At 45.7% G+C, this 72,089-nt stretch overlaps 1 long non-coding RNA gene and 1 pseudogene across 1 annotated transcript; one reads left to right on the forward strand and one right to left on the reverse strand.

Annotated features, from left to right (window-relative positions):
* Positions 1–20,159: 20,159 nt before the first annotated feature.
* LOC144131798 (uncharacterized) lies at positions 20,160–27,115 on the reverse strand. Its single transcript, XR_013314714.1, has 4 exons — positions 27,042–27,115; positions 26,784–26,922; positions 23,574–23,783; positions 20,160–20,299 (listed from the first exon to the last, which is right to left on the reverse strand). It is a non-coding gene; the product is annotated as an uncharacterized LOC144131798 (long non-coding RNA).
* A 15,755-nt stretch (positions 27,116–42,870) lies between these two features.
* LOC144124045 (uncharacterized) lies at positions 42,871–44,264 on the forward strand (annotated as a pseudogene).
* Positions 44,265–72,089: the final 27,825 nt, after the last annotated feature.

A 72,089-nucleotide genomic window follows, 5' to 3' on the forward strand; every position in this document is an offset into this window, starting at 1 on the left:
ACGGAGTGTATCAAGTACTGTTTCTACTGTAGCAAATTATGCCTGAATGGGCTTTTATTCGGGATGCTTGGTGCAGTCGACTTCTAACAGCGCTTGTCACATGCGCTGCTGCATTCGTCTTTCTCGTCAATCGTTCCTCTCGTGCTGTGCGGATTAAACGTGGCTGTGCTATAAAGTTAGATTAAAAGCACGTCTGGAAGGTAAATGACACACTAAAGCGACAAACATCACCTGCCATTGATGAGGAGCGACATCGTCCGCCAAAAAACCGAAACAGAAACAGCGGTAGCTGTACAGCGAGTCGAGTGTCACAATTTCCGCGCCATTGCCTTTTTAAGATGGCCTAGACTCATCGTCATTCCACTACTTGTCCTAATTACGCTCGGAAGACAAGAACCACATCATAAAATAGTGTTCAATGCATGTACCCCTTTGCCGCGGCAGGGTGAGATATGCATGCCTGTTTTTTTTCAGTTTCTCTGAAATTACAGGGTTCCCCAAACAATGCACACATTTCTCGCGTTGAGATCGTTTATTATTTAGATATTACAGTAGACGTTACACGAAAACAACGCGAAAAACTGAGAACGGAAGGGGAAAAGACGCGACTTTTTGCATTGAAATGTACAGCAGACGCCGAACTTCCGGGAAATGCCTCCGAACTTCCGGTGGCTTCGCTTGCACCCACTTCGGAAAGCAGGAATGCGGCATCCAGCCACCTAGTAGAGATCAGTGTAGGTAACATGATGGTCTCGTAGGAGTATGCGGTTCAAAACAAGAAGGCGAACTCCACTAGAACCCGTACTGGAGTACGAAGATAAATAATCGGTGCCATACCAGGTACGCGACGACAGCACCGCTGATAAATCTGTTCTATGCCGCATACCTTACCTCATGCTGTCGCAATCAGCGCTACAACATTTCAAGGCTGAGTTGGCACTCTAGTTATTTTATTTTAGCCTGGCTGCAAGAAAATAATTTTTCACCCATCGACAGCAGTGCACTTCATGTATTGCATCAAACTGTTAATAAGAATTCGCCAACAGCAGACGGGCGCCTTAGCGTTTCTCCTCCATCGACGCAAACGCTGAGGCGCCGTGTGCTGTGCGATGTCAGCCCTCTACTACGGCACCTCTTTATTTCTTTCTTCTTTCCCTGCCTCCTTTAATCCTTCCCTTACTGCGCGGATCAGGTGTCGGCCGATATGTGAGACAGATACAAGCTGTTTACTTTGGTTTGTTGGTTTTGGGGGAAAGGTTATGGCGCAGTATCTGTCCCATATATCGTTTGACACCTCAACCGCGCCGTAACGGAGGGGATAAATGAGGGAGTAAAAGAGTAGGCCGATATGGGAGACAGATACTGCGCTGTTTACTTTGGTTGGTTGATTGGTTTTGGGGGAAAGGAAATGGCGCAGTATATGTCTCATATATCGTTGGACACCTCAACCACGCCGTAAAGGAAGTTATGAAGGAGGGACTGGTAGAAGAAATGGAGAAAGAGGTGCCGTGGTGGAGGGTTCCGGCATAATTTCGGCCACCTGGGGATCCTTAACGTGCACTGACATCTAATTACTTTCATTAAAAGCCAATTTTCAACACGGAACCCTGGCCTACGCGGTGTCTGAGTGGTTAGGGCGCTTGACTACTGATCCGGAGTTCCCAGGTTCGAACTAGACCGCAGCGGCCGCGTTTCTATGGAGCCGAAACGCAAAGGCGCCCGTGTGTTGTGAGATGTCAATGCCTGTTCAAGATCACGAGGTGGTCAAAATTATTCCGAATCCTTCACTAGGGCACCTCTTTCTCTCTTCTTTCAATTCCTGCTTCCTCGCATTTCCTATGGCGCTGTTCGGGTGTCCGCCAATATATGAGACAGATATTGCGGCCTTTCCTTTCCTCAAAAATAAACCAACCATCCACCCAACCCCTAGTTATGAGGAAAGCGGCAGTAGCGGTCTCAATTCTCGGTGGACACCTCAACCGCGCCGTAAAAGGAAGGGATGGAGGAGGGAATGAATGAAGGACGAGGTGCCGTAGTTGAGGTCTCCGAAAAATTGCTGATGGCCTAGATTTGTTAGGCCAGGATATACAAAGCGAAAGCATGGCGACTTCTGCATACGAAGAGTGCATTCACTAGATGCACTTTTATTCGGGTTTAACGCTTGAGCCGTCGTGGCGGAGTGGTAGCGTCGCTGCCTCAGACGCCAAAAGCCCTGGCTCGATTGCGAGCCTTGGCACATTTTTTTTTTATTCAGTGAGTGTGCAGGGGGGGTTAAGTGGCTCTCATAGATGCCGCCACCGAATACGTTGGTTAGCGATTAAGCAGTTAGAAATTGTATTATGTGCTCGAAGACCTTGCCTATACAGGATGTAAGAGAAAAGGGGCGGATGTTTTCTAGGGTAATACGCTTGCGTGGTTTTGGAACAAAGATGATTTTTCTGTGCTTCCAAGAAGCAGAGAGAGTACCTGCCTCCTAGCATTCGTTAAAGTAGTTGACTAAGTCAGAGATGGAAGCATCCTCAAGATCTCGGATAGCTGCATCGGCAATTTGATCGTCTCCGTAACTTCAATGGGGGGGGGGGGGGGGGGGGGGCTTGAAATTCTGATTCTGTTATAAGGGCGTCAAACTCGGGCTGGGGTTGGCCAGCATAATCGGGGTATTTCCAAGGGAGATCGGGTATGGTATAGGCGCAATTCACCTGCGCGAGGAAGGCGTCGGTGTCATGTCGATGGTTGTGTGCGAGGCGGCGGATGCTAAGGGGCGTCTGGGATTTGGATTGCGTGGGGTCTAGAATGTGCCGTAACAAGTTCCAAGCGCGGGTTGTTTAGAGATTGCCGCGGAGACCGTCACAAAGCCGAGCCCAATTAGCTTTGCAAAGAGTGGCACTGCAGTGTTCTCTTTGGGATTGAATCTGCGCAAGTTTGAGTTTTGTTACCCCTGCCACAAGGGAAATTTAAGGTCATTCCCATCGAATGACATTAGCACCTAATGGCATTAATCGGCTGCTACACGGGAATAGTTAATGTCATTAGGTTGGAATAACATTCGCCATCGAATGAGTTTAGGGAACTTGTTTTCATTCGATCTCGAACAGAATGTTTACTCTGGGCACCAGGTACGCAGCATAAACAAGCGACGCAAAAAATAGTATGCGCACTGCCAAAGTTAGAAATTGTATTTCTTTAGTTCTGCTAAAGAAATATTAATTTTGGTGCGAACCTCTTGACACTAGAAGCTGTCGTGGTTAGTTGTTAATCTCGGTCCCAGCAGCAGCCAACGGCAGCGGCCGACAAGCAGGGCCTTTCCCGCTGCCGCCGATCATTTTGGGCTGCGTGTTTCTTGTTGGTTGGCGTTTCATGTTCGTTTAGCTTTAAAGTACTTAGATATAACTGAGCACTTCACCTTTCGGAAGTCATTTCCACGCTCCCCGCGCCTCCGCGCTATAGTGTCTAGAATATAGTTGCTAGTGTGCAGAGGGAGCGCGCTCGCGTGGCCGCTGCAGTGATGCCTTCCTGCGGCCACCGTGTGGTGGCGCTGCCAGTCGCTAAGGTGCCACCACGCCGCGTTCGCTGCCGAGGCCGCGTATGTGCGGCAAGTCTGGCGTTGGTGCCCTGTGCTTTTCACTACGAAAGCCTGTCTCTGAACGCTTTAAGAGCACTTTTTTCATAAAAACACAACTTGCTGCAGACAATCTTACCGGCCTGGCAATAAAAGGAGAAAATCCTGGACTGAAACAGCTCTCCCCGAAGCGTTTGACACGAACCACCAGGTCCAGATTGCTAAATTTTTATTCCTTTATTCTTTGTGGTGAACCGCGGAAGCACTTAAGCAGAAGTCATATTCACTGCCTAATGTTCGGTGAAGCTCCAAACTTCAAATAAACAACGAAAGTTGATGCGTTGGTCGCATTACGTTGTTGTGATTGAACGATCGAGTATGGTCCGGACTCGTTGTTGCTACATGGAAACTTCCCATCGAGATTTTATTCGACTAGGGACCAGTCGATTGCGATCCACGCATCGCGATCGCGTGTGAAGGATATCGTATGCACCTTCATGCTGAGTGAGCGCTCGGCTAGCTCTGTCCAGTTGGAAAGACCGATTCGTGGCCCCCATTCTCAATGGCGAGCAGAACATCAGACCCGGAATGGCGTCGCATATAGGTAAAAGAGAAGCAGGGCACTCTCGCTCTTTTCCGCCACGGGTTCCGTCTTCAAAGATCGCATGCGACGATCAACACAAGCAGTTGGAATAGGGCTCACTATTGATGTGTTTTATTCGCAAATTACATCTTGCTTCATACAACTAGTGCTGGTGTGTATGAGCTTGCGCTTCCCTTTGTAGCGGAACAAAAGAAGCTGGTGATTGTACCATTGATTCGTATTTACAAATCTGGAATAAAGTAAAAACAGATAAAAAAGAGCTTGTTGTAAGCACGTGCTTGCTTTCTTCTTTTCCCAGAAAATACACTGTAGGGACCACAAGGCTGCGTTCTGGCATCAAGCTTCCAAATGTTACCATTCTTTCTATATACAAAGTGGCAAAATTGTTTTTCTCCGCTCCATAACGTGCGTAGGCTACAGAGCCAGCAGGTGCTTCAGATATTTTGGTCCAGGTTGCAGGGATACAAATTGAGTCAAACGGATGCTGATCTTCAATACCAATACAACAAATCTGCTGCTGCGGGCATGAGTTCTCACTCGGCTGCTCTGTTGCTGCCGGCTCGTCGGAAACACCGTCGAGCGTGCTTGACAGTCCATGGCTGACGCCTGCACCGGCACTGCGCGTTTGCCCTTTGGCGGCAGATTGGTGACACAGGTTCCTCACTATTCTTTTCGATGTCTTCTTATGCAGAAGGTATTTCGGATAATTGTCGAATACTGCTGGCATGACATCGGCCATGAGGCGTGGTTTTACTCTGGCGAGCTCGTTGACAACACCGTTCACCGTCTCTCGATGGGGCAGTCTTCAAAACTTTTCTCGCAGACAACACACGCTGGAGTCAACTTGCGGTCCTGTCTTTTGGTCAGCCGCTCCCACTCCGCAAGCCGTGTTTTGTCCGAGGTCACACGTAACATGGAAGCCTTGACCGGATTCGACCGGTAGCTACTCCGACAGAGCGGCACAAAACAGGTTATTTCCCTGCCTTAATGCTTCGACTTTACCATCATTAGTCGCTGTGGTTTTCCCTCACCTGGAACAGCACGGACAAAAAAACAGAAAAATGCGTAGATGCGACCAAAATGCTATAGTCCACACCGCGCACGGCCAGTGCAACTGCTGCGACTGCGGCATGTCCGGCAGCAACGCCACCTTTACGACGAGCAGTGCCGCTCGCGGCCAAAGTTGGAATGCATCGTGCGCTGCCACTCTCTTCCATTGGGAGAGTGCTCCGCTCGACACACTAGCAGATAGACTCTAGGCACTATATTCGCGCGCCACAGCGTCAACCTTTTTGTTTGTTTAGGTTTGTCGGATTTGTTGTCGACTTTGTACTTGGCTTGGCTTTTTATGGCTAAAATGCTGTACAATCGCCGTAAATAATATTTTAAGCTTATACTATTTTACATAAATGTTCTCACCCGCTTTTGAAACACGACATAACAATTTCAAACATCTTTTATGCGCCCTGATATCTTTCAGTTGCACTATTTTTTCCACTGACCGTCACTGTCATCATTTTCGAATGGCATTATTTTTTACCGTGTAGCACCAAAGGAGACCGCATGACATTCGAAGCATCGAATTACATTCGGGGTGAATGACATGAAAATTTGCCGTGTGGGAGGAGTATTAGCCTCCTATTGTGCTTATGAGTTTCCACCTTTGCGTTATGTTGTCCAGTGCTTGGAGGAGGTGGGCGAGCTTGCTGTCAATAAGAGGGGTGTCTGGGGCAGAGTCGAGAGTTTGAGTGTGTTGGCGAATGTCTTTTTGCACCTGAATAATCCAGGTGTCTAGGTCGATTTGGCCTGTGTTGTCTGCGCTTGCCTAAATTTGTGGAGCGCGTCCCAATTAGTGTGCGTAACGGTAAATTTGCGCTGAGATCGGCGATATAGTTTAGCGTTATTCGAATTAGGTGATGATCGCTGCCTAGTGTGGAAAGCATTCTTTCCCACTGCAGGTGGTCCAAGTTTATACCAAGCGTGAGGTCTGGGCTAGTATCGGCAGTAACACTGTTACCAATCTGCGTAGGTAAGCTGAAATCATAAAAGATGATCAGGTGGAGCACCAACGTTTCATTCTATAAAACTGTTCCTCTGTGGTTGGTGCGCCGATAGCCCCAGTCCACGTGAGCTCATTTAAAATCGCCGGCAATAAGTAGGGGGTTTGATCCGGCCAATTAGGTTGCCGTTTTGAGAAGTGAGGGAGCAGGTTAATTGGCTGACTTGGGAGAAGGTAGCAGTGAAGAAAGAACAGGGGTGATTTTGCAGGCGTGGGCGGTATAATTTCAATAAGGCTGTGAGCGATAGGGGAGCTAATTACGTGCTGCACGTAATGCAAGCAGACATGCTTAAGGAAGAAGACGAGGACAAGTGAAAAACGTCCCGGTGGTCGTGCGTCCTCTGGACTAACGGTTCCCTCTGGTCTGTACGTGGACAGAACCGATAGTCGTTCACGACGTATCGCCTTGGAAGACGTCCTGCATTACAACGAAATTAATTCGTCCAAAGTATCCTTCAATTCTAACGAATGAACTGTCCGCGCAAACATATTTTCAGCACACTGCAAGCTGCCATTTAACAACCTGGTGCTGGAAATAGAGTTTCGGGAAATGACGTTGGCAATGTATTTAAAGAGTGCTTTCATAAATACTAAATAATTTCGTCCAGAGTATCCTTCAACTCTAACGAATGAGCTGTAAACATATTTGTAGCACACTTCAAGCTGCCATTTAACAACCTGTTGCTGAAAATAGCGTTTCGGGAAATCGCATTTATATGTTGGCAATGTATTTAAAGTTTGCTTTCGTAAATACGAAATTAACTCGTGCAAAGTCTACCTCCATTCTAACAAATCAATTGTATGTGGTAGAAATTTTACAGCACACTTCAAGCTGCCGTGGACCAACCTAGTCCTCGAAATAACGTTTCCGGGAACAGTGAAAATTCTCCGTACTCTGTCGTCCATTCGTTTATGGTAACTTGTAGCACAGAGGAAATCACCACTTTTTCAAATTAGCCTCCGCTGTGGCTGAGAGGTTATGGCGCTCGGCAGCTCTCCCGAAAGACTCAGGTCCGATCCCGGCCGCGGCGGTCGAATTTCGATGGAGGCAAAATTCTAGACGCCGGTGTGCTGTACCCTGTTAGCGCATATTAAAGAACCCCAGTTGGTCGAAATTTCCAGAGCCCTTCACTACGGCGTTCCTCATAGCCTGAGCCGCTTCGGGACAATAAACCACCATAAAGCATTAACTTATTTAAATTATGTGTGTAAAGCGTTATAGCATTACATCGGCCAAGGCGTCATGCGCACCTCCGGGCCCGAACATGCCAGCGAAAAACCCCGACTGGCAGGGCCGGCCGGCTCCCTTAGACGCCCATGTATTTCTTGGTTCACATTTCGACTCCTGACCGATGCTTGATGCAAGTTACGACTAGCAATTCGATTCTACATATGCCGCAGACTCAAAAGCGACCACTCCGACAATTGTGTGCCAATTTGAGGGCCCAGAGTGTTTGCTCCAAAAGGCGCCTCACCGGGCAAGATAATGTATCTCCGTTCGGGAGGGGGGCGGGGTTGGGTAGGGGGTGTATATATAATCAAATTTAAGTATCACCCTTGTCGGAGCCGTTCCTGTTTGATGAAGTCACCGTTGTCACTTCCTGTGCGGCGCCATCTTTCCCTCTTAAGTCCTTTCACGTGGCATTGCTTTGCCATGGACTTGATGACAACCCGTTTTCTCTGGCATTGTCTGTGTCGTGATGCTTATAGCCAGTTAATTCATTAGTTCTGCTGTAGACAACATTGATCAGTATCATCCGGTGAGTCCGACTAGTACTACTTTTTTAAGCCGACGCAAATATACATTTAATATATAAATTGTATTAGTGCCTTTAAAATGTATTTTCAGTATATTTCTGGTGTATATTGTATCTTTTCGTCTCACCAACCTAATACTTTCCACAGCATAACGGGATCCTCCCCCCCCCCTCCCCCCTGTGCTGCAGGGTACAAATGAAGTCTGGTGTTTTATCCGTCATACGGGTCGCCGCAGATCACACGTTTGCGTAATTTTGCAAAGCGTGGATACCTTTTCAGGAGTTGTAAAGACAACTTTCACATCTACTTTTTTGCATATCTGTTTCAAATTATAGGATATCCTGTGCAGGTGGGGCACAGCAACCAGATTTTGTTTCTATGTTCTGTGCGCTGTGTTAGGCGTAGCCTATTTAATTTCCATTTTACGTTTCTACGCACTGCTTTAGTCGCTCAGTTAATGAGCTGTCCCGAGCAGCCGGCTTCCCTCAACCTGCGAGTCTATTAAATGAAGCTTAAATCCTAGCTGCGCGGTCAGGATTTTTTCGGAAGATCATCGCCTGGTTGATTGTTCACGATTGTTCACGCACGTGTTTTCGCGAGGTTCGCGCTTCATTGAATCTGTTTTTTTGTCGTTTATATTAGAGGACGGCACATATCGTATGACGTTTTCACTTCAGCTGTATTACGTGAAACAAAATATGTCTATAAATAGCTCTACGTTTTCAATGAAGCTCGTTTGCAATCCAGCGCTGTGTTTGTCCCTTCTCTTTCTGTCCATGTCTGTGTGCGCTACTAGTACCTGCTTCATTGAATCTCTGTAGAAGGGCTCATATGAAGCCACTATGATTTTCCTTCATAAGCACTTCCTACGTACTTTTCTTTCACATCTACTTCAAGCATTGTCAGAAAAATTCGCATAATATAGGCAGCAATATGTGGCTTTTATAGATTACGAGAAAGCATTTCACTCATTAGAAACCTCTACAGTCATACAGGGATTACGGAATAGAGCTATAGATGTGCCTTTCGTAGACATACTGGATGATATCTATAGCAACTGCCCAGTCACTATAGTCCTCCACAAAGTCAGCAATAAAATACCAATAAGGAAGGGTGTCAGGCAGGAAGAAATGATCTCGCCAATGTCAGTCACCAACTCTTTACAAAAGCCATTCAGAGGCCTGGATCGGGAACAGATGGGGATAAGAGTTAATGGAGAATAGCATAGTTATCTGCGGTTTGCTGACGACACTGCCTTGCTAAGTTACCAAGGAGGTGAACTGCAAAGCATGATCAATGAGTTAGACAGACAGAATAGAATGGTGGGTCTAAAAATTAACATGCAGAAAACCCAAGTAATTTTCAACTGTCATGCAACGGAGCAGCAGTTTGCAATTGGCAGCGAGGTGCTGGATGCGGTAAGGAAATACGTCTTCTTAGGGAATGTAGTGACTACAGATCTTAAGCATGAGAGGGAAAGAACTAGAAGAATAAGACTGCGGTGGAGCACTTTTTGCCATTTCCTTCAGATGATTAATGGCACATTACCGATATCCTTATATAGAAAGGTATATAACAGCTGTATCTTACCGGTACTCATATATGGCGCAAAAACATGGAGGCTAACGAAAAGTGTGCAACTTAAACTGAGGACAACGCAGCAAGCAGCAAGCTATGGAAAGGAAAATATTAGGTGTAACGTTGAGGGACAGGAAGAGGGCAGAGTAGGTCAGAGAACAAGCCTGGGCTAATGAGAGTCTAATCAAAATTAAGAAGAAATAGGCTAGAGCACGGCAAATATCGCGAAGAGAAGATAACCGTTGGCTCTCAATACTAATGAACTGAATGCCAAGAGAAGGCAAGCACAGCAGGAATCAGCACAAAGTTAGTTGTGTGGATGAATTTAAGAGGTTTGCGGAGATAAGGTGGCCGTAGCTGACCCCGGCCACGTCTACTTATTATGGCAGAAGCCTTTGTCCAGCAGTGGACGTAGTCCGGCTGATGATCATGATGAACTCATGCCTGAATGTGTTCTTTGAGCAACTGACGGCTGATACACATTCACGTGTTTTCTGTGAAATCAAGCAGCTGCGAGTGGTGCTCTGTCCCTTTGTCTTCCATCGTGGGATGTGTACTTGCTTTGGTGCCTTCAAATTGTTACAATGAACAGTTATCAACCCACCCAATACGAAGCTTTCTTGAGATGTATGCAGAACCACGTTTCTCTGTTGTTAGCTTTAGGAGCACGGAATCGAGCCCACACTAAAAGAACCTGACAAATCGGCTGTGCTTGCCTCCTAATATTAACATATCGAAACCCTGTCGGTGTGTCTGCCGTGAATGATAACCTTATCTTCGCGACAACACAGGCTGGCAAGATGAGGCGGTGTTTTTTTCCCCAGGCAACCCAAGAGCCACCGAAGAAACTACCTGTACGTAGTGTACCGGTACCTTCTGCGAAAAAAAAAAAACAAAGCCACTGAGTAACTCATGCACAGTGATGACGATACACACGTGCATGCAAGTTCGACGACACCCACGGATGAATAAAGCCATATATAGTGCCATAAATTCACAGTATGCTACAAGACTTATTCATACGCAATGCACCGGAAATTTAATTTTTTGCAGTGCATGCTGCATGAAACGCTTACGCATAACAATATAACACCACTATGATCTACTGTAAAATAAGTGCATTCAGGGATGAGTGCCCTGGAATGTAATGTTTTCCGTACGCAATGAAATGCGCCGGAAATTTACATTTTTACCGTGCGTGGAGCCTGAAACGTTTACGCTTAAAAAAAATAACTGCAGTATCTTCTAGCGGAAGATAAGAACATTCCGCGATGAATGATCTGAATGCTTAGTTGTACCGTGTGTGCAGCCTAACCCAGCATCAAACGAGAACAGAACTTGACTTGTGGATATCGTCGCTCATAGTTTCCCGCTGTCCGCGTAGCTCGAAGTAAGCAAAGAGGAACACAGCGATGATGAGCCATAGAAGGCTGAATTCCGGGTGCTCCGTGATGCTGCCCTCAGGCTGACGACGCGGTCAATCTCACGGCAGCACGCACTGGAGCTCCTCAGAGTTCGACAGAAGTTAGCACTGTACACAACTGCACCTGAAACAACCGCAACCGGAAAAGAAAAAAAAAGCTGTCTGGGTATGCTTATCTGCAGCAGCAATGCAAATATCACTCGTGAGCCTATAGCGTTCCGCCGGTAAATCACTAAGAGTATCTGCTCGTGACATTAGGCGACACAGCTGCTGCCAGCTTTTAAACGTTGCTTGCATGCACCTTGCAGTCATTGCTTCGGATAAGGAAGATCAAAATGCATATGGCTAGCTAATGTGGCAGGAGCCTCCATATTAGCAAACGCACTGATCGGCGCGTTAGTAAAGGTACCAACACGCTGGGCATCACTACAATCTACGAGGACTATCATTACAGAATTCACTTATGTTCGCTCGTGCAGTCTCAACTTATCATTAGTGATGGTGGCTGGGCGATAACTCTTCGCCCACTTGCTGCCGACAATGCCGGCTTCTCGGCGCTTGGGCGTTGATATCCGGCCGCAGCAGCCGCTTCAGCCCTCAAAAGCATCGCACCGTCTGTGGGGCGGCGGTCGCTAAATGCAGTCCGGGGTTCTCTGCGAGAACCTCGTTGTCGGGTCCGGGAACGGGATCCATCCTAACATTGGCAAGACGCCGGCGCAAACATAAACGAAGCGACGCTAGCGACCCCTGATGGATGCTTTCATCGTGCGGCCTGCTGTAGTTTTCATTTCGGCTGTTGGTAGACCGCACCGCTAGCGCAGAAATCACGGAGTCTGCGTTTATGTCCCATTTCGCGCCACTCCTTTCGTTGTTGTTATAAGAGGTGAGCCGAGTTTGAATCGGAGCGGCGGGAATATCTTTTTCAACTTCGAATCCATTTTTTTTTAAATAAATGCATCTTTCGCTCCCGGACAAGCGGCAACAAAGCCATGAAATGCCGAACTACCACATTTTTTGAACAAAAAATTAAGAGTTCCATTTGCTGTCCCTCTATGGCAAAACTGAAACGTGGTAAGCGTCATTACCTTTATCACAAAAATCAAATTTAATCCGAAACATGTATGGAAACATGTTAAAATACTAAAAAGATATCATTCTAAACGCGTATTTGGTGCATAATAACAGCGTTGTAGCAGATTACTTCAGTAAAGCTGAGATTTCTAATGCGTACTTTCATTCAGTATTTGTCAGTTATCAAGAAGATCTCAGTCCAGACTCACAAGATTTCACACATCATCCGGAAATGCAAGATATGATAACAGAGACAGATGTTATGGCCCTGCTGTCTAATCTAAACACCCATGCTGCACATGGTCTAGACGGTATATCTAATCATATTTTGAAGCTATGTGCAATAGAAATAGCTGTATTTTTGGCCTCAACATTCAATAAATCCTTGGATTATAAATAACTGCGATATGAGTTTAAACCTGCGAATATAACACCAATACATAAAGATGGTGATCGCGCAAATGTATGTAATAACCGACCGGTATCCCTCACCCCAGTTTCTTGCAAATCGCTAGAGCATACAACATGTTCTGGTATTATGAAGCGAATCATTGGGAATAATGTTTTCACTCCCGCTAAACATAGATTTCGTTCGGGCCTGTCTTGTACAACTCAGCTCACAGAGTTCATCCAAGATGTAGCAAAAGCTTAGATAAGGTTTTCAAATTGACGCGGTTTTTCTTGGTTTTTCTTGGTTTCGCATTCTCTGCTCTTAACAAGGTTACCATATTTCGGTATACCCTCTAAGCGTCTTGGATGGATTCAAGATTATTTATATGCACTGCAAAAATGGGTAATTAAAAACGGTGTCACTTCGCAGTCTGTTGAGGTTTTATCGGGGGTGCCGGGAAGGCTCGGTTCTTGGGCTATTATTATTTGTTGTTTTTATAAATGACTTGCCGAGTGGACCATGCTCCCGTATTAGGCTGTACGCCGATGACTGTGTCGTTTACACCCCTGTCGCGAGTGCAAATGAGATCATTCTGTCGCAGTCTGACCTTGGCAAGGTATGGGCGTAGTGTGACAAATGGAAAATGACTCTCAACACAACGAAATGCTACCTCATGCAGTTCACAAAACAAAGAATTGGCGATGGTTTAGCTCTGCTTAAACTTGGAGTGACGTGATAGCTACAGCTGGCCGAGTGGAACTTGCTCAGTTGAACTGCAGTCAGTCTCACCGCTCCGTTTCTCTGGGTGTTCCTTCTTCACCTTCTTCCCTCTTGACACGGCGCATGCGCACAGCTGTGGCAGCTTGGTTTCGCCGGCAGCAGTAGCTGTTACGCACTCCGTGGCTGGTCACGTCATCAACCGCGTGACGAAGCACGTGACCAGCCACGGCGCCTGCAGCTGCTCCACACCGAGTTACCAACCACGCGAAAACGTGGCGGTGTCGCCACGCTGAAGGCTCGAAATGCCATCGTAATGCAGCTATCGCTACATAAAAAAAGAAGTTATGGGGCAACTATAATCTAAATCAAACCGCTGTGCAGACAACGGACAGCGTAAAGTTTCGCGGCATCACGTTTACAGCACAGCTGGATTGAACCGCACACGTCGACACGATAACTGCCAAAGCTTCCCGCGTTCTCAAACTTTTTCAAAGAAACTATAAACATCCAAATCCTTGCCTAAAAAGAACTGTAGACTACGAATGTCAGACAAATTCTCGAATATGCTTGCGCAGGTTGGGATCCGTTCACAAATATTTTAAAAGACAAGCTAGAGCGAGTTCAGAAGCGGGCAGCAAGGTTGGTAACTGGGAATTATTATTTTAAGGTTAGAAGCTCTCAACTTCGGGAATCTCTTGGTTGGAAATTATCCCACCTAATCAAATATTGAGAATAAAATTTTTGCATGACATCTTCAATATTAAAACAGGAATAAACAAAAGTGTCTATTTAAGAAAGCCTCACTACTTTCCGAGTAGAAGGGACAATACGTTTAAAATTGGAGGGTACAACTGCCATACTAATACACTTATACACTCAAATATTCTTTTTTCGCGAAGAAATAAATGACTGGAGCCTCCTCACTAATGAAATATTTGCCAGTGGGAATTTCCAGGTCGCTATTGAAAAACTAATAATCCGATATTTGATGTGCGTGCGTGCGTGTGTGAGTGTGTTGAGCAATATTATTTTGAATTCATTTTATGGTCCATTTTACTCTATGTTTGTTCTGTGTCCGAGGTGTATTTAAAATGCTGCTGTCTTTATTAGAAGTTTTTAACATTTATATGCTACTTGTTACGTTCTATTCTGCTGTATTGAGTTCTTTCTATGCTCACAGTTAATGTCATTAGCAACCCTACAATAATGCCCCTCAGGGCACTGTAGGTAGCCTCAATGAATACATAAATAAATAATGCTATCTACTTGAATATGGGTTAGGCTCCAGTGGAACTTGATTAGATTTTCTCATTCATTCTGCAGGTATCCGAGCCGTTGCAGAATAGCAAGGGCATAGGCGCACGTTTCGAAAACTTTGTCTTTCCAGCCTATGTCCTCACAGCGCAGGTTTTCGCATCTTCGAAGTTATAAGTATTGACAGAGCCAGCAGCGAAAAGACTCACGTACATTACTTTCCTTTCCATTTGCGAGCTCTACGCAACAAGTAACAGTGCCGGCTAACTCTCATATTCTATTTGGGACAACAATGCAGGCGGTCCGAAGGCCATCCACAGTCCATACCTAAGCAATTATTCATTGCCTTGATATGAAAGTATGGATTTTCTAAAGTCAATATTGTAAGGAAGAAACAGCACTGCACTTTGCATTTCATTCTTTCATCAAACGACATAAAACAAAGAAAACTGATGCAGATAGACAAATGTGGTACACTCAGAACATTATTCAGCACATTGAGGCGGCCTCAGCGCAAACGTAGTTCACTTGTAAGAAATTGCATCGAAACGCACTACTGGTTTTCGAAAAAGTGCCGACCTTCTTGTCATGCCTTCTGCACGTTCCGGATCCACAAGTTTCGTCGGAGTTTTGTCCACACACTTCGCTGGGACTTCATAGTCAGCAGGCTTTGCCGTCATTTTATTCCCCAGCAAATGTGTCTCCATTTCTTGCCGTCTTTTTTGGGGCTTAGTCTGACTGGTTGCCCGAGTCAATGCAGATTTGCTTTTTAAAGTTCGGCAGGCCTTGGGATTCAAAACCTGCCGCTCAGGCTGCGGAGGATTTTGTGCTTTCTTCTCGTCTGGATAATTCCGTTCTTTTGAACTGGTCGAAAGGGAGAGAAGTATCGAGGCGAAACATTGAGGAAAGGGGGAAACTAAGCGACGGCGTTAAACTAGGAAGCACTCTCAGAACTTTGAGCGCACTACCGGATACGAAGAGTGCTGAATGACCTTCCAGGTAAGCGAAGGAATAGGAGCAAGTTGAAAAAGTACACTACACTATTACATGGCTACAAGACAAGAAATAATTTAGAGCGGGAATTCGAACTGGTGACACTTACATGCGCTCTTTCATGAAGCTGCAAATATCAATTTATTGGCTCAATAAATTTTCCCGCCATGAAGGTATACACCTTGCAGCTTTATAGAGCACCGTGACAACATATTGGAAAGTGAAAGGAAGGAGTATATTTCTTCATTATTTTGTTAAGTACTCTCTTGAGCACCGTGACAACATATTGGAAAGTGAAAGGAAGGAGTATATTTCTTCATTATTTTGTTAAGCACTCTCTTAACAGACTCCCTTTAGCGTTTCTCACTGCTATGGCTTTATGTGGTTTAAGACACCAAAAACCACTTACTCAACGCGAAAATTCCTATAGCATTTCTTTGCTATGCCTCTCAAGCAGAACTGCTGTGAGTCTATCGAATAAAAGATTATTTTAATGGGGTTACATCCCTCCTCTGTACATTTTCACTTAAACTTAAGCGATTCATCCAATGAGTGGATGCGCTTCTCCAGAACTATCATCTGTACTGATCCCCTTTCACAGGATATGTACTTTTTTCACAATTTGTGGCACTTGAGGTCAACTCTGTGCGTTCTTTGCTGAACGTGTTCGGTTGCACCATAGTTCTTGAAGTACGGAGGGCTATTATTGACTTAAGATTGCCCTACTATATCTATTCGTGCCTGTTCTGCGTGCGCACTTTTTTTTATATTGAGAGAAGGTGGGGAAGTGTTAAATACTTTATTCCGTAATGAGCTCCGCTCCTCCGCAAGGAAACGTGGAGGGGCCTCAGCTCTTTGTTGTGCCTGGTCAACCAGCTGTCTTAGGTCATGTTATCGCCATGTTATCTCCAGCATATGATCTCCAGGCTCTCTTGTTTTGAATGTCCATTCAGGTCTTCAGTGTTCGATGCAAGTGCTCTTGATTCTGATATCGTGGGCTCGCAGGACCTTGTATATAGAAAAGGAGTAAAATATTTCCAAAATTCAGGTTAATCCTTAAACCCACGACATTATTACTTTGCGCTGAACTCACGTACCAAGGCTGAAGAGCACAAAGGCGAGCGTAGCGAATAAAGTTCGTATTTAGAAACATGGACAGGATGCATTTTCCGGTAACACAGAGAGAACGAAATAAAAAACGATGAAGGGACATTTGTCATTCGATCTTAAACTTAAGCACTTCTAAAGTAAATAATAATGTTGCGATTGCGATAAAATGTTTGCATAGAGACGCGAAATTCAAAGAGTTTTGAGCCGTGGAGAAGCTACCGCTAGTTTGAAACTCCAGGAAAGCATTCAGTGCTGTGAGAAGCACTCTCGTATTCTCCAGATAGTACCATCGCAGTTTACGTGCGCATTCTCTCCGGGTGACAATATTTTGCGCTTTGCACATCGAGTAACGTCTGCTAAATTCTTCTTGGCCGCCTACATTTTGCTTTCTTTGTTCACATTACTCGACGAATGAACGCGGGTTGGGCTTGTAAATCCCTGAAAGCGATGCATTTTTATATTATTATTAGCTTCGGAAAGCAAATGCCACGTTTCACGCAGAGTTGCAAGAGCGAATGTAGGTGTTAATACCGAATCTGCAACAGAACAGCGCAGAAAGAAACTTGCAGGGCACTAAGAAATACTGATGTACTATGAATTGGAAAGCATTTGTGTGTCATAGCGGACTACTAGATAACTATATGTGTCCAATAGTTAGTACTACTTATTAAGTAGCACGAATATCTGAAAGGCCTTTTCAGTGAAGATGTTTACGGCAAATATCTTAGGGTGAAAGCCTTTAGGAAGAGCCACACCAAATCCGCGTTCGAATAAAGCACATGTAGCTGGCAAAGGCGGGCTATTTGGTGGTAAACAATTGAGTGCTTATTGCAACAGCGCAAAACAACGAGGGACGAAGAGAAGAAAGCACAGGACAAAGCGTGGAATTTCAACTGAGGTTTACTACAAGGTAAACCACATTTATACAAGATTCGTAAGCAGAAATGAGAGACAGCAGACACCAAAACGTTACAGCTTCGTTCCCCGCAAAACAGGGGTGATGTACTAAATACCCCTCACATGTGGGAATTGCTACATAGGAAGTCTGCAGGCATAGGGTGGTCGCAGCTCGCGAAAGAGAGGGTTAATTGGAAAGACATGGCAGAGGTGTCTGCCCTGCAGAGGGTGTAATCAGGCTGATGATGACGAAAATGAGCAATCGGAAAAGGTTCGCCGCGGAAACCCCGAGGAGGAGGGTTAACAAGGAATGAGAACACAGCGATTGCGGAGAGCATCCGCGGAAGACGGCTACTGCGTGAAGCATTTGCAAGCGGGTTGCCGTGGAAATAAAGGAGTCTCTGTTCGCAGTGTACCCCAGGGTGCGCTACTTTCACCAACGCTGTTCAATATTGCCTTCATTCCCGTTGCACGGCGCCTAAACGATGTCCCTGACGTTAAGTTCTTACTGTACACCGATGATATCACGGGGTGGAGCGCTCACCATGACCTGCTAACTCAAGCGGCGGCCATACCGTAAGCCTTAGAGAGTACCGCCAATTATGTTATCTCTGTCGGCCTAGAGTTTTCCGTGAACAAAACTGCGTTCACGTCAGTGGCCAAAAACTGGGGGGCGTCGTAAACTCACTGAGACGCCAGTACATCTCTAGCTATCTGAAACTCCGCTTAGAAAATCTTCTACATAAAATATTCTGGGTTTGTCGATAAATCACTACGGAACGGGCACTGCCAGGCTTTCCCTAGCAAAAAAGCAGGCGTTGCAGACTTTGGGCCTAAACAGAGGTATAGCTCCCTAAACCGACAGCGCTCGCTCCCATGTCACACAACATTTGGTGAAAGCTGTTTTGCAACCCGCCTCATTTACCAAGCGCAGTTCCAACACTTATCCAGGGCTCAACGGGATCGTCTGGAAGCCGTTAATCGTGAGGCTGTGACAACTATCGCTTGCCTTCCCCGCATCTCAGCGATCGTGGCACTTCAACAGATTGCTCAGCTTAACACCGTTGACGAGCTTTTGCACCAGCGCCGTGATGCTCGTAGGCTTAAGGCCACCCTTTTTGCACTCATTTTGCACAAAATGGCGCTCGCTCTCGCGCGTCGAGTGCGGTCGAGCGCGTCGTTCAGGCGAAGGAGACTGATTCAGCCAATCGGGTAGCGAACTCACGTCGAATGCACGAAGTAACGAATACGATTGCGCAAAGGAACTTTTTTGGAGCGTTTTTTTTTCTTTGGCCAATGAACAGGCGTGGATCTCTTTGGCGGGAATTCAAAGAAGGAAAGCTGCTCTTTCAATCGGATAAAGATGCTGCAGTATATAGCTTGCTTGGAACAGGAACTGCGCGAAGCGGAAAATTTCCATTTTGACACAGATTTCGGCTCAAATTTGGTCAACAGCAAAAATTTAAATTGTTCTTGCGGGCAAAACACTGAACTTAGAAATGCGAAATTTGCAGAACGAGCTAGAGACTTTGAAAATCACGTTTTAAAAAAATCGATTTTCTGGCTATTTTTCTGTTTCTAAGACCCGTGTCCCCCTTTAACTGGCCCACGTGGGCGAGCACTGAGCCGTCTAGGTGACGTAACCTGTTGACACCATAACAACCTACTCACCGGATGGTGAACAGCTGCTCAATGAGGCGGGTGGCAGTTCATCTAATTCTCCGTCTCGCTAGGTTCCTCGGAAAGGGCAGCCTTGGTCTCAGAAGCCACACCAACGGCAGCAGCTTCCATCTTAGGGAAATAGCGCATTTCTTAACTGCTTTACTATTGCATCAGCAGGAGTAAGAGGATTCGCAGGCTCGCGGTCTGTGACTGGTAAGTATAGAACGACAAATTCCGCATATATGTACATTACCCAATACTGCCACCCGAACAACTTCTGTCCGGAAGCAATGGATCCGAATGCCAGAGCACAAGCGAATAAAAAAAAGTGCTAGGGCTCCCAACCACCATCAAACACCCTCAATTTTTTTTTACGTGTTGTACAAGTGAACATTGTGGGCACGGGTTGGCTCGGCATTGCTCCACAGTACAGCTAAGCGCACCGATAAAATTCCACCGAAGGCACTTCGTGATCCCCATTAGACTGAAATTATTACCTCGTCTACTGAAGTAATTCAGAAGTTAATATGTAATCCGCAGAGAATATCATTCCTTGATCAACCTGTTCGATAGTCTGCGGTCTTCCATCCCGCCACTCATGTGAACATGTTTTTTTTTTGTATCTGTCAAAGCGAAATCCTAAAGTGCAAATATTGCTCGGATACTGCTGGGGAAATCAGTCCTGACTGCCTAGTCGCTTGCCCTACCGCCACATCGGTAGCAAAATTGACGCCTCTTACAATGCAGGTCGCTGTTAAACTTGCCTACGTTTCATTCTTTCACAAAGATGCGAGAAGATGCGTGGTCCGCAGTCACGTGAGCGTCTGTCTTTATGACACGCATGTTTTTCATACAACGTGCAGGCTTCCTAGAAAACGAGGATGTGTTTTTTTAACCTCAAAAGCATCGCTAGTTCTTCGCCTCTCTTGTTCTCTAGGTTCCATTGCGAGTTTAGTTGCGTTAACGTAGTACTAGCAAGCGTGGTTATAAAAAAAGAAGCTTAAGGAAAACGCCATCGGCACGTTAGAAGCATCAGGATTAAGGATAAGAAGAAACAGCAGGCTGCGCGGTACCTTTTATCGTGTTTTCTTTTCTGACGACTATATTCGGCCTCCTTTGCTTCTACGGGCGTATAGGGCTCCGTGTTGGCAGTGACACTGTTCGGCGCCTCCGCGTGTTGTGTTTCCCGTTCCAGATGACACTCACAATGAAAGCTTGACCTGGTGGAAAAAATGTGGATGATTTTTAAACGTTTTTTCATGGTAGAGAGAGATTAAGTAGATGTCTCTTGTATTCACAAAGTGAACAAGGGAGGGAAAAACCTCAGGGAGACAAGCACCCTGAGGCTTTTCCCTCTCTTCTTTGTGGTATCCAAACTGAAGTGTTATTGAAAACAGACCTTGATTCACTGTTCATTTACCTACTGCCTAAATTCCTCTCCCGGAAGGCATTTACCATAAAGAAGTTCACCCTAAAGGCTTTGTGCCATAACTGCCTTTCGCCTAAAGGCATTTGACTTAAAGGATTTTAACCCAAAGGCCTCTGACCTGAATGACTTTACTCTGATGAAAGTTACTTTGTAGACCTTTACTCAGGCGTTCTGTTGGATTCCTCCCAGGTGTACACAGCTGGCAGGTGTCCCACAACGCGGTGGGCAGTTCGGCCACCTGCTACAAAGCAGGGTTCAGACCAGTACGCACATAAGTGTGCCTCAAAATCAGGAAATGCGCCTAGTGGTGCTGTCGAAAAAAATTGGAGGGGACACTTGTGCTCTGCCTTAAAGGGGCATCGAAACACTGCTTGAACGGATGTCGATTACACACTTTACATGGATTCTTTATGTCACACAGATGCCGACGCCAAAAAAATTACGAGAATCGATGCGTAGGAACGGGAGTTATTCAATGAAGAAATTTAAAAATAGAGGCAAACAAAAAGCTGCCCTCAACCCGATTTTCGCGCAGCTTCCCATTCCCATTTCACTCTCCCAAACGACAACCCTTAGTGCGACCAATCAAAACAGCCTATGTGAGCACGTGGCGGAAGTTCGCACTTCATGGTTGCCTGTTCTCTGTAACTCGATCATGCCAAGGCTGGCAGCACCGTTTGCATGGTTACAACAACCATGTGAACGCCCAGCTGACCCAGCGATGCTTCATCGTCACGTCGACGGCGCAGAAAAGAACACTAATCAGTGACGTTCCCTTACTTATGGCACCGAAATCGAGCGCGAGATACCGCGATGGTGTGACAGCCTGCGTAAGATATCAGACACATTTAGCATAGCGCGTGCCGCTATTGCTTACCGCCTACCATCGCCCGTCGCTCCTAACGCGCTGGTTGGTCACGGCGAGCAAGGAGTGCGCGCTGTTGACAGGAACGTGGCGCCACCTGGCGCCGCCGCCCGGCTATCCTCCACAAGCTGACGAAGCACACTGCCTGCTAAATGTAAAACGGACGCATCCTTCCTTGGGACCGAAACGAACGCTTACAGAGTTCAATAGCCCGATCGGATCGATTCCGCAAAGCCACTCTCAGGTACACAGAGAGTAGCCATAAGTGTTGAGGGCTAGGTCGTACGATGTTAACAGAGAGGCGCAAAGTGCTTCGAGGCAAAAAGTAGGCAGAGCATCTTGTGGTGTATTTTTGTTTTACTTGCTTTACAGTGCTTTTATCTAAGGCAAACAAGTTGGTTTTGTTAATGTAATATAAAACGCAAAATCTTTACAAAACGTATCTCTAGTTGTTAACGCAGCTTGCAGTATATTTACTCTTTGTCCAATCATCAAGCTGCCACTAAGTGATGTCATTTCCGCTGCTAAAAAACGCCACTGTATGGTGACACCGTCAGCGCCACGAATTTGTTTTTCCGAGCTAATTAAAATATTAAAAACCGCAGTATGCGCAGCAGGACCGATGCTAATAGCATCAATATAACTCATTCTATGCAACCAACAGGCAAAAAAGTCAACTGAAAATGTGTTTCGGACCCCTTTACGGGTGCGATTCGAGAACGCTGATGTGTTATTGTCCATACATGGGAAACTTATCATTTTCTACTACACTTTCATAATGACCGGGAGCACAAACACTGCTCCTGACGAAGGCGCGCGGCGGTTAAACGATTATGCGGTGCAGCACTACCCTTGCTAGAGGCTGTTTCAAAAATACAGACACAGGTGGTGCCTGCGAGACGGAGGCTCATCATTCTTAGCAGCCTCTCGAGAACAGTTAGTAACTTAAATACTACATGCCACAGAGGGAAGGTTCTGATGATGTCAAAAAGAGACCTCTGGGGATTTCCTTGTGAATTTGTCGCTTACACCTCCGTTTACGACGACAATGGGTCTGCCGCTCAACAAGGAATTTAATCTTGTCGCGTCAAAAAGTCCTAGACACATGCCACATGCCCTAAATCAATCTATAAACAGAGACCCTAGGTGGCTGTTTATTCTCTATTCTAACGCTTCATCGCATGAATAACGGAGTTCTCAGGTGGAACCTTTTCTACAGCTGTGTATTTTGTTTTCGAGAAAGAAATACATCTACTTCATTGTCATGCAACATGTGATTGCAAAAAAAAGTGAAGTGAAACTCTTTCAAAGTTATTCATAATGCTCACTGCGCGTGCTGGAGCATGAAAGGAATTCTCCTCATTGTATGTTCGTGGAATTCCGTGAACACGCTCGAAAAATTTGATGGCCTTTTTTTCCATAAAGCTTATATGCTCCTTCGGAAAAGTGAAGAAATGATTACGGACACATCGGGCAGGCGCTGTATCCTCTACTAAAATAATGTTTCGTATTTCCTTGCAATTTTCTCCTGCTATCCGTTCAATGTTGGGTGCGGTTTGAAACCGGCTTCCACTGAAAACAAGAACACTATATGCAATCAGATAACATGGCGCTTGTCAGGGAGTAATTGAGCAGTCACTCCGCTTTGCTTGGCCTATATCTTTAAGCACCGCTACATCAGTGTATGCCAGTAAAGATGAACTGCTATTGTCTTTTCGGGCCATTCGTTAATTCGCCTTATTGCTTTATTCAGGGAGGTGCGCGTAAGGTTAATGCTGTTTTCCACACAGCCAGGTGCGTAGTTCTTCAACTGATGGCTAGCAGAGGATTGAAATGAAGAATTGTATTTATTTTAATTACGCCACGAAAGAATAGACAGGAATGCAAGAGCGATCGACCAAGCAGATGAACACCGAATTAATTTTCAATAAATGATAATACGGGTCCTAACGAACAGTGCCGAGGAATGACAAACTAACTTTCATAAAAGAATATTATTATACCCTAACTGAACAGTGCATCCTTGTAAGCGCTTTGGCAGTGCAGTCTATTTTTATACGAGTGCAAACCGGCACCGAGCTGCTCTGCCTCTCTCCCTTTTATTCATATTAGCCTGCATCGCGATTCAGAAAAGCTAGCTCACAATTATGATTCGTGTGCCACCAGGCAACCAAGCTCCAAGGGCTCATCGGTAACTTACATGCTTCGGCACCTCTGCAGCGACTTCCTGAGGACTAGAAGCGGGACGGCCAACAGACCCATCCCCAGGAAGAGGTCGGTCGTATGTCCAAAAACACTCCGCCATGGCGCTGTGGTACTCGATCAATTATGCCAAGGATGTGGCCAGGGTTGCGGCTCCTCTTGCAAAAACAACCGCCGGAGTACATGGCCTACTTTTTATTAAGAGCACCTGATATAAAATAGAGAAATTACAATGCCTTGTACATTGCAATGAAGACATTTTTGTTGTATTAAAGATTTGCCACTGGAAAAAACCACTCGTCAGAAGGTAGTCTAAAACAGTCGCTTTTCTTCCAGTTATGATTTCTCGCCGCCTTCCTGTTTATCAAAGTTAAGAAAAAGCAACGCAGCATTGAACAAGACTTTATCGGTGTTATAGGACGCTCGAAGTTTCTTCACTTGAGAGGCGAAGTTCAATGTATGTCAGGACGTCAATATTATTTTAAGGCGAAAGCCTTTATTGGCTCATGAGTGGCGTTTACGGAAGTTGTAGACGAAAGTTCGTAGACTGAAGTTGTCCGCATGAACTGATAATCATAAGTTGTGTGGTGAATGAAACAAAAATGTAAAAGTTCGTTAAGCAACAGGTCTTGAGCAACATATATGTAATGAAATAAAGTAACACAAATAAAAAAAACATAAAATAACAAATAATAAATAATTAAATAACTAAAAGTAACTGAATCGCGGAAAATAAAAAAATGAAAAAAGGGGAAGAAAGAGCGGACAAGGACAGGCATAAGCAGACTTGAATACAATCGTGTATTTTTTCTAACAGATTTGAATACATGTTCCAGCTGCAGCGCCTAAAAGGTCATGTTTTTGTAGCTGACAGCGCTTCACTTTTCCCGGCTTAAACTACATGCTTTGCCGGCTTAAACTAATGTGTGTCTTGGGAGAGAGAGAAAGAAATAAAGGGGAAAAGGAAGTCAGGGATGTTAATCAGAAGGTTGTTCTGGTGGTCTACTCTGCACTGGGGAAAACGGATGCGGGGATTGCAAAGGGAAAGAAAGAAGGGGCCAGGGGCAAAGTCACAACTTGTCCCTCAGGTCTGTCGTTCTCAGGGAGTAAAACAGTAACTCGTAGGCCGTGAGGGCAGTCGATTTCATTGGCCACGGCCCGAGCACAATATACACTGTTATAGGGCGAGGATCGAGGCTGCCCAGGGCGCAACGCAGCGTACGTATTTTGGTGGCGAAAGCAGAGCACTGACCAAAGAGATTTGCAATTGCTTCTTCACAGCCACTTCCTTCACATTCAGGGCTGTCTGCCATCCAAATCCGAAACATGTATTCTTTTGAAACGGCAACAGCGAGCGATAGACGGCAAAGCAATGTTGGTTCGTGATGCGGTATATAGTTGGCAAGCCAACGGTTGAAAAACTGACGAGTGCGGCTCAATATAAATGAAATGAACGTTGAGGTAACCAATATGTCATCTTGTTTTGAACTATAATTCCTGTGTGAAGCTTCGCGAAAATCAAAATGTGGCACCGTACGACCAAATAAACAAAAAGGAGTTGCGCTCACTTGGCCTCATTACAAAATTTTGAATAGCGTTCCTGGCTTCCCAGATCCTACTGTGAGCATAAGATCTGTGAGGTAAATTATGCTGTTCAGCAGTCGTTGCTCCCACCCAATACTCTGGCATAAAGCTACTGCCATAAACAAAATGTATGGGAATTTTTTCAGTTTATTTATACTATGTGCTCGACGTTCACCAAGAACCGAAACCCATCCCACACTGCGCGAACTGCGGCGCAAATGCTTAAGAAGACTAAGGTCAATAATAAAAGAGAATGCTTGTCACAGGCTTCTAGCGTTACAGGTGAAGCCTACTCGCCATACGCAGTTGCGTGTTTAGTATATTACCGCACAGATTGCTTCGGAAATGTTGACGCTCGTCGTCAGTAGAAGGCGCCGTGAAGCAGTGTTGCGGGGCAGTGGAAGAAGCGACAGACCCGCTGTGATGAAAAGCTCATAGACCACTGGGTACATCAAAACTGGCGCTAGGCCCGAGAGGCGCGCAGTGATGTCAGCAACAGCCGCTGTGCGTAAGCTGCTGACCAGAACCTGGTTCCGGACAACCTTAGGAGCAGAAAACGAGCGATTGATTTGCATGCAAGAATTTCAGTGGCTTAACTTGGCTAACCCTGGAATTCAGTGAAGAGCGAGGACGCTTCCTCGGCGCCCGAGTCTCGTCTATGGCAGCTCCGCTGCACGCTCGCGAAAGCCGTTCTATATACCCTCACTACTACGTGGCTATGACGTGGTATCACACGGTCTTACGACACCCCGATCGGAGGTCATCGCTTGGCTTCACATCGGCACATAGAATTTCCTTACGGTCAAAGATCAACCCAAATGTCACTCAATGACAAAAGCCGTTGCTCAAGGTCAGTGGTCAAGGGTACGGCACCAAAACTGCACCACATATGTCATACAAGGCTAACGTGGTTGGGCTGAAGGTCGTTCAAGGTCATTCCCTGGCCTATGCGACGACTGCTTTACGTAGCCTAGTGAAGCTTTTAGCTTCAAAAAGCAGCACAGCTCTCAAGGCAACACACTGCTGCCACTGTACCCACAGAATGTAAATATGAAGTTCCTTCTTCATTATATGTGCATGCAGTGCTAGTAAAGGTAAATTTCTTACGGAAAGACGGATTACAGGTGAAAGAAAGCATTGCAGACAATTTGAAAAGAAAGTCACTTGTGGTGATGAGTGAAAAAAAATTGATAAGTCGTAGTAACTGCGCTGAGCGCAAGAAAAGACTCAATAGAGATAAGGCCGTTATTTTTTTTAAATATGCCGAGCGTTACCGGCGATGCGGTAGTTGAAACAGTACTCAGTTGAGACCATGATCCCGCGCTATCACCCACTGGAAGATTGCCATGATATACATATCGGGGCCCAGCGCTTTGTGTCACCCTTTCAAGCAAAAATAAGCTGCATCTGAACAATCATAATTAGAATACGAGATCTCCTTTAAAAGGTAGATGCGTACGTCTGGAATAGAATTTGGTTTCTTATGTTATTATCTCCTATTATAATACACGCGTTACACGCACTTTACTTCCTGATACTTCTATAAGAAACAATTTGAGAGAACCGTAATGCAGTCCGCGCTATTTCTAGCAAGGGGCCGTACACTAATGTTACTCTGACTCACCTCAGTAACATTGAACCCACGACTCATGTTCGGCGATCCAGAGCTTCATATGTCTGGAACGGAGTTTCCTCTTGACCACGAATGTACGAGAGCAGAAGAAACTCGAAGACGCCTTCCACGATGCGGGCACCGACTCGGGCTACATGGGAAAAGTGGCCACCTTCATTCACGCAGTGTGTCCTGTCTACGAACATGCGTGCGTCAGTGCGTGTGGCATCAGGAAGGAAAGAAAGGCACTCGTCTCGGTGACACACTTACATATTCTCAGCCTTTTGGAACGGGCGAGTAGGGGTAGGAGAATTGTCTTCAGTGCAAACGGAGGGACGTCCACGTGCCGCATTTTGTACCTTCTTTTCGTCGTCTTCCCCTCCGCTATAATCTCAAAATGTGAGAGTTGCCAATTGTGTATCATTATTTTAATAAGCAGGAAGACTGCGTCAACTAGAAGACAACTGGCTATCCCATAAGTCTCCAAAACCACGTTCCTGTTCTCTTAATTTGACCCAGAAAATTTACCAGCCTCGTCGTCGTAGTTTGCACCTCAGGAGGAATGTTTCCTTACCTCGACAGAGGAAGGCGGAGAGGAAGAAATCATTATTCTAATAACGTCCTAAATTTTCTCCATTGTTTTGGCTTGGCTTCTTATCGTCTCGTTTGCCTTTGCTTGGCGTCCAAGTGAATCGGTACAAAGCTACGGAGGAAAATAATAGAGCTGTTCGCCAAATTCTGCAGTCCTCAGTTAGGTGAAGTCCTACAATAGGCTTCGCAAAGCAACTCGCGTCATAAGAAATTGGCTGTTCTGTGGAAATCTCGGACTTGAATATATTTGCCATGCAGAAGAACACGGCTATGAGATTGCGCTTTTTTTTGTGGCTGTCTTTGGTGGAGGATTGTAGGTATTTATCCGCTGGAATCGGAGACACGTGGCAGCGAACTGTTGACGAATCCTCCTCGTATCAGAGAAAAGCAGCTGACCGGCAGTCAATACCCTGAGCGTACAAAGCACACAAACAGGAAAGATCAGTTTTTTATCTGTATCAATCTCTGTTGCAGTAATACTGCCGACTGCTTTATGTACGTCGAGCGTGCGAATAGACATCCTAGCTATACATTCGTCGGAGGGGTTTGAAAGCAGCTGGCGGCCCGGGCCGCCAATAACAATCCGCGGTTTCACCATATGCATGCTAGATTTTTTTTTTATTTAAACTTCACAAGTGTTTACTCCAGCCGCCGGATAATACCACAGCCGTCGGCTTCGTTTGAGGAGCACTTGGTTCAGAGCCTTTTGTCCCCGACAGTACTTTCACAGGCGATACTTTTACCGCAGAATATTTCATACAACAATAGTGTGCTGCGGAGAAAAAAGAAACAAGGATTACAGAACAGAATGTATGTTCTAATATATTGTCAAAAATCTTTGTACTTTTTAATTCATGCTCGAAGCAACCGGCCTTAGGCTTAATTAGTTCGTTGGCGACGCTGGATGCGACCGCACATCGCCAATCGTCGATGCTTCCAGATCGTTCCAGATTGTTGTGGTTGCTTCGGCGCCTTATCAAGATGGTCCCTTTCCAGCTTTAGACCGAACGCGACCGAGAGAGGCCAGCATTCTGTTGAATGACTGCCGAGCGCACTTACTGCTTTTGCCGCCGCCGAGTTATTCAGTTCTATGAGGGCGTGAGTTTCCTTTAGACGTCCCTTTCGCTCTCTTATTCACTCCCAGAGACCACTACGTGACAACATGCAGAGCATCGTTCGCCTTAAACAATTCTTTCCATTCTTTCTTAGGCAGAGCGGCCAGATCCATACGTCGTTTTTATTGCTATTAGCAGGTATGGTGCACGGTATTTCAACCTGCTTAAGCCAATATTGCTAACAGAAAATTGCAAAGCCCGTATACCTCTGTGTACCATATGCTGTACGTTAGTTCTAATAATGTTTTTACGTTGTACGTCCCTAGAAATGCTCACTTTGTATCCACACTCCTTACCACGCCTGTTCGAATGGTTCAGTTTCAGCAATTATGCAAATGTCCTATTCTGAGCAATTCGGGACACTTGTAGACAAGTAAATCGGTACAGTATGTCGCAAAAGCTGTACTTCAGTTAGTTTTTTTTTCTGTAAGATACATGAGAAAGGTTTTGAAATTTAGGGCAAAACCCGCCAACGTGGAGCGATCGCGCAAGCATGGCACCCAAATTCGCTGCTCTTCTTGCACTGACTTTGCTCAACAGTGACAATGTTCTCGTGATTTCACAGCATCGACACTGTAGTTAATGCAAGCAACAGCTTTGTGCGAAAAGATGATGCCTATTCGCCTTATTCTCTTTGGGAGTGAAATGATTGCTTATGGAAGCTCGAACTATCGAGAATTGCCCGCCTGTAACTTTCGTTTCCTCCGTTGCCGAAACGCTTCACTGATTTCACGGTGCCTCTGAATGTACTGGGGATATACTGAACGATTCCGTGGTGACTGCAGTGTATTGGACACAGTCGTCTGCAAGACAGCCAGGATTCCATCTTGAATCGGAACTGTGGTCTAGCCTCAAACGCTGCTCTCGAGTGACTGATTTTTTTTTTTTGTAGCAATAGCTACATTACGGTAGCATTTTGAGCCGTCAGCTTGGCGGCGCCGGGCGGCGTGACGAGCGGCGTGGATACGCTGTCACGTGGTTGGTCACGTGGTGCGGGCAGAGCGGCGCCGTGGCTAAAAAACTTATATGAAAGATTTTTCGATCGCATGTGTTTAACAGTTGTGCAACATTTTGCGGAAGTGTCTAATAAAATTGACAATAAAGTATCTTTCTCCCTCGTAAGCAACGTACATTCCGCTTTTTTCTTAGCATTTTTGAAAGCATAATTAGAGCCGCCAGACTAAATTGTGCTGCCTTAAAGGAGACCTGAAGTAAACGGAGGAAAACCTTTCTTACGTACACCAGCCTGAAATCGCCAATTTCTTTGTGAAAAAAAGTGCGGGAAGTAGGCACACTCGAAAACAGTCGCTACACAGCGTTTTTGTGGAGTCTTTGTTTACGTGTGTCCCGCCTTCCCGCCCATTTTTCACAATGAATCCTTATCAACTCGCCTCACCGCAGCCTTAATTGCCAGTTTCCTGAAGTAAGAAAATTTTCAAGCTGCTTTTGTAGTTTAATATAAATCTATTCAATATGCAGGGCGTAAAGCTAACTTTAGACACGGGTTAAAAGAGAAGTCATTTGAGGTAGGCCAGGGAAACAACTTACATACACCTACCGACCGGCTTGCGCATCATAGAGAAATTTTCGTTTTGCAGATAATTAATCAGGAATTAAGATTTTTTTTTTAGTGCGTAAATAATAACTTTAGACAGAATGTCAACAGCAAAGTTGGAGAGCACCTTCAGGAACCACCATTCGATTTATTTGTGATAAATAAAGCCTTACGTGTATCTTTTTTTTTTCCCGAGCTCCAATGAAAGCCCGCGAAATACAAAAAAGATCACGTTACGAGCCCATTCGCGTGCCACGATTGTGCTGCTCTCAATCCTAGCTTGAGTGAACGAAATGAGCTGCTGGCAAGGCGCGAAGACCCCATTCCTCCGGCAGGCTGATATGTCTACGGTGGTTGCACCGTCACGCTGTTGCTCAAGACCTGTTGCTTAATGAACTTTTACATTTTTGTTTCATTCACCACACAACTTATGTTTATCAGTTCATGCGGACAACTTCAGTCTACAAACTTTCGTCTACAACTTCCGTAAACGCCACTCATGAGCCAAGGAAGGCTTTCGCCTTAAAATATTATTGACGTCCTGACATAAATTGAACTTCGCCTCTCAAGTGAAGAAACTTCGAGCGTCCTATAACACCCATAAAGTCTAGTTCAATGCTGCGTTGCTTTTCCTTAAGCTTGATAAACAGGAAGGCGGCGAGAAATCATAACTGGAAGAAAAGCGACTGTTTTAGACTACCTTCTGACGAGTGGTTTTTTCCAGTGGGCAATCTTTAATACAACAAAGAAGTCTTCATTGCAATGTACAAGGCGTTGTAATTTCTCTATTTTATATCAGGTGCTCTTAATAAAGAGTAGGCCATGTACTTCGGCAGGGATTCTTGCAAGAGGAGCCGCAACCCTGGCCACATCCCTGGCACAAATGATCGAATACCACAGCGCCAAGGCGGAGTGTTTTTGGACATACGACCGACCTCTTCCTGGGGATGGGTCTGTTGGCCGTCCCGGTTATAGTCCTCAGGAAGTCGCTGCAGAGGTGCCGAAGCATGTAAGTTACCGATGAGCCCTTGGAGCTTGGTTGCCTGATGGCACACGATACATAATTGCGAGCTAGCTTTTCTGAATCGCGGTGCAGGCTAATATGAATAAAAGAGAGAGAGGCAGAGCAGCTCGGTGCCGGTTTGCACTCGTATAAAAATAGACTGCACTGCCAAAGCGCTTACTGCCACAAAAGGATGCACTGTTCAGTTAGGGTATAATAATATTCTTTTATGAAAGTTAGTTTGTCATTCCTCTGCACTGTTCTGTTAGGACCCTTATTATCATTTATTGAAAATTAGTTCGGTATTCATCTGCTTGGTCGATCGCTCTTGCATTCCTGTCTATTCTTTCGTGGCGTAATTAAAACAAATACAATTCTTCATTTCAATCCTCTGCTAGCCATCAGTTGAAGAACTACGCACCTGGCTGTGTGGAAAACAGCATTAACCTTACGCGCACCTCCCTGAATAAAGCAATAAGGCGAATTAACGAATGGCCCGAAAAGACAATAGCAGTTCATCTTTACTGGCATACACTGATTTAGCGCTGCTTAAAGATATAGGCCAAGCAAAGCGGATTGACTGCCCAATTACTCCCTGACAAGCGCCATGTTATCTGATTGCATATAGTGTTCTTGTTTTTAGTGGAAGCCGGTTTCAAACCGCACCCAACATTGAACGGATAGCAGGAGAAAATTGCAAGGAAATACGAAACATTATTTTAGTAGAGGATACAGCGCCTGCCCGATGTGTCCGTAATCATTTCTTCACTTTTCCGAAGGAGCATATAAGCTTTATGGAAAAAAGGCCATCAAATGTTTCGAGCGTGTTCACGGAATTCCACGAACATACAATGTGGAGAAATCCTTTCATGCCCCAGCACGTGCAGTGAGCATTAAGAATAATTTTGAAAGAGTTTCACTTCACTTTTTTTTGCAATCACATGTTGCATGACAATGAAGTAGATGTATTTCTTTTTCGAAAAAAAAATAAAAAGCTGTAGAGCAGGTCCCACCTGAGAACTCCGTTATTCATGCTATGAAGGGTTAGAATAGAGAATAAACAGCCACCTAGGGGTCCCTGTTTATAGCTTGATTTAGGGCATGTGGCATGTGTCTAGGACTTTTTGACGCGGCAAGATTAAATTCCCTGTTGAGCGGCAGACCCATTGTCGTCGTAAACGGAGGTGTAAGCGACAAATTCACAAGGAAATCCCCAGAGGTCTCCTTTTGACGTCATCAGATACCTTCCCTCTGTGGCATGTAGTATTTAAATTACTGACTGCTTTCGAGAGGCTGCTAAGAATGATGAGCCTCCGTCTCGCAGGCACCACCTGTGTCTGTATTTTTGAAACAGCCTCCAGCAAGGGTAGTGCTGCACCGCATAATCGTTTAACCGCCGCGCCCCTTCGTCAGGAGCAGTGTTTGTGCTCCCGGTCATTATGAAAGTGTAGTAGAAAATGATAAGTTTCCCATGTATGGACAATAACACATCAGCGTTCACGTATCGCACCCGTAAAGGGGCCCGAAACACATTTTCAGTGGACTTTTTTGCCTGTTGGTTGCATAGAATGAGTTATAGTGATGCTATTAGCATCGGTCCTGCTGCGCATACTGCGGTTTTTAATGTTTTAGTTAGCTCGGAAAAACAAATTCGTGGCGCTGACGGTTTCACCATACAGTGGCGTTTTTTAGCAGCGGATATGACATCACTTAGTGGCAGCTTGATGATTGGACAAAGAGTAAATATACTGCAAGCTGCGTTCATTACTAGAGATACGTTTTGTCAAGATTTTGCGTTTCATATTCCACTAACAAAACCAACTTGTTTGCCTTAGATAAAAGCACTGTAAAGCAAGTAAAACAAAAATACACCACCAGAGGCTCTGCCTACTTTTTGCCTCGAAGCACTTTGCGCCTCTCTGTTAACATCGTACGACCTAGCCCTCAACACTTATGGCTACTCTCTGTGTACCTGAGAGTGGCTTTGCGGAACGATCCGATCGGGCTATTGAACTCTGTAAGCGTTCGTTTCGGTCCCAAGGAAGGATGCGTCCGTTTTACATTTAGCAAGCAGTGTGCTTCGTCAGCTTGTGGAGGATAGCCGGGCGGCGGCGCCAGATGGCGCGACGTTCCTGTCAACAGCGCGCGCTCCTTGCTCGCCGTGACCAACCAGCGCGTTAGGAGCGACGGGCGATGGTAGGCGGTAAGCAATAGCGGCACGCGCTATGCTAAATGTGTCTGATATCTTGCGCAGGCTGTCACACCATCGCGGTATCTCGCGCTCGATTACCGGTTCCATAAGTAAGGGAACGTCACTGATTAGTGTTCCCTTCTGCGCCGTCGACGTGACGATGAAGCATCGCTGGGTCAGCTGGGCGTTCACATGGTTGTTGTAACCATGCAAACGGTGCTGCCAGCCTTGGCATGATCGAGTTACAGAGACAGGCAACCATGAAGTGCGAACTTCCGCCACGTGCTCACATAGGCTGTTTTGATTGGTCGCACTAAGGGTTGTCGTTTGGGAGAGTGAAATGGGAATGGGAAGCTGCGCGAAAATCGGGTTGAGGGCAGCTTTTTGTTTGCTTCTATTTTTAAATTGCTTCATTGAATAACTCCCGTTCCTACGCATCGATTCTCGTAATTTTTTTTTGATTCGGCATCTGTGTGACATAAAGAATCCATGTAAAGTGTGTAATCGACATCCGTTCAAGCAGTGTTTCGATGCCCCTTTAAGGCAGAGCATAAGTGTCCCCTCCAATTTTTTTCGACAGCACCACTAGGCGCATTTCCTGATTTTGAGGCACACTTATGTGCGTACTGGTCTGAACCCTGCTTTGTAGCAGGTGGCCGAACTGCCCACCGCGTTGTGGGACACCTGCCAGCTGTGTACACCTGGGAGGCCTCCAACTGAACGCCTGAGTAAAGGTCTACAAGGTAACTTTCATCAGAGTAAAGTCATTCAGGTCAGAGGCCTTTGGGTTAAAATCCTTTAAGTCAAATGCCTTTAGGCGAAAGGCAGTTATGGCACAAAGCCTTTAGGGTGAATTTCGTTATGGTAAATGCCTTCCGGGAGAGGATTTTAGGCAGTAGGTAAATGAACAGTGAATCTAGGTCTGTTTTCAATAACACTTCAGTTTGGATACCCCAAAGAACAGAGGGAAAAGCCTCAGGGTGCCTGTCTCCCTGAGGTTTTTCCCTCCCTTGTTCACTTTGTGAATACAAGAGATCTACTTAATCTCTTTCTACCATGAAAAAACGTTTTAAAATCATCCGCATTTTTTCCACCAGGTCAAGCTTTCATTGTGAGTGTCATCTGAAACGGGAAACACAACACGCGGAGGCGCCGCACATTGTCACTGCCAACACGGAGCCCTATACGCCCGTAGAAGCAAAGGAGGCCGAATCTAGTCGTCAGAAAAAAAAACACGGTAAAAGGTACCGCGCAGCCTGCTGTTTCTTCTTATCCTTAATCCTGATGCTTCTAACGTGCCGATGGCGTTTTCCTTAAGCTTCTTTTTTTATAACCACGCTTGCTAGTACTACGTTAACGCAACTAAACTCGCAATGGAACCTAGAGAACAAGAGAGGCGAAGGACTAGCGATGCTTTTGAGGTTAAAAAAACACATCCTCGTTTTCTAGGAAGCCTGCACGTTGTATGAAAAACATGCGTGTCATAAAGACAGACGCACACGTGACAGCGGACCACGCATCTTCTCGCATCTTCGTGAAAGAATGAAACGTAGGCAAGTTTAACAGCGACCTGCATTGTAAGAGGCGTCTATTTTGCTACCGATGTGGCGGTAGGGCAAGCGACTAGGCAGTCAGGACAGATTTCCCCAGCAGTATCCGAGCACTATTTACACTTTAGGATTTAGCTTTGACAGATACAAATAAAAACATGTTCACATGAGTGGCGGGATGGAAGCCCGCAGCCTATCGAACGGGCTGATCAAGGAATGATATTCTCTGCGGATTACATATTAACTTCTGAATTACTTCAGTAGACGAGGTAATAATTTCTGTCTACTGGGGATCACGAAGTGCCTTCGGTGCAATTTTATCGGTGCGCTTAGCTCTACTGTGGAGCAATGCCGAGCCAACCCGTGCCCAGAATGTTCACTTGTACAACACGTAAAAAAAAATTGAGGGTGTTTTATGGTGGTTGGGAGCCCTAGCACTTCTTTTATTCGCTTGTGCTCTGGCATTCGAATCCATTGCTTCCGGACAGAAGTTGTTCGGGTGGCAGTATTGGGTTAATGTACATATATGCGGAATTCGTTGTTCTATACTTACCAGTCACAGACCGCGAGCCTGCTAGTCCTCTTACTCCTGCTGATGCAGTAGTACAGCAGTTAAGAAATGCGCTATTTCCCTACGATGGTAGCTTCGGCCGTTGTGTGGCTTCTGAGACCAAGGCTGCCCTTTCCGAGGAACCTAGCGAGACGGAGAATTAGATGAACTGCCACCCGCCTCATTGAGCAGCTGTTCACCATCCGGTGAGTAGGTTGTTATGGTGTCAACAGGTTACGTCACCTAGACGGCTCAGTGCTCGCCCACGTGGGCCAGTTAAAGGGGGACACGGGTCTTTGAAACAGAAAAATAGCCACAAAATTGATTTTTTTTAAAACGTGATTTTCAAAGTCTCCAGCTCGTTCTGCAAATTTCGCATTTCTAAGTTCAGTGTTTTTCCCGCAAGAACAATTTAAATTTTTGCTGTTGACCAAATTTGAGCCGAAATCTGTGTAAAATGGAAAATTTCCGCTTCGCGCAGTTCCTGTTCCAAGCAAGCTATATACTGCAGCATCTTTATCCGATTGAAAGAGCAGCTTTCCTTCTTTGAATTCCCGCCAAAGAGATCCACGCCTGTTCATAGGCCAAAGAAAAAAAAAACGCTCCAAAAAAGTTCCTTTGCGCAATCGTATTCGTTACTTCGTGCATTCGACGTGAGTTCGCTACCCGATTGGCTGAATCAGTCTCCTTCGCCTGAACGACGCGCTCGACCGCACTCGACGCGCGAGAGCGAGCGCCATTTTGTGCAAAATGAGTGCAAAAAGGGTGGCCTTAAGCCTACGAGCATCACGGCGCTGGTGCAAAAGCTCGTCAACGGTGTTAAGCTGAGCAATCTGTTGAAGTGCCAGGATCGCTGAGATGCGGGGAAGGCAAGCGATAGTTGTCACTGCCTCACGATTAACGGCTTCCAGACGATCCCGTTGAGCCCTGGATAAGTGTTGAAACTGTGCTTGGTAAATGAGGCGGGTTGCAAAACAGCTTTCACCAAATGTTGTGTGACATGGGAGCGAGCGCTGTCGGTTTAGGGAGCTATACCTCTGTTTAGGCCCAAAGTCTGCAAGGCCTGCTTTTTTGCTAGGGAAAGCCTGGCAGTGCCCGTTCCGTAGTGATTTATCGACAAACCCAGAATATTTTATGTCGAAGATTTTCTAAGCGGAGTTTCAGATAGCTAGAGATGTACTGGCGTCTCAGTGAGTTTACGACGCCCCCAGTTTTTGGCCACTGACGTGAACGCAGTTTTGTTCACGGAAAACTCTAGGCCGACAGAGATCACATAATTGGCGGTACTCTCTAAGGCTTACGGTATGGCCGCCGCTTGAGTTAGCAGGTCATGGTGAGCGCTCCACCCCGTGATATCATCGGTGTACAGTAAGAACTTAACGTCAGGGACATCGTTTAGGCGCCGTGCAACGGGAATGAAGGCAATATTGAACAGCGTTGGTGAAAGTAGCGCACCCTGGGGTACACTGCGAACAGACTCCTTTATTTCCACGGCAACCCGCTTGCAAATGCTTCACGCAGTAGCCGTCTTCCGCGGATGCTCTCCGCAATCGCTGTGTTCTCAATCCTTGTTAACCCTCCTCCTCGGGGCTTCCGCGGCGACCCTTTTACGATTGTTCATTTTCGTCATCATCAGCCTGATTACACCCTCTGCAGGGCAGAGACCTCTGCCATGTCGTTCCAATTAACCCTCTCTTTCGCGAGCTGCGACCACCCTATGCCTGCAGACTTCCTATGTAGCAATTCCCACATGTGAGGGGTATTTAGTACATCACCCCTGTTTTGCGGAGAACGAAGCTGTAACGTTTTGGTGTCTGCTGTCTCTCATTTCTGCTTACGAATCTTATATAAATGTGGTTTACCTTGTAGTAAACCTCAGTTGAAATTCCACGCTTTGTCCTGTGCTTTCTTCTCTTCGTCCCTCGTTGTTTTGCGCTGTTGCAATAAGCACTCAATTGTTTACCACCAAATAGCCCGCCTTTGCCAGCTACATGTGCTTTATTCGAACGCGGATTTTGTGTGGCTCTTCCTAAAGGCTTTCACCCTAAGATATTTGCCGTAAACATCTTCACTGAAAAGGCATTTCAGATATTCGTGCTACTTAATAAGTAGTACTAACTATTGGACACATATAGTTATCTAGTAGTCCGCTATGACACACAAATGCTTTCCAATTCATAGTACATCAGTATTTCTTAGTGCCCTGCAAGTTTCTTTCTGCGCTGTTCTGTTGCAGGTTCGGTATTAACACCTACATTCGCTCTTGCAACTCTGCGTGAAACGTGGCATTTGATTTCTGAAGCTAATAATAATATAAAAATGCATCGCTTTCAGGGATTTACAAGCCCAACCCGCGTTCACTCGTCGAGTAATGTGAACAAAGAAAGCAAAATGTAGGCGGCCAAGAAGAATTTAGCAGACGTTACTCGATGTGCAGAGCGCAAAATATTGTCACCCGGAGAGAATGCGCACGTAAACTGCGATGGTACTATCTGGAGAATACGAGAGTGCTTCTCACAGCACTGAATGCTTTCCTGGAGTTTCAAACTAGCGGTAGCTTCTCCACGGCTCAAAACTCTTTGAATTTCGCGTCTCTATGCAAACATTTTATCGCAATCGCAACATTATTATTTACTTTAGAAGTGCTTAAGTTTAAGATCGAATGACAAATGTCCCTTCATCGTTTTTTTATTTCGATCTCTCTGTGTTACCGGAAAATACATCCTTTCCATGTTTCTAAATACGAACTTTATTCGCTACGCTCGCCTTTGTGCTCTTCAGCCTTGGTACGTGAGTTCAGCGCAAAGTAATAATGTCGTGGGTTTAAGGTTTAACCTGAATTTTGGAAATATTTTACTCCTTTTCTATATACAAGGTCCTGCGAGCCCAAGATATCAGAATCAACAGCACTTGCATCGAACACTGAAGACCTGAATGGACATTCAAAACAAGAGAGCCTGGAGATAACATGCTGGAGATAACATGGCGATAACATGACCTAAGACAGCTGGTTGACCAGGCACAACAAAGAGCTGAGGCCCCTCCACGTTTCCTTGAGGAGGCGCGGAGCTCATTACGGAATAAAGTATTTAACACTTCCCCACCTTCTCTCAATATAAAAAAAATGTGCGCGCGCAGAACAGGCACGAATAGATATAGTAGGGCAATCTTAAGTCAATAATAGCCCTCCGTAATTCAAGAACTATGGTGCAACCGAACGCATTCAGCAAAGAACGCACAGAGTTGACCTCAAGTGCCACAAATTGTGAAAAAAGTACATATCCTGTGAAAGGGCTTAAGTACAGATGATAGTTCTGGAGAAGCGCATCCACTCATTGGATGAATCGCTTAAGTTTAAGTGAAAATGTAGAGAGGAGGGATGTAACCTCATTAAAATATTATTTTATTCGATTGACTCACAGCAGTTCTGCTTGAGAGGCATAGCAAAGAAATGCAGTAGGAATTTTCGCGTTGAGTAAGTGGTTTTTGGTGTGTTAAACCACATAAAGCCATAGCAGGGAGAAACGCTAAAGGGAGTCTGTTAAGAGAGTCCTTAACAAAATCATGAAGAAATATACTCCTTCCTTTCACTTTCCAATATGTTGTCACGGTGCTCTCAAAAGCTGCAAGGTGTATACCTTCATGGCGGGAAAATTTATTGAGACAATAAATTGATATTTGCAGCTTCATGAAAGAGCGCATGTTAGTGTCACCAGTTCGAATTCCCGCTCTAAATTATTTCTTGTCTTGTAGCCATGTAATAGGGTAGTGTACTTTTTCAACTTGCTCCTATTCCTTCGCTTACCTGGAAGGTCATTCAGCACTCTTCGTATCCGGTAGTACGCTCAAAGTTCTGAGAGTGCTTCGTAGTTTAACGCCGTCGCTTAGTTTCCCCCTTTCCTCAATGTTTCGCCTCGTTACTTCTCTCCCTTTCGACCAGTTCAAAAGAACGGAATTATCCAGACGAGAAGAAAGCACAAAATCCTCCGCAGCCTGAACGGCAGGTTTTGGATCCCAAGGCCTGCCGGACTTTAAAAAGCAAATCTGCATTGACTCGGGCAACCAGTCAGACTAAGCCCCAAAAAAGACGGCAAGAAATGGAGACACATTTGCTGGGGAATAAAATGACGGCAAAGCCTGCTGACTATGAAGTCCCAGCGAAGTGTGTGGACAAAACTCCGACGAAACTTGTGGATCCGGAACGTGCAGAAGGCATGACAAGAAGGTCGGCACTTTTTCGAAAACCAGTAGTGCGTTTCGATGCAAGTTCTTACAAGCGAACTAGGTTTGCGCTGAGGCCGCCTCAATGTGCTGAATAATGATCTGACTGTACCTCATTTGTCTATCTGCATCAGTTTTCTTTGCTTTATGTCGTTTGATGAAAGAATGAAATGCAAAGTGCAGTGCGGTTTCTTCCTTACAATATTGACTTTAGAAAATCCATACTTTCATATCAAGGCAATGAATAATGGCTTAGGTATGGACTGTGGATGGCCTTCGGACCGCCTGCATTGTTGTCCCAAATAGAATATGAGAGTTAGCCGGCACTGCTACTTGTTGCGTAGAGCTCGCAAATGGAAAGGAAAGTAATGTACGTGAGTCTTTTCGCTGCTGGCTCTGTCAATACTTATAACTTCGAAGATGCGAAAACCTGCGCTGTGAGGACATAGGCTGGAAAGACAAAGTTGGCGAAACGTGCGCCTATGCCCTTGCTATTCTGCAACGGCTCGGATACCTGCAGAATGAATGAGAAAATCTAATCAAGTTCCACTGGAGCCTAACCCATATTCAAGTAGATAGCATTATTTATTTATGTATTCATTGAGGGTACCTACAGTGCCCTGAGGGGCATTATTGTAGGGTTGCTAATGACATTAACTGTGAGCATAGAAAGAACTCAATACAGCAGAATAGAACGTAACAAGTAGCATAAAAATGTTAAGAACTTCTAATAAAGACAGCAGCATTTTAAATACACCTCGGACACAGAACAAACATAGAGTAAAATGGACCATAAAAAGAATTCAAAATAATATTGCTCAACACACTCACACACGCACGCACGCACATCAAATATCGGATTATTAGTTTTTCAACAGCGGCCTGGAAATTCCCACTGTCAAATATTTCATTAGTGAGGAGGCTCCAGTCATTTATTTCTTTGCGAAAAAAGAATATTTGAGTGTATAAGTGTATTAGTATGGCAGTTGTACCCTCCAATTTTAAACGTATTGTCCCTTCTACTCGGAAAGTAGTGAGGCTTTCTTAAATAGACACTTTTGTTTATTCCTGTTTTAATATTGAAGATGTCATGCAAAAATTTTATTCTCGATATTTGATTAGGTGGGATAATTTCCAACCAAGAGATTCCCGAAGTTGAGAGCTTCTAACCTTAAAATAATAATTCCCAGTTACCAACCTTGCTGCCCGCTTCTGAACTCGCTCTAGCTTGTCTTTTAAAATATTTGTGAACGGATCCCAACCTGCGCAAGCATATTCGAGAATTTGTCTGACATTCGTAGTCTACAGTTCTTTTTAGGCAAGGATTTGGATGTTTATAGTTTCTTTGAAAAAGTTTGAGAACGCGGGAAGCTTTGGCAGTTATCGTGTCGACGTGTGCGGTTCAATCCAGCTGTGCTGTAAACGTGATGCCGCGAAACTTTACGCTGTCCGTTGTCTGCACAGCGGTTTGATTTAGATTATAGTTGCCCCATAACTTCTTTTTTTATGTAGCGATAGCTGCATTACGATAGCATTTCGAGCCTTCAGCGTGGCGACACCGCCACGTTGTCGCGTGGTTGGTAACTCGGTGTGGAGCAGCTGCAGGCGCCGTGGCTGGTCACGTGCTTCGTCACGCGGTTGATGACGTGACCAGCCACGGAGTGCGTAACAGCTACTGCTGCCGGCGAAACCGAGCTGCCACAGCTGTGCGCATGCGCCGTGTGAAGTGGGAAGAAGGTGAAGAAGGAACACCCAGAGAAACGGAGCGGTGAGACTGACTGCAGTTCAACTGAGCAAGTTCCACTCGGCCAGCTGTAGCTATCACGTCACTCCAAGTTTAAGCAGAGCTAAACCATCGCCAATTCTTTGTTTTGTGAACTGCATGAGGTAGCATTTCGTTGTGTTGAGAGTCATTTTCCATTTGTCACACTACGCCCATACCTTGCCAAGGTCAGACTTCGACAGTATGATGTCATTTACATTCGCGACAGGGGTGTAAACGACACAGTCATCGGCGTACAGCCTAATACGGGAGCATGGTCCACTCGGCAAGTCATTTATAAAAACAACAAATAATAATGGCCCAAGAACCGAGCCTTCCCGGCACCCCCGATAAAACCTCAACAGACTGCGAAGTGACACCGTTTTTAATTACCCATTTTTGCAGTGCATATAAATAATCTTGAATCCATCCAAGACGCTTAGAGGGTATACCGAAATATGGTAACCTTGTTAAGAGCAGAGAATGCGAAACCAAGAAAAACCAAGAAAAACCGCGTCAATCTGAAACCTTATCTATAGCTTTTGCTACATCATGGATGAACTCTGTGAGCTGAGTTGTACAAGACAGGCCCGAACGAAATCTATGTTTAGCGGGAGTGAAAACATTATTCCCAATGATTCGCTTCATAAGACCAGAACATGTTGTATGCTCTAGTGATTTGCAAGAAACAGAGGTGAGGGATACCGGTCGGTTATTACATACATTTGCGCGATCACCATCTTTATGTATTGGTGTTATATTCGCAGGTTTCCAGTCATATCGCAGTTATTTATAATCCAAGGATTTATTGAATGTTGAGGCCAAAAATACAGCTATTTCTATTGCACCTAGCTTCAAAATATGATTAGATATACCGTCTAGACCATGCGCAGCATGGGTGTTTAGATTAGACAGCAGGGCCATAACATCTGTCTCTCTTATCATATCTTGCATTTCCGGATAATGTGTGAAATCTTGTTTGTCTGGACTTAGATCTTCTTGATCACTGACAAATACTGAATGAAAGTACGCATTAGAAATCTCAGCTTTACTGAAGTAATCTGCTACAACGCTGTTATTATGCACCAAAGACGCGTTTAGAATATCTTTTTAGTATTTTAACATGTTTCCATACATGTTTCAGATTAAATTTGATTTTTGTGATAAAGGTAATGACGCTTAGCACGTTTCAGTTTTGCCTTAAAGGGACAGCGAGGGGAACGCTTAATTTTTTGTTCAAAAAATGTGGTAGTTCGGCATTTCATGGCTTTGTTGCCGCTTGTCCGGGAGCGAAAGATGCATTTATTTAAAAAAAATGGATTCGAAGTTGAAAAAGATATTCCCGCTGCTCCGATTCAAACTCGGCTCACCTCTTATTACAACAACGAAAGGAGTGGCGCGAAATGGGACATAAACGCAGACTCCGTGATTTCTGGCGCTAGCGGTGCGGTCTACCAACAGCCGAAATGAAAGCTACAGCAGGCCGCACGATGAAAGCATCCATCAGGGGTCGCTAGCGTCGCTTCGTTTACGTTTGCGCCGGCGTCTTGCCAATTTTAGGATGGATCCCGTTCCCGGACCCGACAACGAGGTTCTCGCAGAGAACCCCGGCCTGCATTCAGCGACCGCCGCCCCACAGACGGTGCGATGCATTTGAAGGCTGAAGCGGCTGCTGCGGCCGGATATTAACGCCCAAGCGCCGAGAAGCCAGCATTGTCGGCAGCAAGTGGGCGAGGAGTTATCGCCCAGCCACCATCACGAATGATAAGTTGAGACTGCACGAGAGAACATAAGTGAATTCTGTAATGATAGTCCTCGAAGATTGTAGTGATGCCCAGTGTCTTGGTACCTTTACTAACGCGCCGATCAGTGCGCTTGCTAATATGGAGGCTCCTGCCACATTAGCTAGCCATATGCACTTTGATCTTCCTTATCCGAAGCAATGACGGCAAGGTGCATGCAAGCAACGTTTAAAAGCTGGCAGCAGCTGTGTCGCCTAATGTCACAAAGCAGATACTCTTAGTGATTTACCGGCGGAACGCTATAGGCTCACGAGTGATATTTGCACTGCTGCTGCAGATAAGCATACCCAGACAGCTTTTTTTTCTTTTCCGGTTGCGGTTGTTTCAGGTGCAGTTGTGTACAGTGCTAACTTCTGTCGAACTCTGAGGAGCTCGAGTGCGTGCTGCCGTGAGATAGACCGCGTCGTCAGCCGGAGGGCTGCATCACGGAGCACCCGGAATTCAGCCTTCTATGGCTCATCATCGCTGTGTTCCTCTTTGCTTACTTCGAGCTACGCGGACAGCGGGAAACTATGAGCGACGATATCCACAAGTGAAGTTCTGTTCTCGTTTGTACTGGGTTAGGCTGCACACACGGTACAACTAAGCATCCAGAGCATTCATCGCGGAATGTTCATATCTTCCGCTAGAAGATACTGCAGTTATTTTTTTAAGCGTAAACGTTTCAGGCTGCACTCACGGTAAAAATGTAAATTTCCGGCGCACTCCATTGCGTACGGAAAACATTACATTCCAGGGCACTCATCCCTGAATGTACTTATTTTACAGTAGATCATAGTGGTGTTATATTGTTATGCGTAAGCGTTTCATGCAACATGCACTCCAAAAAAGTAATTTTCCGGTGCATTGCGTATGAATAAGTCTTGTAGCATACTGTGAATTTATGGCACTATATATGGCTTTATTCATCCGTGGGTGTCATTGAGCTTGCATGCACGTGTGTACTGTCAACACAGTGCATGATTTACTCAGTGGCTTTGTAGTTTTTTCGCAGAAGGTACCGGTACAATGCGTACAGGCAGTTTCTTCGGTGGCTCTTGGGTTGCCTGGGGAAAAAAACCACCGCCTCATCTTGCCAGCCTGTGTTGTCGCGAAGATAAGGTTATCATTCAAGGCAGACACACCGACAGGGTTTCGATATGTTGAATATTAGGAGGCAAGCACAGCCGATTTGTGAGGTTCTTTTAGTGTGGGCTCGATTCCGTGCTCCTAAAGCTAACAACAGAGAAACGTGGTTCTGCATACATCTCAAGAAAGCTTCGTATTGGGTGGGTTGATAACTGTTCATTGTAACAATTTGAAGGCACCAAAGCAAGTACACATCCCACGATGGAAGACAAAGGGACAGAGCACCACTCGCAGCTGCTTGATTTCACAGAAAACACGTGAATGTGTATCAGCCGTCAGTTGCTCAAAGAACACATTCAGGCATGAGTTCATCATGATCATCAGCCGGACTACGTCCACTGCTGGACAAAGGCTTCTGCCATAATAAGTAGACGTGGCCGGGGTCAGCTACGGCCACCTTATCTCCGCAAACCTCTTAAATTCATCCACACAACTAACTTTGTGCTGATTCCTGCTGTGCTTGCCTTCTCTTGGCGTTCAGTTCATTAGTCTTGAGAACCAACGGTTATCTTCTCTTCGCGATATTTGCCGTGCTCTAGCCTATTTCTTCTTAATTTTGACTAGACTCTCATTAGCCCAGGCTTGTTCTCTGACCTACTCTGCCCTCTTCCTGTCCCTCAACGTTACACCTAATATTTTCCTTTCCATAGCTTGCTGCTTGCTGCGTTGTCCTCAGTTTAAGTTGCACCCTTTTCGTTAGCCTCCATGTTTTTGCGCCATATATGAGTACCAGTAAGATACAGCTGTTATATACCTTTCTATATAAGGATATCGGTAATGTGCCATTAATCATCTGAAGGAACTGGCAAAAAGTGCTCCACCGCAGTCTTATTCTTCTAGTTCTTTCCCTCTCATGTTTAAGATCTGTAGTCACTACATTCCCTAAAAAGACGTATTTCCTTACCACATCCAGCACCTCGCTGCCAATTGCAAACTGCTGCTCCGTTGCATGACAGTTGAAAATTATTTGGTTTTCTGCATGTTAATTTTTAGACCCACCATTCTATTCTGTCTGTCTAACTCATTGATCATGCTTTGCAGTTCACCTCCTTGGTAACTTAGCAAGGCAGTGTCGTCAGCAAACCGCAGATAAATATGCTATTCTCCATTAACTCTTATTCCCATCTGTTCCCGATACAGGCCTCTGAATGGCTTTTGTCAAAAGTTGGTGACTGACATTGGCGAGATCATTTCTTCCTGCCTGACACCCTTCCTTATTGGTATTTTATTGCTGACTTTGTGGAGGACTATAGTGACTGGGCAGTTGCTATAGATATCATCCAGTATGTCTACGAAAGGCACATCTATAGCTCTATTCCGTAATCCCTGTATGACTGTAGAGGTTTCTAATGAGTGAAATGCTTTCTCGTAATCTATAAAAGCCACATATTGCTGCCTATATTATTCGAATTTTTTTGACAATGCTTGAAGTAGATGTGAAAGAAAAGTACGTAGGAAGTGCTTATGAAGGAAAATCATAGTGGCTTCATATGAGCCCTTCTAGAGAGGCACAAAAGAATTCAAATCGCTAACAGACTCACTGAAGCAGGTACTAGTAGCGCACACAGACATGGACAGAAAGAGAAGTGACAAACACAGCGCTGGATTGCAAACGAGCTTCATTGAAAACGTAGAGCTATTTATAGACATATTTTGTTTCGCGTAATACAGCTTAAGTGAAAACGACATACGATATGTGCCGTCCTCTAATATAAACGAAAAAAAGAAACAGATTCAATGAAGCGCGAACCTCGCGAAAACACGTGCGTGAACAATCGTGAACAATCAACCAGGCGATGATCTTCCGAAAAAATCCTGACCGCGCAGCTAGGATTTAAGCTTCATTTAATAGACTCGCAGGTTGAGGGAAGCCGGCTGCTCGGGACAGCTCATTAACTGAGCGACTAAAGCAGTGCGTAGAAACGTAAAATGGAAATTAAATAGGCTACGCCTAACACAGCGCACAGAACATAGAAACAAAATCTGGTTGCTGTGCCCTACCTGCACAGGATATCCTATAATTTGAAACAGATATGCAAAAAAGTAGATGTGAAAGTTGTCTTTACAACTCCTGAAAAGGTATCCACGCTTTGCAAAATTACGCAAACGTGTGATCTGCGGCGACCCGTATGACGGATAAAACACCAGATTTCATTTGTACCCTGCAGCACAGGGGGGGGGGGGGGGGGGGGGGGGGAGGATCCCGTTATGCTGTGGAAAGTGTTAGGTTGGTGAGACGAAAAGATACATTATACACCAGAAATATACTGAAAATACATTTTAAAGGCATTAATACAATTTATATATTAATAGTATGATTAGTCGGCTTAAAAAAGTAGTACTAGTCGGACTCACCGGATGCTACTGATCAATGTTGTCTACAGCAGAACTAATGAATTAACTGGCTATAAGCATCACGACACAGACAATGCCAGAGAAAACGGGTTGTCATCAAGTCCATGGCAATGCAATGCCACGTGAAAGGACTTGAGAGGGAAATTCAGAAGTGCAAGATGCCGGGCTAGTTGGTAATCCATGATGAAAAAACAGCGCAAGGAACGAGACGAAAACACGAAGGAAGAAGACAGACACGGGCGCTGACTAACAACTGAAATTTTTATTTCGATGCAGGACACATATATAAAGTACAAAGATTCGGAACAACTCGTCCCCTGCAAAACCGGCGTCGTCTACTCTCTGCCCGTATCCTGTGGGAAGAGATATATTGGCCAAACAGGCAGGTGCCTCAACATTAGGCTTCAAGAGCACAGGAATAATGTAGACAGTTTGGCAATTTCTGGGCACCTTGCCAAGTACTGCAAAAAGTGCAAACGTAAGGATGATGATACGGACGAAACCTGTTACCCAGATTTCAGTCGCTGCACAATTCTTGCTAAAGGACGGGATAGGATATCCAGGGAAATCGTAGAAGCATTCGAAATCCACAACGCAAAGGAACAATGTGTGAGTACACCCTCCCTGTGCTTGTCGCAGAAAGAATTGGATTTTCTTAGAGGCAGGGTAAACGTTTAATCCTGTTCTTAAATGCCCCTCTCTGTCTTTTTTGTTAATCACCTTGTGCCGCGATTTTAGTCCCGCTTTTACCGTTAGTTTAACGCTGTATTTTTTTTCCTTTTGGCGCGTGCATTTCGGTTTTCACCGTTTTCATCGCTTTCACCTTCCGTCCCGGCCTCTTACACCGTGGTTTTATCGCCTTTTTGTCTTTCTTTCGGCCTTTTCACCTTTTTATTGTTTGTACCCTTGGACGTGACCACACTGTTTCGGTGATTGTGCAGGATCGCCTTGGACACACCCCCATCTTTGTACTTTATATATGTGTCCTGCATCGAAATAAAAATTTCAGTTGTTAGTCAGCGCCCGTGTCTGTGTCTTCTTCCTTCGTGTTTTCGTCTCGTTCCTTGCGCTGTTTTTTCATCTTGAGAGGGAAAGATGGCGCCGCACCGGAAGTGTCAACGGTGACTTCATCAAACAGGAACAGCTCCGACAAGGGTGATACTTAATTTTGATTATATATACACCCCCTACCCAACCCCGCCCCCCTCCCGAACGGAGATACATTATATTGCCCGGTGAGGCGCCTTTTGGCGCAAAGACTCTGGGCCCTCAAATTGGCACACAATTGTCGGAGTGGTCGCTTTTGAGTCTGCGGCATATGTAGAATCGAATTGCTAGTCGTAACTTGCATCAAGCATCGGTCAGGAGTGGAAATGTGAACCAAGAAATACATGGGCGTCTAAGGGAGCCGGCCGGCCCTGCCAGTCGGGGTTTTTCGCTGCCATGTTCGGGCCCGGAGGTGCGCATGACGCCTTGGCCGATATAATGCTATAACGCTTTACACACATAACTTAAATAAGTTAATGCTTTATGGTGGTTTATTGTCCCGAAGCGGCTCAGGCTATGAGGAACGCCGTAGTGAAGGGCTCTGGAAATTTCGACCAACTGGGGTTCTTTAATATGCGCTAACAGGGTACAGCACACCGGCGTCTAGAATTTTGCCTCCATCGAAATTCGACCGCCGCGGCCGGGATCGGACCTGAGTCTTTCGGGAGAGCTGCCGAGCGCCATAACCTCTCAGCCACAGCGGAGGCTAATTTGAAAAAGTGGTGGTTTCCTCTGTGCTACAAGTTACCATAAACGAATGGACGACAGAGTAGGGAGAATTTTCACTGTTCCCGGAAACGTTATTTCGAGGACTAGGTTGTTCCACGGCAGCTTGAAGTGTGCTGTAAAATTGCTGCCACGGACAACTGATTTGTTAGAATTGAGGTAGACTTTGCACGATTTAATTTCGTATTTACGAAAGCAAACTTTAAATACATTGCCAACATATAAATGCGATTTCCCGAAACGCTTTTTTCAGCACCAGGTTGTTAAATGGCAGCTTGAAGTGTGCTACAAATATGTTTACAGCTCATTCGTTAGAGTTGAAGGATACTCTGGACGAAATTATTCAGTATTTATGAAAGCACTCTTTAAATACATTGCCAACGTCATTTCCCGAAACGCTATTTACAGCACCAGGTTGTTAAATGGCAGCTTGCAGTGTGCTGAAAATATGTTTACGCGGACAGTTCATTCGTTAGAATTGAAGGATACTTTGGACGAATTAATTTCGTTGTAATGCAGGACGTCTTCCAAGGCGATACGTCGTGAACGACTATCGGTTCTGTCCACGTACAGACCAGAGGGAACCGTTAGTCCAGAGCACGCACGACCACCGGGACGTTTTTCACTTGTCCTCGTCTTCTTCCTTAAGCGTGTCTGCTTGCATTACGTGCAGCACGTAATTAGCTCCCCTATCGCTCACAGCCTTATTGAAATTATACCGCCCACGCCTGCAAAATCACCCCTGTTCTTTCTTCACTGCTACCTTCTCCCAAGTCAGCCAATAAACCTGCTCCCTCACTTCTCAAAACGGCAACCTAATTGGCCGGATCAAACCCCCCACTTATTGCCGGCGATTCTAAATGAGCTCACGTGGACTGGGGCTATCGACGCACCAACCACAGAGGAACAGTTTTATAGAATGAAACGTTGGTGCTCCACCTGATCATCTTTTATGATTTCAGCTTACCTACGCAGATTGGTGACAGTGTTACTGCCGACACTAGCCCAGACCTCACGCTTGGTATAAACTTGGACCACCTGCAGTGGGAAAGAATGCTTTCCACGCTAGGCAGCGATCATCACCTAATTCGAATAACGCTAAACTATATCGCCGATCTCAGCGCAAATTTACCGTTACGCACACTAATTGGGACGCGCTCCACAAATTTAGGCAAGCGCAGACAACACAGGCCAAATCGACCTAGACACCTGGATTATTCAGGTGCAAAAAGACATTCGACAACACACTCAAACTCTCGACTCTGCCCCAGACACCCCTCTTATTGACAGCAAGCTCGCCCATCTCCTCCAAGCACTGGACAACATAACGCAAAGGTGGAAACTCATAAGCACAATAGGAGGCTAATACTCCTCCCACACGGCACATTTTTATGTCATTCCAACCGAATGTCATTCGATGCATCGAATGTCATGCGGTCTCCTTTGGTGCTACACGGTAAAAAATAATGCCATTCGAAAATGATGACAGTGACGGTCAGTGGAAAAAATAGTGCAACTGAAAGACATCAGGGCGCATAAAAGATGTTTGAAACTGTTATGTCGTGTTTCAAAAGCGGGTGAGAACATTTAAGTACAATAGTATAAGCTTAAAATATTATTTACGGCGATTGTACAGCATTTTAGCCATAAAAAGCCAAGCCAAGTACAAAGTCGACAACAAATCCGACAAACGTAAACAAACAAAAAGGTTGACGCCGTGGCGCGCGAATATAGTGCCTAGAATCTATCTGCTAGTGTGTCGAGCGGAGCACTCTCCCAATGGAAGAGGGTGGCAGCGCACGATGCATTCCAACTTTGGCCGCGAGCGGCGCTGCTCGTCGTAAAGGTGCCGTTGCTGCCGGACATGCCGCAGTCGCAGCAGTTGCACTGGTCGTGCGCGGTGTGGACTATAGCATTTTGGTCGCATCTACGCATTTTTCTGTTGTTTTGTCCGTGCTGTTCCAGGTGAGCGAAAACCACAGCGACTAATGATGGTAAAGTCGAAGCATTAAGGCAGGGAAATAACCTGTTTTGTGCCGCTCTGTCGGAGTAGCTACCGGTCGAATCCGGTCAAGGCTTCCATGTTACGTGTGACCTCGGACAAAACACGGCTTGCGGAGTGGGAGCGGCTGACCAAAAGACAGGACCGCAAGTTGAATCCAGCGTGCGTTGTCTGCGAGAAAAGTTTTGAAGACTGCCACATCGAGAGACGGTGAACGGTGTTGTCAACGAGCTCGCCAGAGTAAGACCACGCCTCATGGCCGATGTCATGCCAGCAGTATTCGACAATTATCCGAAATAACTTCTGCATAAGAAGACATCGAAAAGAATAGTGAGGAACCTGTGTCACCAATCTGCCGCCAAAGGGCAAACGCGCAGTGCCGGTGCAGGCGTCAGCCATGGACCGTCAAGCACGCTCGGCGATGTTTCCGACGAGCCGGCAGCAACAGAGCAGCCGAGTGAGAACTCATGCCCGCAGCAGCAGATTTGTTGTATTGGTATTGAAGATCAGCATCCGTTTGACTCAATTTTTATCCCTGCAACCTGGACCAAAATATCTGAAGCACCTGCTGGCTCAGTAGCCTACGCACGTTATGGAGCGGAGAAAAACAATTTTGCCACTTTGTATATAGAAAGAATGGTAACATTTGGAAGCTTGATGCCAGAACGCAGCCTTGTGGTCCCTACAGTGTATTTTCTCGGAAAAGAAGAAAGCAAGCACGTGCTTACAACAAGCTCTTTTTTATCTGTTTTTACTTTATTCCAGATTTGTAAATACGAATCAATGGTACAATCACCAACTTGTTTTGTTCCGCTACAAAGGGAAGCGCAAGCTCATACACACCTGCACTAGTTGTATGAAGCAAGATGTAATTTGCGAATAAAACACATCAATAGTGAGCCCTATTCCAACTGCTTGTGTTGATCGTCGCATGCGATCTTTGAAGACGGAACCCGTGGCGGAAAAGAGCGAGAGTGCCCTGCTTCTCTTTTGCCTATATGCGACGCCATTCCGGGTCTGATGTTCTGCTCGCCATTGAGAATGGGGGCCACGAATCGGTCTTTCCAACTGGACAGAGCTAGCCGAGCGCTCACTCAACATGAAGGTGCATACAATATCCTTCACACGCGATCGCGATGCGTGGATCGCAATCGACTGGTCCCTAGTCGAATAAAATCTCGATGGGAAGTTTCCATGTAGCAACAACGAGTCCGGACCATACTCGATCGTTCAATCACAACAACGTAATGCGGCCAACGCATCAACTTTCGTTGTTTATTTGAAGTTTGGAGCTTCACCGAACATTAGGCAGTGAATATGACTTCTGCTTAAGTGCTTCCGCGGTTCACCACCAAGAATAAAGGAATAAAAATTTAGCAATCTGGACCTGGTGGTACGTGTCAAAGGCTTCGGGGAGCGCTGTTTCAGTCCAGGATTTTCTCCTTTTATTGCCAGGCCGGTAAGATTGTCTGCAGCAAGTTGTGTTTTTATGCAAAAAGTGATCTTAAAGCGTTCAGAGACAGGCTTTCGTAGTGAAAAGCACAGGGCACCAACGCCAGACTTGCCGCACATACGCGGCCTCGGCAGCGAACGCGGCGTGGTGGCACCTTAGCGACTGGCAGCGCCACCACACGGTGGCCGCAGGAAGGCATCACTGCAGCGGCCACGCGAGCGCGCTCCCTCTGCACACTAGCAACTATATTCTAGACACTATAGCGCGGAGGCGCGGGGAGCGTGGAAATGACTTCCGAAAGGTGAAGTGCTCAGTTATATCTAAGTACTTGAAAGCTAAACGAACATGAAACGCCAACCAACAAGAAACACGCAGCCCAAAATGATCGGCGGCAGCGGGAAAGGCCCTGCTTGTCGGCCGCTGCCGTTGGCTGCTGCTGGGACCGAGATTAACAACTAACCACGACAGCTTCTAGTGTCAAGAGGTTCGCACCAAAATTAATATTTCTCTAGCAGAACTAAAGAAATACAATTTCTAACTTTGGCAGTGCGCATACTATTTTTTGCGTCGCTTGTTTATGCTGCGTACCTGGTGCCCAGAGTAAACATTCTGTTCGAGATCGAATGAAAACAAGTTCCCTAAACTCATTCGATGGCGAATGTTATTCCAACCTAATGACATTAACTATTCCCGTGTAGCAGCCGATTAATGCCATTAGGTGCTAATGTCATTCGATGGGAATGACCTTAAATTTCCCTTGTGGCAGGGGTAACAAAACTCAAACTTGCGCAGATTCAATCCCAAAGAGAACACTGCAGTGCCACTCTTTGCAAAGCTAATTGGGCTCGGCTTTGTGACGGTCTCCGCGGCAATCTCTAAACAACCCGCGCTTGGAACTTGTTACGGCACATTCTAGACCCCACGCAATCCAAATCCCAGACGCCCCTTAGCATCCGCCGCCTCGCACACAACCATCGACATGACACCGACGCCTTCCTCGCGCAGGTGAATTGCGCCTATACCATACCCGATCTCCCTTGGAAATACCCCGATTATGCTGGCCAACCCCAGCCCGATCTTGACGCCCTTATTTTTTTTAATTGGTTTTTGGGGGAAAGGAAATGGCGCAGTATCTGTCTCATATATCGTTGGACACCTGAACCGCGCCGTAAGGGAAGGGTAAAGGAGGGAGTGAAAGAAGAAAGGAAGAGAGAGGTGCCGTAGTGGAGGGCTCCGGAAATAATTTTGACCACCTGGGGATCTTTAATGTGCACTGACATCGCACAGCACACGGGCGCTTTAACGTTTTTCCTCCATAAAAACGCAGCCGCCGCGGCCGGGTTCGAACCCGGGAACTCCGGATCAGTAGTCGAGCGCCCTAACCACTGAGCCCCCGCGGCGGGGTATTTATTACAGAATCAGAATTTCAAGCCCCCTCATTGAAGTTACGGAGACGATCAAATTGCCGATGCAGCTATCCGAGATCTTGAGGATGCTTCCATCTCTGACTTAGTCAACTACTTTAACGAATGCTAGGAGGCAGGTACTCTCTCTGCTTCTTGGAAGCACAGAAAAATCATCTTTGTTCCAAAACCACGCAAGCGTATTACCCTAGAAAACATCCGCCCCTTTTCTCTTACATCCTGTATAGGCAAGGTCTTCGAGCACATAATACAATTTCTAACTGCTTAATCGCTAACCAACGTATTCGGTGGCGGCATCTATGAGAGCCACTGAACCCCCCCTGCACACTCACTGAATAAAAAAAAAATGTGCCAAGGCTCGCAATCGAGCCAGGGCTTTTGGCGTCTGAGGCAGAGACGCTACCACTCCGCCACGACGGCTCAAGCGTTAAACCCGAATAAAAGTGCATCTAGTGAATGCACTCTTCGTATGCAGAAGTCGCCATGCTTTCGCTTTGTATATCCTGGCCTAACAAATCTAGGCCATCAGCAATTTTTCGGAGACCTCAACTACGGCACCTCGTCCTTCATTCATTCCCTCCTCCATCCCTTCCTTTTACGGCGCGGTTGAGGTGTCCACCGAGAATTGAGACCGCTACTGCCGCTTTCCTCATAACTAGGGGTTGGGTGGATGGTTGGTTTATTTTTGAGGAAAGGAAAGGCCGCAATATCTGTCTCATATATTGGCGGACACCCGAACAGCGCCATAGGAAATGCGAGGAAGCAGGAATTGAAAGAAGAGAGAAAGAGGTGCCCTAGTGAAGGATTCGGAATAATTTTGACCACCTCGTGATCTTGAACAGGCATTGACATCTCACAACACACGGGCGCCTTTGCGTTTCGGCTCCATAGAAACGCGGCCGCTGCGGTCTAGTTCGAACCTGGGAACTCCGGATCAGTAGTCAAGCGCCCTAACCACTCAGACACCGCGTAGGCCAGGGTTCCGTGTTGAAAATTGGCTTTTAATGAAAGTAATTAGATGTCAGTGCACGTTAAGGATCCCCAGGTGGTCGAAACTATGCCGGAACCCTCCACCACGGCACCTCTTTCTCCATTTCTTCTATCAGTCCCTCCTTTATAACTTCCTTTACGGCGTGGTTGAGGTGTCCAACGATATATGAGACATATACTGCGCCATTTCCTTTCCCCCAAAACCAATCAACCAACCAAAGTAAACAGCGCAGTATCTGTCTCCCATATCGGCCTACTCTTTCACTCCCTCTTTTATCCCCTCCGTTACGGCGCGGTTGAGGTGTCAAACGATATATGGGACAGATACTGCGCCATAACCTTTCCCCCAAAACCAACAAACCAAAGTAAACAGCTTGTATCTGTCTCACATATCGGCCGACACCTGATCCGCGCAGTAAGGGAAGGATTAAAGGAGGCAGGGAAAGAAGAAAGAAATAAAGAGGTGCCGTAGTAGAGGGCTGACATCGCACAGCACACGGCGCCTCAGCGTTTGCGTCGATGGAGGAGAAACGCAAAGGCGCCCGTCTGCTGTTGGCGAATTCTTATTAACAGTTTGATGCAATACATGAAGTGCACTGCTGCCGATGGGTGAAAAATTATTTTCTTGCAGCCAGGCTAAAATAAAATAACTAGAGGGCCAACTCAGCCTTGAAATGTTGTAGCGCTGACTGCGACAGCATGAGGTAAGGTATGCGGCATAGAACAGATTTATCAGCGGTGCTGTCGTCGCGTACCTGGTATGGCACAGATTATTTATCTTCGTACTCCAGCACGCGTTCTAATGGAGTTCGCCTTCTTGTTTTGAACCGCATACTCCTACGAGACCACCATGTTACCTACACTGATCTCTACTAGGTGGCTGGATGCCGCATTCCCGCTTTCCGAAGTGGGTGCAAGCGAAGCCACCGGAAGTTCGGAGGCATTTCCCGGAAGTTCGGCGTCTGCTGTGCATTTCAATGCAAAAAGTCGCGTCTTTTCCCCTTCCGTTCTCAGTTTTTCGCGTTGTTTTCGTGTAACGTCTACTGTAATATCTAAATAATAAACGATCTCAACGCGAGAAATGTGTGCATTGTTTGGGGAACCCTGTAATTTCAGAGAAACTGAAAACAAAACAGGGATGCATATGTCACCCTGCCGCGGCAAAGGGGTACATGCATTGAACACTATTTTCTGATGTGGTTCTTGTCTTCCGAGCGTAATTAGGACAAGTAGTGGAATGACGATGAGTCTAGGCCATCTTAAAAAGGCAATGGCGCGGATATTGTGACACTCGACTCGCTGTACAGCTACCGCTGTTTCTGTTTCGGTTTTTTGGCGGACGATGTGGCTCCTCATCAATTGCAGGTGATATTTATCGCTTTAGTGTGTCATTTACCTTCCAGACGTGCTTTTAATCTAACTTTATAGCACAGCCACGTTTAATCCGCACAGCACGAGAGGAACGATTGACGAGAAAGACGAATGCAGCAGCGCATGTGACAAGCGCTGTTAGAAGTCGACTGCACCAAGCATCCAGAATAAAAGCCCATTCAGGCATAATTTGCTACAGTAGAAACAGTACTTGATACACTCCGTCGAAAAAGCAGTACCGATATACTTTTTGGACGCGCTAATGTGAGCGACCAGAACACCGACGGCATTTCACCAGATTGTGGCCTCGCCTTCGCTCCGGTTCGGTCTAAACATAATTCGATAAAATGGTCACTGCAAAGTCGGCTGACAAATGAAGGTCTCCATCTATTCTTTCTTAATTTTATCCCTCATTGATGGTATAACTTGGGCTTAGAGCGCGACAACGTTCATCACAACAAGGAGCAGAGTTGACGACGCTTGCGCAACGGGACGACACAGAGCTGAGCAGACGAGGCTCCGTACGTACTGTGTGTAGCGTCGTTCTCTCTCCTGCTAGCGCCGTTCCATATCGATGCAATGGACCCTTATTTTTGAAACGTCTTTCCCGAGGACTTTGCTGCTCTCCTCATGCAGTTGACGGCGAAACAGGTAGGCATTGTCATGAAAACTACCTGTTTCCCCCACAGTATGCTCGGCTTTCTTGCGCATCTATCTACGCAGGACGCCCTACTTCAAATTACGCATGACGTGCTTGATGATACCATCCCCCACCACACTGAAGCTATCCTGGCAGTTCACCGCACGAAGGCGTTTGACAGAATTCGACACGATGCCATCTTACGGGAACTGCAGGCGCTACAGGTAGGCCCTTAAACTTAAAACTACTCTCGCGCTTTTGCTCTCGCGCCACGCTGCCTTCCTCCACAGAGATCATATTACCACACCATGAGTCATCAACGTCTAGAATGCTCGAGTGCTTTTCATTGGATAGTCATATGAGCTTATACCACTCCGACTCTCGAATGGCGTAGCTACAAACAAAATGTTGGGGCCATTTAAAAATCACTGTGGCATGCCAAGTTCCCAATATTGGGGGGTTCTTAGATTTTCGAATTGGAAGTGCTCGATGATTGCTCCACTGGTGATCATATGAGATCGTAGACGTCACATTATACTAAATCCCATTTATTGATCGGTTTATCTCATATCTATGCTGGCGCATAACGAGTGGTTAAGCCATGCGCCACACCTCCTGCATGTCGCTGTTGAACAAAGCTACAGGTGAGGCTTCGGGGGTCTGCATTGCTCATCCCGAGCTCCCGTAACGTTCATCCGCAGCACTATGGTGGACGGGTGGCAACTGCATTGAATTTATTTCAATTATTTTAAACCACACATACCATGGGAGGCAGGCAGCTCACAACCCGGGGGCAGGTTACCGCGTGCCGAAGTGGCCAGGTTGCCACAGCAACACAAGGTCACGTGTCATCTGTCGACGAATCAATGATTTTACTGGCACCTCAACAGTGGGGAGTTTGTGGTGATGTCACAACACAACGTAACCTCTCTTTACCAATCAGGGAAATTCTTGACATACAAACCGGCAATTTTGATGAGATGGCAACTGAAATGCTATCGCATTAAAATATTTCGAATGCGCTCCGTGAAAGGTGAGTACATCATCATCATCATCACGTGCCTTACTATACCCGCTGTAAGGCAAAGGCCCCTAAAATGTGTCTCCAATTAACCATGTGCTTTTCCAGCTAAGGCCACATTATCTCCGCCAACCTCTTAATCTCACACACCCACCCAACTTTCCGCCGACCCCTGCTACGCTTGTCTTCTCTTCAACTCCACTCCGTCGCCCTTACGAACAAGTGGCTACGCTGTATCGACATTACACGACCTGCCCAAGCCCATTTCTTTCTCTTAATTTCAGCTAAGAAGTCATTAACGCACGTTTATTCCCTCACCCACTCTGCCCGTTTTCGGTCTCGAAATCTTAACGTTACACCTATCATTTTTATTTCCATAGCTCGCTGCACTCTCCTCAAGTTATGATGAAACATTTTCACTAGCCCTCACGTTTCTGGCCCATAGGTGTTTACCAATAAGATACATCTGCTGCGTACTTTTCACTTGAGGCATATTGATTAACTGCCGTTCATGATTTGAGAGAACAGGCCATATGCGTTCCACCACATTGTAATTCTTCTAGGTATTTTCCTTTCACGACCCGGATCACCCGCGACTACCCTCCAGAACTAGACGTATTCTCTCACCATTCGACAACCTCGCTACCAACTGATAACTGCTCTTCCCTTCCGAGGTTTCGCATTTCACATTTTTGAAATGTCAAATATGAAATGTGCTTTGGTGGTAGTCTATAGCATCCCACTGACTTGTGGACAGGTGTACATCGGTCAGACAGCCCGATGCATTAATGAACGTCTAATGGAGTATAAGCGTTCGCTAAGAACTGGTATCGGGTAACATTTGCCGCATCTTTGCTAGGACTTTGGCAAAGAAGAGCAGAATATTTGTGGAACAAAGCTCCAAGACACTCAGATATTATGTAGAAGCAAAGTTAAGACTGCCCCTGAATTGCTAGAAGCCCATCGGATTAGAAAAAGTGAGAGTTCGTGAGTTAGCACTTCATCTCTTGTCATTCATAAGAATGAAAATATAATTTTAGATGTGTCTAGAATGAGTTGAATCGCTTTTGTGCCCTCTATTGCAGTATCCTTGCCCTTGCACATTTCATTTACCTGTAGTTTGTTATATTGTTTTTTGCCTCCCCTCCCACCACGCCTTCCTCCTGGTTAAAAACAATACAATAAACAGTTGCAAGAATAACCTGTCTCGTGTTATTCTTTACCTGTGTGCTGTGTTGTGTGCGCCTCATCTACTCAATCTCTAATGCTATCGCATTGTACTATTCATTGTAGGTTAATCATCGGCCATGATTTTCGAACAATGTTGTGATTATTCCCCTCGCACAAAATAGCACTGCGTCTTTATCAGATATGCAGCCCCAGTCTGCGAGTGCTTGGGCCAATGCGGAAGCGTAGGTCCTCTATTCTTACTGCCACATTCCATGTGTGCACCCCTGGGCGAAGCAGTCGGATCACTGACCAAAACGTGCGCCTTCTGCCGAGCTTATGATTTAAAAGTTCATTTTCACTAATTGTGGTGTGCATTTCATTATTTCTCTGCTTTTGCTGCCACTTCACAGTTCTATTAAAAAAGTCCGCTCCGAGTCACCTCATGGAAACACGACCGAAACGTTCAGCAGCCACCGCAAATTCATTCAAGGAACAAGCACCACAAGGTATTGCCTCCTGAATTTCAGATCTGCAAATCAGCCTCGCAGGGGGGGGCGCCTACAGCTTGCAGGCGTTGGAGAGTGACGACACCACGGGTTCCCGAGCATCCGCATGGACATCCCCGCAGGGGGGTGATGGTGAACAGTGCATCACCACGGACCCGAGCACCCGCGAATAGCCATGCGTGGCATCGCCGTGTCCGGGAAAAAGCGGATCCTGGTGGTTGAGCCGATGCCGAGCGTTCGGACCTTTAAGGCCCCTCGGCGGAGGCAACACGTACACCACTTTGGCCCCAGCTTCCTGTAGACAGCACCTTTAGCCTGATCGGACCGGGGGAAATCGTCAGTCGCCTTTTCCTATCCTCCCCTCCATCCTTCACTTTCCTTTCTCTTTCTCAAAACTCTCCTATCTCCTACTCACTTCTTGGTTTTTCCTTCTTTCCTGGCGGCGAGAGTTAACCTTGTGTGACCAATTACCCTTAGTTGCGTCATATTTGGTTATAGTTGAGGTGTACAGCTGGCGTGGGTAGGACTTGCCATCAAGTTCCTGTCCCGTCCCCTTGTTGGATTCCATGGTGGGTGGCTGGCACCATGACCGAATAAATAATTTTTTATGCCCCCCAACCTTTCAAAACCAGATAACTCTCTCAAGAGAGGGCGGAACGAAGCAGCAGATTTTTTTCTGCCAAAAAGAAACCGACTCTCACGGAGTTCCATGTAACACAGTAAATGTGAAGAAAAGCAAGCCAGTATAGTATCCCCATTTCTCGTGTCCAAATGCTTAACCGACACCTTGGGCCCCTACTACAAGGTCTCAAAAATGGCCAGCGGTGACTTACTGCTTGAATTACGTGACAGCATACAATGTTCCAAGCTCTCAAGCATTGCGTCTATAGGGGACATCTCTGTCTCCGTGACTCCCCACCGATCCCTCAACACAGTCCGAGGCGTAATCTCTGAAACTGACTTTATCCATCTGACAGAAGCCGAAATGTTTCAAGGACTAGCTGACCAAAATGTAATTGACGTTCACAGAATCAAAATCCGCAAGAACAACAAGGAAATAGATACTAAACACATGGTTCTTACATTTAACACCAGCACCTTGCCCGAAGCTGTCGAAGTTGGTTGTATGAAGGTATACGACAGACACTACATACCAAATCCCCCTCCGATGTTTCAATTGCCAGAAGTTTGCCCACGGCTCACAAAGTTATATAATTGGTTTTTTTTTTTAGGGGAAATGAAATGGCGCAGTATCTGTCTCATAGTTGCCGCGGCCGAAAAACCTGCGCGAAATGCGCTTCAAAGGACCCCCATTCTGAGGAACGTGACGCAACACTACGCTGCGCAAACTGTGAAGGAGACCATGCTGCATACTCCAGAGCGTGTCCTTCCTGGAAAAAGGAAAAGGAGATAATCGCCTTAAAGACCAAAGAAAAAATTTCATTAAGAGAAGTGAGAAGGCGATTTGCCCTCACAAACCAATTCTCCTTCACAGCGAAATCCAGCTTCGCTGATGTGGTGCGCCGGGGCGTAGCACCACATAGCACTCTGGTACCTGTCGAGTCGGCTTCTACCGAGCCGATGCCAGGGCCATCCACGCCCCAGGCAGGGACAGCGAAGGCTGCTCTGCCAACCTCAAAGCAGGGAGCGCCGGTCCATGGGTCGGCATTCCGCAGGACCTCCCCCCGTCGGGAGAGGCCTGAAACTAAGACAACCGCAGCCCCTCTGCGGTCCTCCAGCACCTCGGTTGAGGTGATGGATACAACACCCACTCCGCCTCCATTACAGAGGCGGAACAGCTCTCTTGAGCGGAAAAAAGACAGGCCACTAATAACGGGCCCACCACATAAGTAGACCTCGCTTCATTCTCTTTCAAAAACTGAAACATGGCTTTTTAGTTTAGTTGAACTGTAGAGGCCTGTTGAGGAATTACAGTGACATAACAGATATTTTAGGGTCAATGTTTCCCGTAGCCTTATGTCTCCAGGAAACCAATCTAGGTCCACAACTAATGAATATCCTGTAACATTACAAAAATTTTAGACGCGATCGCGATCAGGCAAATCGACTCTCGGGAGACGTAGCGATTGTTGTTCAGAGCGGCGTCCCTGCTCAAAAAATCACACTTAACACAAAAATTGAGGCAGTTGCAGTTAGCGTCGTTACGTAAAAAACAACAGTATGTTCTCTATATTTTCCCCCACACATCACATTAACAATCGAAGATTTAGAAGTCCTGATTAATCAACTGCCGGAGCCATATCTGGAAGTTGGCGATTTTAACGCTCACTGCCCATTTTGGGGAAGCCAAAGATGTGACTCAAGGGGACAAATAATTGAAGATTTTATCCTCTCAAATAATATCTGTCTTTAAAATACAGAAAAAGCCACTTAATCTTGCCCAAGCTCGTCAAAAAATGAGCTTCCTGGATTTAGCTTTTGCATCACCATCGTTTTTTAATGATTTTAAATGGGATGTTTTAAACGACCCTCTGGGAAGTGATCACCTACGTACTATGATCAGCCTCTCATCGTCTACTCCAGTCATCCCCACAAGACCACGCCGCTGGAAACTTCAACTCGCAGACTGGTCACTTTTTACAGCAAGTGCCACACTAGAAAAAGAATTTTGTGAAGATCTCAGCATAGACGAAATTAATGAAAAGTTTACTACATGCATAATGCCGGCCGCTATACTAGGCATACCTCAAACAACAGGACACGTACACAAAAAACATAAAGTAGGGTGGACATAAGAATGCACATTGGCAAAAAAACAACACAATAAAGCTTGGGGCTCTCTGCGTCGGTATCCCACTGCGGAGAACTTGATTGCCTTTAAGAGGGCCAAGGCCAGAGCGCGATTCGTCCGAAGAAATGCCGAGAAGTCCTTGTGGCATAAATATGTGTCCTCAATAAACAGCTCAATAACCTCAAAAAAATGTGGCAAAAGGTTCGTAGATTCAGTAGTGATCATACCCCTTTCACACTTGCTCTATTGACTACACCTGGGAAACAAACATCATTGGAAGAACAGGCAAACATACTGGGAGAGCATTTTGCTGCAGTTTCCAGTTCGTCCAATTACAAAAACACGTTCCACAACTACAAAGCAATAGTAGAAAAACAAAAACTTCCATTTGCAGCAGGTATGCACGAGGACTACAATCAACCCATCACACTCCAGGAATTGAATATAATTTTATCTTCCGGTAAAAAGACTGCGCCCGGCCCAGAAAATGTGCATTACACTATGCTTGCCCATCTCTCTAAGGCTGCCGTGCAGGCATTCTTGACATTCTTTAACAAAATATGGACAACTGGGAATATACCTGAGGAGTGGAAGAAAGCAATAATTGCATTTTTTTTCAAACCCGGAAAACCACCAACAAGTCCTAACAATTACATACCGATAGCCCTCACAAGCTGGATTGGTAAATCTTTCGAAAGCATAATAAACATTACACTGACCTTCGCACTTGAATCTTGTCGACATTTAGATGGACATCAATGTGGATTTAAGAAAGCATGCTCGACCACTGATCACCTTGTCCGCCCAGAAAACACCATCCGGGAGGCGTTCATCCAAAAACAGCACTGTAACGGGGTCTTCTTCGATTTGGAGAAGGCCTATGATACCACGTGGAAGTTCGGCATCCTCCATGACATAGCAGAGCTAGGGATCCGCGGCAGGATTCTGAACTGCTTGAACGACTTCCTGACTAACCGCACATTCAGAGTCCGTCTAGGAGCAACTCTGTCAATGACATTCACACAAGAGAATGGCGTACCCCAGGGATGCATTTTAAGTACGACACTCTTCATAGTAAAAATTAATTCTTTAGCCAAAGTAATACCCAAATCCGTAATGTATTCAGTTTATGCAGATGACCTACAGATAGCGTACACTTCGTCCAGCATAGGGTGCTGCGAGAGAAAAATTCAAATCACACTGAATAAACTGGCTGCTTGGGCAGAGAAAAATGGATTCAAGTTCTCTCCTAAAAAAACAGTACCTGTTCTGCCCTCATTACGACGAGGCCTGCAGGTCGATCCCAACCTGTGCTTGAATCAAACCACACTGCCAGTCAAACAAGAACATAAATTTTTAGCCATCACTTTCGACAAGGAACTTACATTCCTACCACACATTAACAACCTTAAAAAGAAAGCATCCCAAGCCCTCAATGTATTAAAAGTACTCTGGCGAAAACGGTGGGGGTCCGATAAAGCATGCCTATTACATATATATCGCTCTTTGGTGCGCTCCAAGCTGGACTACGGGTGCATAGTATATGGTTCAGCAAGAGCATCCTACTTGAAACGACTGGACTCTGTTCATAATCTTGGTCTGCGCCTATCAACTGGAGCATATAAAACATCCCCGGTAAATAGTATTTATGTTGAAGCTAATGAGCCCACACTAGAGGATAGAAGACTCACACTTACATGCAAGTACATCCTAAAAACCCGTTCTCTTCCTAAACATCTCTGCTATCCCATTGTTACCAAGTGCCCATCTAGAAGATTATTCAATAAGAAATCACATTTTATTAGGCCACTAATAATGCGCTTCGTAGATAAATGTGAAGAGAGCATTGCTGGACGCCCTGCCGAATATTACACAAATACATGAATATCTGCCACCAAGGTACAGCCTTCCTTCGGTGTGTGACTTCACACTGACACACGTAAACAAAGAGGAAATGAAACACGAGCACATATTGCAAGAGTTCTTTGCACTACATGAGAAATATGACACCTACACTGAATTTCACACTGATGGCTCAAAAACAGAAAGTCATGTCGGAAGTGCAGTAATTCAAGGAAAAAGCGAAAAAATGATACGGGTGCCACAGTATGCATAGGTATTTACTGCGGAGTGTTATGCCATCCTCGTAGCCGTAGAACAATTAGTAAAACAAAACATAAAAAATAGCATCATTTAAACCGGTTCACTGAGTATGCTCAAAGCGCTGCACCCTACAAATGCTGCTGAACCCGTGATAGGAAAAATCATACATAGAATATGTCGTGTCTGGTAGTTGTTGTCAATGCAGCAAAAGACACGCGATAATTTCACACTGTTTATTTACTACTAAAGAGGGTGCGACCAGCGTCGACCGAGGCGGAAGCCGAACTGCCGCCCGAAAGACAGAGGGGACGGCGCGGTGTCCACACGAGGGAGTGGCTACACAGAACAAGAGGGCTCAGGGGCCCGCCGTGGGGCGCATTTGCGACAGCGCGCAAAGAGGGGAAGTGGCCCTTAGAAAAGAACACTGGTGACACAGAACAGAACGAAAGAAGGGGACACAACAACATAGTTAAAATCACAAAGCAAAAACATAACATTATATTCTGCTGGTTCCCTAGCCATGTTGGAATTTTAGGTAATGAGAGAGCAGATGCTTGCGCAGCACAGGCTAGAATTGGTCATATAAAACAAGTTAACATACCATAGAGGGGTTTTTATAAATTACTGCACAGTAAACTGACGAATAAGTGGAAAGTTGCATGGGACGAACAGACTAACACAAACTGCATTCTATAAAACCCGTTTTGGGAGAAGGGAGATCATGTAAACATCAGGAGCGTTTTACAGAAGTTGTTTTGTGTCGACTACGCATTGGACACACACACCTTACACACAACTTCTTACTGACAAAAAAAGACAAACCTCTCTGCGAAATGTGTGGTAATGAACTCACGGTAAACCACATTTTAATTGTATGCACAAAACTGGAACAACTGAGGAAATAATATTTCAAAAACATTCTACAATGAATACATCCCACTACACCCCATGTTACTTTTAGGAGATCAAGAACTGGTTGATTTTTCAAGCATTTTTAAGTTTCTCAGGGAAGCTAATGTTTTAAACAAACTTTAGATATAAAAAGCTTAACCTTTAACTAAGCTCTAGCCGTGTGTTTGGCGCATCATAGCCTCAGTTGCCTTTGCGCCATTAAAATCAATATAACTAACTAACTGACTAGATCAACAAATCAACAAGTTTTAGCCGGGTCCAGCGAAAAAAAAGGCAATTGTAGTACGAAGAATGAAGAACCTGCACCTGCCAACACTACTGTACGAAGGTCAACGCGCATACGCCGACCGGCTGTCCTATATGACCCCGGCGCGCTCAAGTGAACTGAGATTAAGTTTTTTATATTTGGTTGGAGCTCTAAATCTCAATGCCTGTGATCTCTATTTTACTGTCGTTTCAATATAAATACTATACTTTTTGGCGTTTATCTAAACGAAATGCCTTCAGTTCTATGCAACCCACGCAAAATAGAGCAGTGATCGATTTCTTCAATTCAACTTTGAAAATGTTACATAAAAAGAAAAGATTGACGAAGCGTGCCTGCACCGTAAGAAATGTGTTTTGTTAGGAAACTTGAAAATGCGTTGAAGATAGCTTACTTCCAGGCTTGCAAGGGCATTCAGCGCGTGAACTAAGTCGCTCTGCCTGTCACGATTAAGTGGCACTTCGCTAACTCGAATGCAATGAATGAAAGGCGATCACACGCTCTGCTTATCGTATAAGAGGTTTTTTTCTTTAATATCTTCTATCTGTAGGGTGCGTTAAGCTTAAGAATGTGAGCTTGACTTATACAGGAGTTGTTAGCGGCTTAATAATCAATTTATTTCAGATGCAACAAGGACTCCACGTTTAATTTGTCGCACATATTGTGTGCATTTTTCATCCGTTTCTAATCTGTGTGTTTCCGGACTCGGCGAAATTTTTCAGTAGCCTTTAAGTTAATTTATAAAGGTCTTACGATTGTTAAATATCCTCGAATTTTGTCATCTAGCAACTAGCTCCCTTTCCTGAATTATGAAAAAAAAGAGTCTACCCCGTTCTCTATGAAACAACGATTAAGACATCGCCTGTTATCTAACAATTTACTTTAAGTTTACTTACCAGGGGTCCACCAAAGGTAGGGAGTTCAATAGAGCCGCACCAATATATTTTTAGTCGCATCACTGATCATTAAGGGGAAAAGTAACCATAAAATGTTCAGCTTTAAAAGCTGGCGCTGCTCTGCTACATAATTTCGCGTGCCACCCAAGACTTCTACCTTCGCGCCAGTATGTTTCCATTCCTGCTGTGTTATCTTGGAATTCGTTTTATATTCATGTTCAGCTCTATGTATTTATTCTCTGTGCGCTCCTGTTCGTGATATTGGATACGGTTGTCTATGTGTTAGAAAGAAATGTTTAAAATAAAATCAATACTTTCTACCAAACATCACTCACGCTTTCTCGTTGAAGGACCTTTTTGAAGTAGGTGGTCAGTGACCTCTTTGTAATTTTTATTATTTTACCCTGGACTGTCCTAACACAGGAAAGTAAATTCGCAAGAAAATGCTAGCTCCTTATTACTGCTGTTTCTTGAAACGTCTTAATGCCACAAACACCTTTCGCCGATTCAGAAGAAGAACCCTACATATTTGAACACTTCCGCAGCATAAAATTCGAGGACTGAGTGATATACAATTCAGTAAAAAAAAAGATGACATTTATTATATATTCAGTCAGTTGATGTTCAAACGGGTCTCCTCTTCTCAGAATGCCTCCGGCAAAGCACAGGTTCTACGCGTTCTTTACTAGCTGTTATTAGGTGCGAATTTGGTTCACGACAGCTGAGAGTTGACGATGCAAGTGAAAACAAAATGCTGGTTCACTGTTCTCCTCCACTCTTTTTTTCTGATTACAAAAATTCAATAGGTGCGGCTTCGCTACTAACTGGATGCTGAGGGCTGCGCCGTAAAAGGTTTTCAGTCAGTAAATCTGATAACTAAGTTCCATGCGGCTACGCTTTTATTTATCAGGAAGGAAATGACAGGTTTGTTGCCGAGAAATCTGTAAGCAATACGCTTCATCCCGGGTGCTGGTATTTTGTAGCGATAGCTACATCACGGTAGCATTTCGAGCCTTCAGCGTGGCTGCGCCCAACACTGTTCGGCGCCGCCACCCTGTGGCTGCACCGCCACGCTCTCACGTGGTTGGTCGCGTGGCCAAGTTACACTCGGCCAGATGTAGCTATCGCGTTACTCCATGTTTAACCAGAGCTAATCCACTGCCATTTTTTTTTTGCAGCACTATGCATACGAAGTGTTTCAACTGATTTTCTGCATTGTTTTAAAAATGAGCATCTTGAGATGAGCGCCTTTTTTGGCATAACATTATCAGCAGTGTAATACATCAGAGTGCAGCTAAGATGGTAAATTACCAGGCTAGTTAACAAATATAGAGTAGTTAATATTTAAATCGCCAATTTTAGGCTTCCTTTTTTACTGATTGGTGTAACCGACTGTAAGTAACAGCCATAGTGGATTTTATGTTCTTGAAAACGGGGTACCCACGACGCGGTGGCCGAACAAATTTTGGCTACATCGCTCCAAAATACTTGCTCTTTCGAGAAACTTGCAGGCAAGGCAACCTCTACAAAGCACGTAGCTATTCGAATCGTCAAAATTTGTTGACCGCAAAGGTAACAGCATTTAAAAAATTCTAAAAACTGATGTGTGTTACGATGGGCGGCACGAATTTGAACAATTAAGGAGCCTAACTGTAACAGTTGAAAGTTACCTATTCACTATTAGTCAACCGGCATGCTAGTTGGTACATCTTAGTGCTATTCTTATGTACTACACAGGTGGTAATCCTCTGCTGGAAAAGTGGTCGTGTAAATCAAAAAGCATATTTTTAAAAAATTCAGGACGTCTTAAATGAAACGTCCTGTATCCGGAATGAAGGACACAAGGCTGACACTGTATCCATCAAAGAGAGATAGGATGGATACCAACAGAGAAACACCGAGGGTGCTCTTAATTAAGATGTTAAAACAATCCCACAACAACCAGTTATGAAAGCCAGTTGGTTCACCATTCTCCCCTCAGTGACGAATCCTGCATTTACTGGGACAAAAAAACACTACCACAGGTGTGACTTTAGCACTAAATAGCCTATGGTGCTGGGACCCTGTTGTGGGTTCTTTGTGGGCATCTTTGCAAAGATTATCTGTACTATGCTACTCCAGCCCATTTTGGCCAAAAAAGGGCAGTCCCTCAGGCCCCCAACTGCACAACATTAGACCAATGCGGGCCGCTCATGTTTGGCCGATGTGGGTTCAATGCGGGTAGCCGTTCAAGTGCCCCCGGAGCGTCCACGTTAACCCCGACGTGAAAAGCTCATAAATATCAACGCTGGTTTGCCGGGAGATTTATATTTTAACCTCTCATCAGAGCGACGGTAGTTGTTTCGTGGTTATCCCGATTTGGCGTCTCAAGGATTCCCCACAGGAAGTCATGTACAATTTTGATTCCCTGTAACAGCCTGAAATGCTCACGTGTGATTCACGATAGCCAACATCGTCTGCGTCTCAGGAATGCCTGTATAGATCGGAAATCGGGTCGATGAGGGTGACAACGTGGGCTGCTGGCGCTAAGCTCAAGTTTGCACTAGTACGGACACTGCACTTTTACCTCATTGACCTGAAGAATTTGCACCCAGTGAAGCGAGCCATACGTGCTGCATAAACCGTCCCTTACAGTCATCAAGTTAGGAGTTACAAGTAAGCTTGCGCACCCACGAAGTGTGGCATAGCTATTCCTGCACATGCGCTGATTGTCGAAAATAGCCGACGGCTTGTGAGGGGAAACAAAAGAATTGCGGGCATTGAAGGGACGTCACGGGTGCTATTTCGCTGTTCAGCGCTTACCTTTGGCAGTGCAGACCGGAGCAGGGGATGATAATTGCTTTAGATAAGAGGGCACCGTCTTGCAGTGCTGACATACGAAAGAACGGCGGATGGAGAAACTTCGCCGAGTAATCTCTATACCGGAATAGGACGGGCCAAGCGGGCGCAAGGGCCATCACACATCGCACAGCCAAGGCGACCAGACTACGGCCGTATTCACCGGTTGCTCTCTGTGCTGCTGTCTCTAAACTACCTTAAATTACGCAAGACTTACTCCCAGCTTTCCTTCCTCCCTGTTTTTATTTATTGTCTGTATTTTCTTATTTCCTACTCTTGAACAAAGCTTTGTGCATGCAGGCAGGAATCAACGAGGGAACATCGTTTCTTTGACGCACCTGCGCTCTCGTCCCGGACGGCCGAAACAGCCTCCGCGCTCACCTATTTACAAACCGCAGCCGTGGTCCGGTGGTTTGGGAGTGCGTTTCGGCTGCGAGACTGTTTGGTTCGAAACCCACCGCCTGACACCCACCGGTAAAAATGAGCACACGCGTCCCTCGGCCTGGCGCCCTGCTTTCATCATGATTGTGCGCTCGGCAAACCTCTTAAACCCCGCTGCACCCCTCGTGGGCCGAGTCCAGCATCGAGCGACCTCGCAGTCTGCTAAAGGTGGTGCCCCTCGGGCAACGCGGAACGAAGGCGAGCAAACCCGTGGTGAGCTGCCATTGGGAGCTCTCTTCTGCTCCTTGAGGACAAAGAAGCCCTCCCGCACCGGCTGAGAAGGTGGAGACCTCAGCTTCAGTGATTCTACTCATCTCAGCGCCACGTTGTCTCTACCACGACACATCTCCTGCCGGTAAACGGGCACACCATCGCCACTGCAGTTTTGTGACACAACGCACTACTCTCGCCAAACCTTGATCCGCTGGCACACAGCAGCACCTTTCCTTGATGAAAAATCTATCCTTGAGACAACTAAATCCGCTTTTTGTATAACGCCCACAGTGGTCCACTGCTTTTTGTTCATAGCCTGGAGGCATCCTTGCGCTGAAGCAAAAAAAGCGGTAGTTTTGTAGCGACAGCTATATTACGGTAGCATTTCGAGCCTTCAGCGTGGTGGCGCGCCATCCTGTGGCGGCGGGCAACCCAGTGGCGGCGCCGCCACGCTTTCACGTGGTTGGTGACGTGGTGTGGAGCAGCTGCCGCCGGAGCGGCGCCGTGGCTGACCACTTGGTTGTTCACGTGACGAAGTTCGATTCGCCCAGCTGTAGCTTTCGCTTCACTCCAGGTGTAAACCGAGATAAACCACCACAATTTTTTTGCTTTTATTTTTTGCAGTGGGTTTTTGCAATCCACCAGAGGCAGCTGATGTTGAGTATTTACCTACCGCAATGTGCTAGAAGATGCTTTGAGCCTCATCCTTCTTTCCTTTAAATTTATTGTCATCGATATTCATACCTATCCTACTGTTTTAAATGCCAAATGTTAGATGACAGAAAATGAATGCCATGTTTTTCTCTATTCCTGAAACAAATTGTTCATCTTTAATAGCGATGTTTTTTTTAAATGCGCCGTTGTGCTAACGTTACGTGGTTCCTCTGATTGCATTACGACACTGAGCTAGCCCTCTTATAAATGATGTAATCTGTAACCTTGGCACCAACACCCCGGTCGACGTCATTCTGCTGAGTTTTAAAAAAGTATTCGGGAAAGTACCCCACTAACGTCTATTTGTAAAGTTATCATACCTCTCCCTAAATGACTGAGTTTTTGATTGGATACGAGACCTTTAAACCAACCTTTACTAATTGGTACACACTAAAGATGCCTCCTGCCCCGTGTCAGCCGTTATCTCAGGCGCGGAAGAAGACACTGCTCGCGCCTCTACTATACTTAATTCATATTAATGATCGTCCATATAACCCTTCCCAAATTATCGTTTTATAAAGAGATGAAGGCGTGAAACATCGCTCTATAAGAACATAACCGAAGTTAATGGGGTGAGATCGATCTTCTAACATCCAAAGTTGGTGCCAAACACATGTTACCACATTTTCTCCAAGCTAGAGCGGCAACAACTCTATGCCGACGCCTGAAATTTGAAGGTAAAAAAATTGGCGGTGGTTTAGCTCTGGTTAAGCCTGGAGTGACGCCATAGCTACAGCTGGCCGAGTGGGACTTGGTCACGGGACTAACCACGTGATTAGCCGCGGCGCCGCTCCGCCGGGAGCTGCTCCACGCAACGTGACCAACCCTGCGACTGCGTGGCGGCCCAGCCACAGGGTGGCGGCGCCGCCACGCTGAAGGCTCTAAATGCTACCGTAATGTAGCTATCGCTACAAGAAGAAAACAACTTTCCTCGCACGTAAGCCGGCCGAATAATAAGGACGAAAGCAGGGACAGCCCGCAATCGGCATTTATTTCGACGAATCTGCGCCCGCTCACTTCTCCTCGTCATCGCTGCTCTCACCACTGCCTTCTGATTGCACTTCGGGAAGGCGTCCTTTCGTTGGGCTCTTAAAAGGCCCTCCTCTTTGCGGCGCAAGCAAACACTAGGCTGCCCCCGCTAACGGCCAACAATATGTATTTTTGTCGACGCCAAAGTCCCAGCCGCCTTGCTTGTTCGAAGACTGCTCAAGCCAGCATAACGTTTCGCATGAATGACACCTTTTGCCTGGTGCCATAATATCAGTGAAAAACCTCATGTGAAAAACTTGCACTGCCGCGGAATGTGCCAAGCCACGGCACGAGGAGAAAACGAGGTCAAATAGGCAGCCAGTGCTTGCGTGTGCTTTTATCGGCATCGGCCACGTACAGTAACGACTAAAAGGCCTTCTATTGGCGTTTCGTGGGGCGCCACCTCAGGTCCGCAAGTTTCTAGGGTGCTTAGGAATTACCTTATCTGCGCACCTTTCATGCATACTTCACATAACAATCTCACCAGTGAAGCTAACCATGCCCCCGGGTTTTTACTCCGCATCCTCCCATCAGCGCCTTCTTTTGTTAAACTTTAGGCATATTGCATTTTCATTCGCCCTCAGCTCGAATACGCATGCGCTATCTTAGACACGCACAAGCATAATCACAAAAACTTAACAGCATTCGTCCAGAAGCATGCTGCGCGCCTTTTCTTTTCTGGTTAAGCGTATACGTGAAGCCCTACTATACTCATAGCGCAAGAAAACCTACAAAACCTTCTAAATAACAGAAATGTCGACCTCATCTTTCTCTTCCATAAAGCATGTCCTAAATTCCCACGTAACCCTGTGATTTTAACAGCACATCGCCACTTGTGCCGCCTCAGCCTTGACAAGACCGTGCACTAACTTCTGCCCCTTCATCAGCCCACAGTTCCTCATTTTTCATAACAACGCCCAAGGACTGGAATGACCTTCCTGATCATCGTTTTATCGATTGCAATCAAAACCACTCAAGCTGT

The sequence above is a fragment of the Amblyomma americanum genome, chromosome 1, assembly GCF_052857255.1.
Source record: "Amblyomma americanum isolate KBUSLIRL-KWMA chromosome 1, ASM5285725v1, whole genome shotgun sequence".
Lineage (NCBI taxonomy): Eukaryota > Metazoa > Arthropoda > Arachnida > Ixodida > Ixodidae > Amblyomma > Amblyomma americanum.